Raw genomic sequence first — 72089 nt, 5'->3', positions numbered from 1 at the left:
TTACAATCTGTCATGTTGGCCTCACGAAGAAGATCAATAACATACTTGCGCTGATTTAGAAAACAACCCTTGTGAGAGTGTGCCATCTCGATCCCTAGAAAATATTTACGAATGTCGAGATCTTTGATAGCAAACTTGTGACTGATATTGTTTAAGAGCACTAATCTCTAACATATTATCACCTGTCACAATGAGATCATCAACGTAAATAAGCACCACAAGTTTACCCGATATGCTTGAACGCACAAATAAGAAAGAATCAGCATTGCTCCGACAGAAACCAACTCTTTCTAGAACATGACTAAGCTTGGCCTACCATGCATGTGGACTTTGCTTGAGACCATAAATGGATTTATGAAGTTTGCACTCCATTTCAGGATTGTTTGATTGAGGATGACCTGGAGGCAGTTTCATGAAAACTTCTTCTTCAAGCTCACCATGTAGAAAAGCATTTTTAACATCCATTTGAAAAAGAGGCCATGCATTGTTAATGGCAACAGATAATAGCACACTCACAATGTTCATCTTTGCCACGGGAGCAAATGTCTCCTTGTAATCCACTCCATAGGTTTGAGTAAATCCTCGAGCAACCAAACGAGCCTTGTTTCTTTCAATCATGCCATCTGAATGGAACTTGGTCTTGTATACCCAACGACCTCCCATAGCCTTTTTTCCTTTAGGAAGTTTCACTATAGTCCAGGTATTGTTTTCATAAAGAGCTTGAAGCTCTTCTGCCATAGCAGCTATCCACTCACTGTGTAGATTAGCTTCTTGAAAGCTTTGTGGTTCATAGGTTTCAGTAATTGTATTGAGGAATGCAACAAATGAGGATGAAACTTTGCTGTAATTAATAGCAGAAGTCAATGGATACCTGGCATTGTAAGTTACATAATCATGTAAAAGTTTCCTCTCACGGGGAGGATTTCGACGAACTGTGGGAGATTGAGTTGCTGGCAATTGAGAAGTTTCTTGGTTAGAAGGACTACTTGAGGGTTCTAATGAGATAGGTTCTTCAGGAACCACAGGTGGAAAATTCTACAGGTTGCGAGAATCAACCTCATTCAATACCTAGTCCCTTGAAATATCTATTGTACCCTCTTCACTTGGATATGGTATTGGGAACAAATTAAGCAAATTCTCCCCCTCTCTAGAATAGTTCAGAGGTTGAGTGAAGTAAAGCATGGTTTCTTCAAATTTCACATCTCTTGAAACAACTATTTTCCTAGTTGTTGGATTGTAACATTTGTAACCCTTTTGAGGGGATGAATAGCCTAGGAAAACACATTTGGCAGCCCTTGGATCTAGTTTATCATGATTTGGTGCTTGTATGTGAACGAAGCAAGTACATCCAAAAACTCTCAAATGGGATAGATTGATCTGTCTATCTTTCAAGACCTCATAAGGTGATTTAAAGTTCAATATCTTACTAGGCAATCTATTGATGAGATATGCAGCAGTAAGAACACCTTGTGACCAAAAATTTTTAGGCACATTCGAGTGAAACATAAGAGCTCTAGTTTTTTCAAGTAGATCTCTATTCTTCCTTTCTACTACCCCATTTTGTTGAGGTGTTCTAACACAACCAGTTTGATGTAATATACCATGTGTACTTAGATAGTTAGACATGTTATGGGACATATATTCGGAGCCATTATCTGATCATAAGACATGAATGTTTGAAGAAAATTGTGTGTTTACAAGTCTATAAAAATCTTGAAAAACTTCCAACACTTCACTTTTAAATTTCAAAAGATACAACTAAGTGATCCTTGTGAAATCATCCACAAAAGTTACAAAATATTTGTATCCGTCAAAGGACTCTAGGACTGGTCCCCAAACATCGGAATGCACAATTTCAAAAGGATTACTAGCCCTAGACAAGGAGGAAGTGAAAGATAATCTAGTGAACTTAGAGAAGTGACAAACATCACAGGAACTTGTAACTTTGCACAGGTTTGGAAAAAAAAAAGACAGAACTTTATCAAAAGGATGTGCAAGTTGTTGGTGCCAAAGTTGTTGTGCTTGAACCAGGCTTGAAGTGACTTGGAAAACCTTGGGAATTTGGACATGCTTGGAAAGGTAGTAGAGGCCATTTAAGAAAAAACCTTCACCAATCGTCTTCTTGGTGGTGATATCCTAAAAAACCATAGTTTTTTGGGAGAAAATAGCAAGGCAGTTTAATGAGTTTGTGATTTTTCCAACAGATAAAAGCTGAAAAGGGAATGAGGGAACATAAAGAGTCTCAGACTCGACATCACTAGAAATCAAATGTGTTTTCCCTCTCCCTACAACCATAACACCCTTGCCATTAGCAACTGACACTTGAGATGGACATGAGAGTTTTTCAAAATTATGCAGATTTGTAGACTTGTTAGTTATATGATCAGTAGCTCCTGAATCTATAATCCAATAATCATGCACATTACCTATTTTGAGAGCAGTTGAGAAGGATTGTAAGATACCTGGAATATCTTGTTGTGTCACATCTTCATTTTCATCCAAAAAACCAGTAAATTGCTCGAGTAGAGCAGCTTGTTTGTTGTCACCTTGACTAGTTGATCCTTCATTGTCTCCATGACCTTGTTTCTTGTGGAGGAAGGCAGCAAATTCATTGATTAGGATGGCTGGATTGGAGGTGAACTTATGTGCTCCCTCGGAATGAGTGGTGACGGTATGATTTGCCTTGTAGGATAAATTGTGTGAACCCTTAGGAAAACCCTTGTAGTTGTCCCTAGAAAACTTGGGCCTTAGTTCAGGTTTGAAGAATCCAGCAATGATCTCATGTATGTCCACCAGTGTCACGGTAGCTACATTTCACAATAGGTTTCTTTCCTTTGTAGCCCTTCTCTTCACTAGTTTTGTGGTTAGAGAGATATACCCTAGCTTCTGGTATATTTGCCTATAATTCCACAGTCATGATTTTTCTGCGAGTTTCTTCCCTTTGAATCGTGGCACACACACTTGAGAATGAGGGAAGATTAGGATTCTTGAGGACATGACTTCTGAGATCTTTGTATTCAGGACTTAAACTCGCAAGAAGTTGAAATATTTTGTCTTCATCAGCTCTCTTGGTCAGCACGGCAACGTCAATGGTGTGTGGCCGATAGACATTCAACTCGTTCCACATGGTGGTTAACTTCCCAAGGTGCTGCACAAATGAGTTTCCTTCTTGTTGTAGACCAGCAATATCCTTTTTTAACTGGAATACTCGAGCTGCATTATTCTGATTCCCATACATTTCTTTGAGATTTTTCCAAAGGATGCAGGAGGATTCAGCGTAGCTGAAAATTTCTACAATCTTTCATCCATAGAATTGAGTAGCCATGACATGACCAACTGGTCCTTGCACAACCAATCATTGTAATATGATGGGACACATTAGGCGCTGGAATAACACCATTAACATAACCAAGTTTTGATCGTCTTCCCAAGGCAAGAGTGACTGCTTTCTCCCAGGGAAGATAATTGAACTCATTTAGTAAGACAGAACTGAGACATTGATTTGGGTTGACATCAACATCTAAATGAAATGAAGATGGCACAACATGCGAACTAACTTCTTCACCATGCATTGAACTCTCTTCATCCATGATAGAGAATCAGGAAAAGCTCACAGATCTCTCAAGAAACAACTCAGAAGCAGGTCGATTAAGATCACTGCTCTGATACCATATTGAAATTTGAAGGTGTATATTTTATTATGAAGAAACAAAGTACAAAGATAGCTCATATATATGAGCGTGGGAAGAAGAGAAAAACAAGGAACAAAAAACAATCTTCCTTCCTTGATTTACGCCTAATCACCTAACAACTAAAGCAAGGGCAGCAACTTGACTAACAACTAAAGCAAGGTTAACAATTCCTTGAATTAGTGAGAATGACAGCCATACTCAAGTTGTTAGACAGCACCCCATGCATACACCCATGCTACCTACCAGCTAAGGTGAGTGACAAATAACTTCTTCCAATAAATTCTTTCACCTTGGAGATAAAATCAGAGGATCAAAAGTTGTAAAGAGATTGTAACCCTAAATACATCAACACAAATTTATTACTTTGTACACGTGTTCTTATTTCATTTGTTACATGATTTTCTCGCTTATAATAATCTCAAAAATTTTAAAAAGAAAAAGAAAAAGAAACATATAAGGATAACAAAATATATGATCACATGCTCTCAATAATAGTCACTGTTATCTTCCGACGAAAATTAATAAAGGGGGTTGATCTTCATGAACTCCAGGACAGTCTCCACCAAGAGACTAAATGCCAGCGGAGCAATACATGATATAAACGTATATCAAAATACTTTGTGGGTCACAGACTCACAATCGTCAAAGCCGATGAGATAAGCACTAAACTATAGGAACCGGAGAATGTGCATTGCTAGTCAAATTCCAAAAGTCCGAATGGAAAATAACAAGAGGGCATGTGTATATGGTTGGTCTGGGTCATTTTTTTTTGTTGGGTATAAAGATAAATCTTACAAAGCCCTAAGTGAGGTACTCAGGTACGTGCTTAAATATTACACAGGAATTGTATATTATTGGCGTATAGTTGTCTTAATGTCCCTGTGCATGTGCTCTTTTGCCTCGATTTTTGATTACTAATGATATTAGTTTTATATTTATGGGATGTTTACTTGTCTATAATTTGATTATTCTGTTTGCTAAATATATGAGAATGAAAATACAAGTGAAGCTCACACAACCAGGATTTCTACTCTTGTGCACAATCATAAATTTTTTGTGACAATTTCGTATTGGTGGCTTTTGTAGTTCCGTTGCAGTTTTCATTTGACCACTTAAATAGAAAGTCCATTGCAGTTTTCATTTTTACAGTTTAAATAAATCACATCCAACATTGGATTTTAGTATGATAATTGCGAAGTATTGGTTTTACTAATTTTAATTTTTTGGATACATTTTCTTTAGATTCTTTCACGTTTCATTTTAGTATTGTATTGGCCATTAGATGGATTATGTAGGTTTTGATTTCGTTCATTCGGAGTTTGTTTGAGTACATTGTTTATGATTTATCTTTTGAATTCTTGCTTTAGTTTTTTAGACTGGCAAATTGTATCTTGTTGCGGGGTTTGAAACATTATTGAAGATGTAGAAATTTTCGAAAATGTGCCAAACAGTAGTGTTTATATACATATATTATATCTTGATCTATTTTCCAATCGAAACATAGGATCTAAATAGATCACTCAAAGTTTACGCATTCTTCATATAATTACCTAAAAATGTAAACGGGGATTTTATTAATTTAACTGGGTTTAAGGAATTTATATAGTGATAATAATTTCTAAAATCCCAAATAATGGTTTAAAAGGTTATAATAAAAATTTTAACGTCGTCTATTAGTTTAGTTTCAACGACCTCTTCTTTAAAATAAAAATATAACTAAAAAAAATCTTGTTATTATTGAGTAAGACCATCTCCAATGGTTGGGCTAAAAGCCAAATATTTTAGCCCAAAAAATTTAGCTTTTAGTCCAAAAACAATTTTTCTGCTCCAACCGTTTTGGCCTAAAATTTTAGCCCGAGATTATTAAAGAATGAACTTAGGCTAATTTTTTTCGTAAATTAAATTTAAAAAATAAATAAATATGTAGACTATCGTAAATTAATTTTATGAACATTTTAATCTAAAAAAAATTAAATTCCGATAAATATTGAAAAATGACTAAATTTTCCACAAAGCAAGCCTTCAACTTTTACCAATCTTTCAACCCTGGGCTAACTTTCAATTCACCAACCGTTCAACACCAAATTTTCAATTCACCAACCGTTCAACACCAAACTTTCAATTTTCACCAACCGTTCAACTTTCATCAATCATCCTCGATATAAACATATGTCCAGTATTTGTTGATCACACAACCTTTCAACCTTCAATCATCCTCTATATTCACCAATCTTTCAACTTTCAAAGAGTTTTTGTTTCCTAAAAATCCTTAATATCTCATCAATGGGTGATAGAAGAAGGCGTAGCATGGCAATGCAGATGGCACAATACCAAGCAAGGATCGAGATTGAGGATGCATAATTGTTCAACGTCAAAGTTAAACTTATCAACTCGTTTATGCAATCTGAGCACCATGACGAATCTAGCCATCGTGGTTCTGTCACGGGGCGTTCATATGTGCATCGTGATAGAGAAGACTGTCATGACCGAATGATGAAAGATTATTTCATCAAGCGTCCGAGATTTCCTTCTCATGATTTTCGGAGGCGGTTTCGGATGAGGAGAGAGCTTTTTGAAAGCATCTTGAATGCATTTGTTAATCACGACCACTACTTTGCAAGAAGGCTAGATGCCACAGGCCGACATGGTCTATCACCTCATCAGAAGCTCACATCTGCTTTTCGCATGCTAGCTAATGGGTGCTCTGCAGACTCAACTGACGAGTATTGCCGACTTGCAGAAAGTATTGCTATTGAGAACCTGAAGCACTTTTGTAAGGCAATTGAAGGCATATATAGAGCCACATACCTCTGCAACCCAAATCGTTAAAACTTGAAGAGGCTTCTATGCAAGGCAGACAAAAGAGGCTTCCCTGGCATGATAGGAAGTCTCTATTGTATGCATTGGGAGTGGAAGAATTGTCCTACTGCTTGGGCTGGCCAATTCAAGGGCCATCATGACAAGTCTAATTACGACCTCTAATATGCTCTCTTACCATGTTGAACAATTTGGAATGGAAAGAAATGGTAGAAAGATAAATTCGAAGAATTGTAAGAGAAAATTGAGTTTTGTGTGGATGTTTAAACAAATACATAGGTATTTATAGAGTTTTTTGGTGAATTTTGAGTTACATAATTTTTTTTTAAATTATTTTAGCTGTTGGATTTAAATTGGGCTGTTAGATCTTTTTTTTTACCGTTAGATTTGATTATATTTGATCTCAGCCGTTGGATTCAATGTATTTTAAAATAACATATTTAAAAAAATCAAATTTGAATCTGGACCGTTGGATCAACCAACGGTCCTTGAAAACTGCCGTCTGATTCAAAATGTAGCCGTTGGAATTCAATGGGTGGCCGACAAACCGCTGATAGCGAGGCCCACCCCTGTCGGGAACGAAATGCAGGCGCTCCGCGTGGGGCACGTTGGAGCGTGAACGGGCCGAGACTGGCCCAAAGGCTAGCAAGTCCAATCTCGTGGGGGGGGGGGAACCTAGGGGGTATTTGGTCCAGAAATAACATTTGGCATTTAGCCCAAAATTTTAGCATGGATTGGAGATTGTTTGGGGGGTAATTTGGCTTTTAGTCCCCATTGGAGTTGGTCTAGGGGCGATGGGGAAAGTTATTATCCTCATCCAAAAAATGATAAAACATACTAAAACGAAAGGTGAAACCTTGGGCTTGCGTTGATCTTTTTTTTTTTCAACAAAAAAATATCATTCTTGTAGGGCTAAAAGACAGATATCACAATCACTTATACACAAACCTCATGTAGGGCTAATAGTTTTCATTTTCCATCTCATGGAAAACACTTTTCGCTCCGCTTAGCCCTACAAGAATGATATTTTAGTGATAGGTTCTATAGGAACCAGACGATCCTATTTGGTCAAATACCTAACGACAAACTCATATGTTCCTTTCATTAGAGTATTTCAAAACAAGTTCTTAGCTAACAAGCCCAAGAGTTTTCTTATTAATGATAGTGAAGATATTGATGATAGCGACGTTAGTGACGACCATGACTTTGATACGGAGCTGGAGCTTCTTACTATGATGAATGCGATAACTGTGGATATGATGCCATAAATAGACTAATTTTATCTCACCCTTCTAAGTCTCCCCAGTTTGTCCTATACATGTAACCCACTACCAGGAAAAGAATTACAATAGTTAAATTATGGTGTGCCATATCGGTTAGCCAAAGACCTCTAATTACTGGATTTAATCTTCCACAAAAAGTAATGAATTCTGCATATTTTGGCCAATTCAAGGTGAAAAAAGGGTTGCTCCCTCAGCAAAACTAGGTTAAAGTTGAGCCATTCAAGATAAATTCATGAGGGAGCATAATCTCTTTAGGATATGCTCCAATGTTTAAAAATTAGTTAAATGCTAAAGGAATGTGTACTTGGTGCCCCGTCCAAGAAAGAGAACCAAGGCCTAGTAGCCATGCTAAATGGTGATTTAACATAGACTCTACATCTCGAAATCAAGCTAACTTCATAGCAGCTTCGTGAAAATAGAACCAGCCAACAAAAATCATTAAGGTAACAAAGAACAATGCACCAATTGCAGTACAATAGAGTTGTAATTCACTAGTTATTCCAGATGCTTGCCAAATTTGAAAAAGCCATAGGTTATTTCTATTCCTCGGAAACCCCCGCCTACATCATCGTTTAATATTTCTTGATGCACTATTGACCAAACCACCAGGGCACTAGGTCCAATGTGAGTAGGATCACTTAGCCATGCCTCATAATTGGAAAAACAAGCACCATGGAAATACATATCACTCAGCCAAAGAAAGAAGATGGAAAGTTGTTCGAAATGGGCACTAAATCCTTTTCGAGAGATCTACTCCAAATCACTGGTATGGCTATCAAAATCATGAGCATCAGCGTGTAGATTCTAGATCCAAGTGGTAGTATCAGGTCCCTTAGCTATTGTTCTTAAGAACAGACCTGATCTAGCCCATTCCTTGAAAGAAGTTTTTACGAAATAATTATTTACCAAAATTTTAACTATTGGTTTCAGTGAATGAATAATCATTGAGTCCTCCTCTTTCCAAACAACACAAACAAAGAAACCCGCCAATAAATAGTTAAGTAATTAGTGAACTTATGAGAGATGTTTAGACTTAGTTTTTTCTCTTCCATCTCCCATCTATCTATTTTCTTTAGTTATTCACCAAATCAATTATGACCTAGAAGTTGATCCAGGGCAATTGTTCAGATCTATTATGACATAGTCGTGAGGCACTTAACGGACCCTTTAAATCTTATAAAATCCCTTTCTGGACTTTAATTCGCAAAAACCATTTTTTGTGCAACCTAATGCATTGATATCTCAATTGTAGGTTCCTAAACGGAACTACTTTATACTTTAGGGCTTACAAAGAACATATTACTCTATTTCGTACTCTATTCCAAATCAAAATTTCACAAGAAGTCATTACTAAGAGATATCTCAGTATTTAAATTTAGTCATTCCAATATTTCTTTTATTAGTTTTAATAGAAGAAAAAAATAGATTCTCCACTTTATCTGTATAAATCATTTATTCCTACAAAAATATCAGATGAAAAACAACAACCTTAGAAATGATACAATGAAATTCTTTGATTGGTTTTTCCTAGAGAAATGATCCTTGATAGGGACAATAAACAATTAAGTAGAAATTGTTATAAAAAATAAGAAAAATTAGTATCCGGTTCCTAGTTCTTACTGTTTATTAACTAAGACCTTATTAGTTATCAAATTTTGATTCAAGTCCCTAGCATTAATGTGATAATGAATTTACATGTTTATTATATATTTTTTTAATATAAAAATTAGTAATTAATTTAGGGTTTAATACTCACACCTCTATTAAACTTCTAATTAATTTTCAATTCAAACATTTCCAAAATAATAAAAAATTAAATTAAATTAAGTTTGTACCTATTAGTTTTTTTTATATATAAAAAGATTCTTAATTTTTAAACTTAAATGTACCCATTCATATCTGTGAACACGGAAAATTCCTGAAACGAAAGAGACAAGAACGAACGTGCACAAACAAATATTATGTATTTGATGATTTTGGGTTACAATCTCTCTCTATTTGATCCTCTAATTCAATCTCCGTAAGGTGTTGATTTGTGGATGTGCGATTGATCCAAAGGGCCGTTGGGCTTGATCTAAGGATGAACGTTCTTCAAGGGCCGTGGACTTGATCTTGAAGGTGGATTTGAGCGGATCTTCAAAGGGGCTTTTGGGCTTGATCTTTGAAGAACAGTGATGAACGGATCTCCAAGGGCTTTTGGGCTTGATCTTGAAGAATAGTGATGAACGGATCTTCAAGGGCTTTTGGGCTTGATCTTGAAGATGGATGATTGTTGATCCAAGGGTCGTCGGGGCTTGATCTTGGGATGAACAGTTGTGTGGATTTATTGATGTTGTTGATCCAAAGGGCCGTTGGGGCTTGATCTTGGATGAACGGATGATGAACGATGGTGCTTTCTTCAAAGGCCGTCGGGGCTTGATCTTGAAGGTGGATGATTGTTGATCCAAGGGCCGTCGGGGCTTGATCTTGGAAGAACGATGAACGAAGAACGAAGAAGGCTTTCTTCAAGGGCCGTCGGGGCTTGATCTTGAATTGGTGGATGATTGTTGATCCAAAGGGCCGTTGGGGCTTGATCTTGGAAGAACGATGAACGAAGAACACTTTCTTCAAGGGCCGTCGGGGCTTGATCTTGGAAGAACGATGAACGAAGAACGAAGAAGGCTTTCTTGATTCTTCGGGAACCTGGATGCTTGAGAGCTTCGGAGTTTCAGAGCTTCAGAGCTTCAGAGCTTCAAGGTGTAATATCAATTGGTCTCCAAAATGAATGAAATGGGCTTGTATTTATAGAATTTTCCAATGCCTAATTTTGAATATAATATCCCAGATGAAATAAGTCGTTTCTGCCAGGTGTTGACACGTGTCCTATTTGATGACTTTTCCAACTCATTTCAATTTTCGTTGAGTCACACGCTACTTGCAAAATTTATGTAATACATGAGCGTTGACACTTTGATTTATCGGTCAACATTTATTTACGAAATTTCGATGTCTACAAATGCCCCCACTTCAAGGCATGTCGTATACATGTGCTTGTCACGTGTAGGAGATGCGTCTTGAAGTCCCTTACTGTAGATATCGATCCAAGGGCCGTCGAGGCTTGATCTTGAATTGGGCTGGAGATTTCTTCAAGGGCCGTTGAGGCTTGATCTTGAATTGGGCTTGAGATTTCTTCAAGGGCCGTTGAGGCTTGATCTTGAATTGTTGTTTGAAATTTCTTCAAGGGCCGTCGAGGCTTGATCTTGAAGGTTGAAATTGGACCACAAGGAGCTTTATGTGGCAGATGATCTTTGGCTTTGGTAGTGGGTGAATCGACACGTATTTTGTTGCGCTTGTTGACTTTCCACAGCTTTGATCTTGAACTGGGTTGAAGGATTTTCTGGGTTCCTCCAATTGTTGATTTTCCACAGCTTATTCTTGAACTAGGTTTTGATTCAAGGGTGGTAGACACTTAATCTTGAATCGGACTTGTGATTTCTTCCAGGGCCGTCGAGGCTTGATCTTGAAGGTGGCTGGAAGCTTCTTCAAGGGCCGTTGAGGCTTGATTCTTGAAGGCTGACTCGAACACATGGCAAGCAGGCCCGAGGTGAAGGTGACGACTTGTTGCTTTGTTCAATCTTTCTAATTCACACCTGAGCAGTTTGGTCAACGGTATGATCTTCAAGATTGATGGGCTCTTCTTCCAGTTGGTGACTTGGTCTTTAAGGATTTGATTCAAGGGTGGTGAATCGGCACGTGCAGCCCACAACGCCTAGTAAGTCGACCCAAGAATTTGAGGGTCAAAACGAGTTCACCGTCCTCAGGCAGATGCGACATCTTCTCGAGTTCTTCATCTCAGACTCTTTCTGCTGAGTTGATTGTGCATGCTGCATTCTTCTCTGCTTGTTTCTTTAGGCAGATGTGGCAGCTTCTCGAGTTCCTCAGTTCGGACTCCTTCTGCTGAGTTGATCGTGCAGACCGCATTCTTCTCTGCTTGTTTCTTTAGGCAGATGTGGCAGCTTCTCGAGTTCCTCAGTTCGGACTCCTTCTGCTGAGTTGATCGTGCAGACCGCATTCTTCTCTGCTTGTTCCTTCTGCACCTTGTCTCCACATGCTGCAAGGTATCATTTTCACTTGCCTTATCTGTCCTCCAAGCAGATGTGGCAGCTTCTTTGAAAGTACAGCAGCAGTGGAAGGCGAGTACTCGAGAGCAGTGCTAAGTAGGCAATCAGGGAAGGGTTCCAAGCAGTCGGTTCCTTACCCGAGTTTGAGTGGAAGTTCCGGCATATTGTTTTTTATACGACCAATATTGCATACATTTTAATGCCCTTTAGTTTAGATTTTTGTTATGTTTTTTAGTGAATTTAGTTTGTTTCATTTATTTTATGTTTTTCTTAGATTTGAAGAGTGAAGATGAAGAAAGAAGAAAAATGAGCATTTTGGCGATTGAAGTGAGTTATGTGCCCTGGAAGCAGAAGCTGTTTGTGCAGATCAGTCAACTTGACGGAATAAACTGTACTTCCTCAGAATTAACCAGCTGTTGAGCCTTATACCATTGGAAAGATATGGATGTTAGCTTTCAGAGGAATTTTACGGACTGTGATTTCGAGTTTCCTAGACGATGTTATGAAAGTTTTTGTACAAGACGTCGGTCAGCCAAGTCTACGCGGAAATTGCAAAGTCTGTTGGGTTTTTCAAGTCATAATTCAGTCGAAGCCCAAAGCCCAAGATAGAAAACGTTGGAGATGATTTTAGTCCTATTTCAAATGGGTCTGGAGTAATTTACTTGGGAAACTTACCTGCCACATCATCAATTATCCAATACAAATGAGGAAAAGAGTAAAAAAAGACCTAAGGATGCTAGGATTTTGACGAAGATATAAGGGAGAGATTGTAGGAAGCAAAGGGAGGTTCTCTGGTGAGGGATTCTCTGCGTGTTTTTGGAGGAGCAGCAGCCGCTTTCCATCTTTCCTAAGTTTTTCATGTTCTTAATACTTTTAATTATGTTTTCTTATTTTATGAGTAACTAAACTCTTTTTCTAGGGTTAGGATGATGCCCTAGCATGAATGTCTATGGTTTTTAATGTTATTCATTGGATTTCTAGTTTCTTTTAGATGAATGCTTAATCACTGTTTGAATTGTTACTGTTTGTTTGAGTTCTTTGATTGATCACCTTAGGACTTTGCATCTAGTAAGATTGGAAGATGAATTTGAGGCTGAACTAGCAATATAATTCAATTAGCTTCTTGTGGTTAAGTGTGGTAAATTACATTATTGCTTGACAAAGAATAATGGTTTGCTTGGTTCCCTTGTTTTCTAGAGCGTAAAGAGTCCTACTTGTTAAATTTATGCCTTAACCAGGATAGACTGCATGTTAGGATATACGACCTCTGCCTGAACTAGGAGAGAATCGTTCACTTAAGGAAAACTAAGGTCTAATGTGCCTGACAAGGACTTAGATACGGGAATTATCATCTAAAAAATTGAAAGATCCATTGAATGCATTGAAACCTAAATTAGATTGCTTGTGGTTGATTCCGAATCCCTAGACTTTTCATCACTTGCCTTAAAACACAACATTTTCTTCTCTTTAATTTCAGTTTTTACTTAAGGTTCTGTTTTTGTTCGTTTATAAAATCATCACAACAAATTCTTCACATCCTTGATTGATTTTATTAATTAAGATCGAGTCTAGTCCGTTGTTTGAATTTATAGTTTTGTGTTTGTGTGTTATTAATATTATTAGATTTGGTTTAGTTTATCGAATTGGAGATTGAATTAGAATCCTCGTGGGAACGATACTTGGACTTGCAAAACGCTATATTACGACTACTTTGTGCACTTGCAAGTTTACATCAGTTTTCTTTATCCTTGTCTTTGTAGGTAGGAACAAGGACAAAGGAAAGGACAGGGAGAGTGCATGATATGAGATACTCTTGCTTTCTACCCTGGTGATATGAGATACTTTTGCTTTGGAGTCATTAACTTGCAGAGGTACTCCAAGGAATAAGGAACACTGAATGACTCGAGAGGTTTCGTTGGGAAAACATTTTTTTTGAGATGAAGAGAGGCTCTGTGTGTCTGCCTTGCTATGGAAGGTGAAGGTGGACAGTTATAGGAAATTCGTTAGTACCTGTAGAGGTACTATCCTTTTACTCGTGTCGGTAACCAATGCGTGATTGATCAGTATGGCTTCACGTGCTTTCTTCTTTATCAGAATTTTTCGACAAATTGTCCGTAATTTTCATCAAGCTGAGCGTGCGTGTGATAGGTGTTGACGAGGCTGAAAAGACTGGCGCCTCTTCGATATCTGGGATTGGCGCTTTAACAAATTGCCCGTGATTTCCGCAAAGCTGAGTTTGCGTGCGACGGGTGCTGACAAGGCTGAAAATACTGGCGCCTCTTCGATATCTGGGATTGGCGCTTTAACAAATTGCCCGTGATTTCCGCAAAGCTGAGTTTGCGTGTGACGGGGGCTAACACGTCTGGAAAAGCAAGATGCTTCTCCGATTTCTGAGCTTGCCTCTTCGATTTTTGAATCGGTATTTTCGAACTCTGAGCTTGCCTCTTCGATCTCTGAAATCCCGTTGAGTGCTGATTTTTATAGAGGCACGTAGTTCGTTTTAAGCACACTTGAATTTTCGCTTGCAGAAACTCCCTTCTTGCACTTCTAAGGTCTTGATCTGTCTGACCTCTTCTTTCTTCAACACCTTTGAAAATGTCTGGACCTTCCGACCGTTGTTTTGACTTGAATCTTGGTGAAGAGGCAGTCCCGCCTTCTCCAGACAACATATGGCGCCCATCATTCATATCCCCTACTGGTCCTCTTACCGTTGGGGATTCGGTGATGAAGAATGATATGACCGCTGCGGTGGTGGCCCGGAACCTTGTCACTCCCAAAGATAGCAGACTGCTTTCCAAGCGGTCTGATGAGTTGGCTGTTAAGGAGTCTCTGGCCCTTAGTGTGCAGTGTGCGGGTTCTGTGTCCAACATGGCCCAACGCCTATTTGCTCGAACCCGTCAAGTTGAATCGTTGGCGGCTGAAGTGATGAGTCTCAAACAGGAGATTAGAGGGCTCAAGCATGAGAATAAACAGTTGCACAAGCTCGCACACAACTATGCCACAAACATGAAGAGGAAAATTGACTAGATGCAGGAATCTGATGGTCAGATTTTACTTGATCATCGGAGGTTTGTGGGCTTGTTCCAACAACATTTGCCTTCGTCTTCTAGGGCTGTACCGTGTAGTGAAGCTCCGAATGATCAACCTCCGATACCTCCTCCTTCTGTGGCCCCGCCGACCGCTGAGGCTCCGCCTGAGCAACCTTTGTGAAGGCTCTCCTCCCTCTCGTCTGTTTATCTTGATTTATGTATATGTACATATTTGTAATTTATTGGAAACATTAATAAATGAGCTCTTTTTTTTTTTTTTTTTTTTTTTTTTTTTAATACATGAAAAATCCCTTTGAATAAACTTTTCAATGTATCAATATCCTTTGAGAAGTAAACAAAGATGATCGATCACTAACAAAACTCTACAGCTAAAACGTGTTACTTGTGGTGATTGTTCCATCTCAAACATACAGCTAAAGCTGTATGTCCCTTTTTTTTTTTTTTTTTTTTTTTAATATGCTGCTTGTAGTGTCAGGCCGATATGGGCGTTAAAGCTTCTCCCGGCTTTAACAAAACACGGTGAACATGGGCGTTAAGGCTTTTCCCAGCTTTAACCAAAGCTTTTTTTTTTTTGCTGCTGCATGTGTGTATAATCATTTACGGTAAACATGGGCGTTAAAGCTTGTCTCAGCTTTAACCAAAGCTTTTTTTTTTTTTTTTTTTTTTTGCTGCTGCATGTGTGCATAATCATTTACGGCAAACATGGGCGTTAAAGCTTTTCCCGGCTTTAGCACAACACGGCAGTCATGGCGTTAAGGCTTTTCCCAGCTTTAACCAAAGCTTTTCTTTTCTTTTGCTGCTGCATGTGTGTATAAGTAAGCCTTCCTGCAAGGCTTTTGGACATGTATCCGCTCCTCTCCATCTGCTTGAAAGTTTTAACCTATCAAGTGTAGTTTCATTTGCACCGAAGCTTGCTGCTCCATGCTTTGGTAGCTTCTTTGGACACCATAACTGCACAGCCACCATCCTTGCTGCACTGCCTTTGTCACCCTTGCTGGTTGCCGCACCGCCTTACGTCCTTGTTGCACCGTCTGCTGCACACCATCGCACTGCCTGCCATCCTTGCGTTGGTAGCCGCCGAGTACAGCGGGTCTTCAAGCAGCTGGAGGGCCGACGATGAAATGATGCCGACGTACGAGGTGTAGCCGGTGGAGCTTGGTAAAGACAACTTTTGCTGTGGAAAGTTTCAACCTGGCGAAGAGTGGTGCAGCTTCCTCACTTTATGTAGTTCTTTTTATCTCAGTGACAAACTTCTTTTCTTCTAACTGCAGTGCTCTGATTTCCTTTTCCATCCCTCTAGCAGCAGGGGTCATTTCTTGCTTGTTCTCCCAAAGAGCCTCTTTGGCAGTGGGTTTCTTACTGAAGCTGTTCCTGGCGCAAAGGCTGTAGGAATCAGAGCACTCGGACTCGAGCAATATTCATATCAAGCCATGTTAGTAACTCATGGATCTCTTCCGCATTTCTCTTGTTGCTGGTTTATGATGCGGCAAGAACATCATTCGTGCACCTAGTGACCTCTTGCCTCAAGAAGGATATCTCATCATCCCGTCCTTGCAACTGTGATTGAAGCTTTTCCACCTCAGCAAGGAGGCTTGCAGCTAGCTGATGTAGCTCATCAAACTTACTGACAGTGACGGAAAGCCTTTTCATAACCTTCCCGCGGGAAGTTTCAAGGTTCTCCAAATCTAGATTCTTTTGTTCCACAACCTTTTCCAGTTCCTTAATCCTGGAAGTGTGACCTTGCATCTGCATGCATGCATATATATATATATATATATTTTTTTTTTTTTTTTTTTTTTTTTTATTTGTTCGTCCCGTGACCTTGCGTCTGCATGCATATATATATGGCAGTTAACTGCTTGTCCCGTCGCCTGTATATATATATATATATATATATATATTTTTTTTTTTATTTGCTTTGTCTTGTCATCTGCATACATATATATATATATATATATATATATGTACTTTTATTCCTTTGTGGCGTCTTCTGCATGCATATATATATATATATATGTTTGTTTGCTTGTCCCATCACTTGTCATCCGCATGCATATATATATATATATACACACTTATTCTTTGTCCCACATTTATTCCTTGTCCCGCCGTCTGCATGCATATATATATATATATATATATATATATATATATATATATTCCTTGTCCCACATTTATTCCTTGTCCCGCCGTCTGCATGCATATGTATATATATAAATATATATATATATATATATATATACATATTTGTTTGTCCCAGTCTGCACATATATAAAATTTCTTATAATGTGCGCACCTTCACTGATGGATTTTTTTGTCGTAATGCTAGGGATCTTTAATTACGAAGCTTTCAGAGGCGTGGTATTTGGAGTGCGCAGGGCGTGAGCATATTTGTGCCTTCTGCTGCCTAGGGTTTGCGCAAGAGATTGCAACGGGGTTTCGTTGTGTAGTGCCTTTTGCTGCCGCTTGGAAGGACTGTCCCGTAGCTACCCGTTTTGCCGTGCTGCTGCTGATTTGTTTTTTTTTTTTTCGAGGTCATGGTATTTTTTAAGTGTTTTAAGGGCAACACCCTTACCATTCTTGCGCAGGCAGGTGACTCGCAAGATAGAGGAACGACGTTGAAGCTTTACGAGCCACTGACTGGTCCTAAAGCGCTTACTCTTCCTGCGAAAGATAACTCCATGCATATTAAGTCGTGGTCTTCCGAAGTATCTTGGGATGTGGTAGATTCTGTCCAAACAGATACGAAGAAGAAGGCGCGTATCTCGAAGATTCTTATCTTGAATCCGTCGCACCATGCTGGTGACAATCATTCGGCCTCATTTAAGCTACTTGGTGATCACATCCGCATTGGAGCTAAGGTTTGGAGGGGTACCCTGTCTACTGCTGGAGAGGCTGTTTTTGATGAGTTTTATTGGGAGTGGCTCGAAGATGTCTTAAGCCGATCTAAGGACGTGCTTACTAAGGTGGACCTTTACCAAGCCGTGTATGCGTCTTTGTTTAGTTACGATCGCCATCCTTCCGTTATTCGTGCGTTCTTAGAGTGTTGGTGTTCGGCCACCAACACACTTCACACGGCGCAAGGGGAGATGTCAATTTCACTTTGGGATCTTCACCGGATAGGAGGTTTGCCGATCCAAGGCAAGTTTTACGACGAGGTAGTTCCCAGCGCAGAGGACCTTTCTCTTTGCAATAACCGAGGATTGCCTGCAAGTTGCCGCTATTTGTTTTGGGCGTATCACAGGCTTTTCCAGGATGCTCGGGGTAAATCAGGCGTGAGGATTTCCTCATGGATCCGATTCTGGTACTGGGAGGCCATGAGATATAAGAAGCCTTTGAAGAAAGTTGGTTGTAACAAGACCACTAGGCCAAAGGGCGATTCAGACCCGTCCGGTGTTATTGGCGCAACCAGGCGTCGCTCTTCTGACGAGTTGAGAGCATTTGAGGATCTCAGCATAGCACCAGAGCATGTGGAGGAGTCTTACCTGGCTGCTTTCTTAGCTTGTTGGCTTTGTAAATTTGTTTTCCCCGCAGGCGACGTCAACTTAGTTCGCCCTGGAGTTTTCAAAGTTGCTAGCAAGATGGCTGCAGGTGAGTCTTTTAGCCTCGCTATTCCGGTCTTAGCCAGCATTTACAACGGCTTGAGCATGGTTTCTGACTCGGCAAACACTGAAGATCGTGCTGCGGTGCTTCCTTACCACTATGTGTATGGTTGGTTGGGTGAGTATTTTGGCACTCATTTTTCTCTGTCAACTCTGGATAAGTCAAGACCTTCCTCATCGACCGGAGCCAAGCTAAGGCCTTTAAAGACGAAGTATTCTGGTGTGCTCTCCGCGAAGAGCCTTGACGATTTGCAAGCGCGAGCGCTATTTAAGAGTTGTGAAGACTTGAGGATGGACCCCTTGGCGAGAGTTGGCTCGGTGCGGCGAGGCATCATAGACAACTCGCATCTCCGCTTCTCAGACTTGTCTTATCTTATAAGCCTTCGCTCGGGGTTTGTTTCTTTGCGGCAAGAAGACCGATGTATCATCCAGTCATATAGCCCCCACCGTTTCAGCAGGCAATTTGGTTTTGTCCAAAGCGAGCCAGGCAAGTTGAAGGAAAGGAACCCATCGGTATCCCTGCAAGCCGTGTACATGCATTGGGAGTCTTGTACCCGTTCATGCACAAATGTTGTTATTACGCTGCCGGCCAATGATGAGTTCAAGAGTAATCCAGTGACCCGTGTTTACGCACGTTGGTGGTCAAAGACACATTATGAGAACTCGGGGACGGTAAGTGGCGCCAATTCTTCTCACTTAAGTGATGATACGTCGAGAGAGGGTTGTCCTGTAGTTTCTATGCGAATGGTACCCCTTGATCGCGCGAGTGCGGCTCCCTTACAAGATAGACCTGTAGCTTTAACTCTTCAACGTATATGCTTGTCTCCTCGACATCCGGATGCTTCTGAAGAGGCGGGGGATGAAGGTGACTCGCACGAAGATGGATTTATTTTGCAGCAGCGTCCACAAGTTTCAAACAAGCGACCACTTGAGGATGCTCAGGCTGACAGTGATGTCAATTTTCGTCACAAGAAGAAAGAAGTGTTTAGAACTCCTCAATTCGATGACCGTGAGCCATTTGAGAGAGATGTATATCCTTTATTTTCTCTCGTGATTTCTTCTGCTTTTGTCGTTTTGGCTTTTATTTCTAACATCTTTCTTTGTCTTCTTTAGGTTGGGCCTTCCCGTCATTTTGATTTGGCAACTGCAGATGTTTATTCCTATACGGAGATGCTATTTGCAGGTAACCTACCTACAGACGGGGATATCGGGGATCTTCCTGGTGCAGAGCTTGTTCCGAATCCGTCGAACTTCCCGAGTTTGCTACGTGTGGGTGGGGGTATGCAAGAACCCGTCATGCGTCCAACGCCTTTGCCAGCTAGCTCTGAGATCTCTTTGAGAGGACCGAATCTTAGCGGTACTGAGCGACTCATCCATCGCATAAGTCTTGGTGCAGCAATGGAGATCAAGGGCCATATTGAGGCGAGGATTTCTAAGTGTCCACTGGAAGACCTCCCGTTGCTTAATGAGGATTTGTCGAAGTTTGTTTCAGTGATTGACAACCTTAACGTTGATTCCTCCTCCTTGAAGATCAAGATTGCCGAACTCATGGCCGCCTCGACTGAATATTCTTCCTTGCGTGCTATTTCCTTAGAGAAGTTGAGTCTAGATGTCAGAGCTCATCAGCTAACCATGATAGACTCATCACTGGCTCAAGTCCGGTTATTTCAGCAAGCTGTTTCAGGAGATTATCAAGTCACGGAGGCTTCGTTCACTTCTGTCCAAGGGCGTCTAGATGCATTGGCGCGAGAGCGAGAGCAGTTGATAGTCGAGGCATCACAACTTGAAAGTGTCCTCGCAGAGCAGGGAATTGCACTTTCTCAGTACCAAGAAGAGATTTCACGCCTAGAACGAGAGAAAAGCACAACTATTGAGTTACCCATCTTGTCTCCCACCGAGGTAGAGACTTTGAAGACCTTGGAAGGCTCGCTTGGAGATCGCCTTCGTGGTTTTAGAGACATAGTTTTCAAGTAATATTTCTTGTAATAAGGCCTTGGAGCCAACTCCTTCTTTCAAAGAAATAAAGCATTTATGTTCTTGATTTTGCTCTTCGATCATCAAAGTGTTTACTTATTATTATTATTATTTCTTTTAGATGGTGTGACTGTACTTGAAGTTTTGACACTTCGAGTTGCCTACGTACCCTTTGTTGAGGAGGGTCAAGTCATAACGTAGTTCAAAATACACTTTTTTTTTTTTTTTTCAACGTACGCAGTTTATGCTCTTGCGGGCCAGGAGCTTTGGTTCATGCAGTTTAGGCTCGTGCGAATAAAGAGCGGTAATTTGTTGCCTTTCAAGGGTAGTAGCGCTTTAAGAATCTGTCGTTGATAGGGCCGATCTTCAAGCCGTCTTCCGCCATGATTAAGTAGGCGCCATTGGTGTAGACTTCTTGTACTACGTATGGTCCATCCCATTTTGACGTGAACTTGCTCTTTGTCTTGTGAGTTGTGATGATAGGCCTACGCAATGAAAGGACGAGATCTCCCATTTGAAAAGACCGAGGGAGAACTTTCTTGTTGAAGGCTTTAGAAAGTCGCGCTTGATAACACTCCAGGTGCTGCTGGGCTTCGAGTCTTTTCTCATCCAGTGCCTCCAGTTCTTGAAGACGCAACTTTGCGTTCTCTTCGTCAGTCAAGCCTTCTTGTATAGCCATCCTTAGCGAGGGGATTTGACTTTCGAGTGGTAGAACAGCTTCTACGCCATATACAAGAGAATAAGGTGTGGCTTGGGTAGGCGTTCTATATGTTGTCCTGTATGCCCATAGGGCTTCGCCTATTCTTTCATGCCAGTCTTTCTTTGTTCTACCGATTACCTTCTTCAGGAGGTTGCACAATGTCTTGTTGAATGCTTCTGCAAGACCGTTGGCCGGAGCATGATACATGGAGGATTTGCGCTGCTTGAACTTGTACTTCTCGCAGAGCTCGTCCATGAGTCGGTTTGAGAACTGCTTTCCGTTGTCGGTGACAATGTAGCGAGGCACCCCATATCGATGGATGATATGTCCCTTGATGAAACGGACGACAGTTTCCTTCTTGACTTCCTTCAGGGGTATGGCCTCAGCCCACTTAGAGAAGTAATCCGTTGCAGCCAGGATGTAAGCCTCTCCTGTAGATGACTTTGGCGTAATTGGTCCTACGACATCCAATCCCCATGCATCGAACGGCCATGAAGTAGCTGTGGGGTGTAATGGTTCAGGCGGTTGGTGTATGAAGTTGGCATGAAATTGGCAGGCTTGGCACATTTTGGCGTATTCTAAGCAGTCCTTTACCATGCTTGGCCAGTAATAACCCATTCTTTTGAGCTGGAAATGAAGCTTTGGTCCAGACTGGTGCGCTCCACATATTCCTGAGTGTGCTTCTTCCATGGCTTGATTGGCTTCTTCCTCGCCTAGGCATCTCAGAAGTACCCCTTCAAAAGATCGCCGGTAGAGTGTCCCTTTGTAATAGAGGAAGCGATGTGCTCGTCGACGTACTTCAGAGCGGTGTTTCGGATCATCTGGAAGCATTCCATGCTCCAAGTAGTTGATCAGAGGCTGTCTCCATTCTTCAACGTTGACCGGAAGTATTGAAATAACGTTTGTATCACTTAGTACTATTTCGGTGACAAGTGGGATTACCCATCTTTGGCAGACTGGCACGTTTGTAGCTTCGTCTTCTCCTAATGTCATGCTCGAGGCTAGGTTGGCGAGAGCGTCTGCCATTTGATTCTCTTTTCTTGGCACGTGTTCTAGTGTTACGGCCTCAAACCTTTGTAGCAACTGCGTTGCCAGCCGGAAGTATGGGACAAGGTCGTCTTTCCTCACCTCATATTCCGTCAGGAGTTGATTGATTATGAGCTTTGAGTCGCTGTATATCTCAAGGGCTGCGATTTCCATGTTGATTGCCATTTGGAGTCCGAGGATCAGTGTTTGGTACTCAGCGACGTTGTTGGTGCATAGTTCGCTTAGCTGGAATGAATAAGGGAGTACTTGCCTTCGTGGCGACATGAATACTACTCCTGCCCCCGCTCCGTCTGCTCGTGCAGATCCGTCAAAGAACATCGTCCATGTCGGGAATATGTCGATGTAGAACATTTCTTCGTCGGGCAGGTCGTCTACGATTTTCCAATCGGCTGGGATTGGATGGTCGGCAAGGAAGTCTGCTAGCGCTTGTCCTTTGACGGCTTTAGCTGGGACGTAGATGATCTCGTATTGATTAAGAAGTAATGCCCATTTAGCTAGTCGCCCTATCAAAACTGGCTTAGACATGACGTATTTGACCGGGTCAGCTTTAGCAACCAAGTGGATGGGGTAGGCATGCATGTAATGTCTGAGCTTCTGGATGGCAAACATCAAGGACAGGCACATTTTTTCTATTGGGGAGTAGTTCAATTCAGAGCCGGTAAGCGTTCGGCTGAGGTAGTAGAGCGCTCATTCTTTCTGGGCCTCGTTTTCCTGTGCCAAGAGTGCTCCAACTGAACTTTCCTGAGCAGCAATGTACAATATGAGCGGTTTCCCTGGTACAGGTGCCCCCAGGACAGGTGGACTTGATAAATACTTCTTTATGCTTTCAAAAGCGTTGTTACATGCTTTGTCCCATACGAACGGAACATCTTTGTTCATGAGTCGACTGAACGGTTGACAACGCCCTGCAAGGTTGGAGATGAAGCGTCTGATGAAGGCTAGCCGACCTTGTAGACTTTTCAACTCGTTCAGGTTTCTTGGCTCGGGCATGCTTTGAATGGCCTTGATCTTTGATTGGTTTACTTCAATGCCCCGATGCTTGACAATGAAGCCAAGGAACTTTCCAGATGTGACGCTAAATGCACATTTTAACGGGTTCATCTTGAGGTTGTATTTTCGCAACCTTTCGAACACTACTCGCAAATCCTTCAAGTGATTTGATCTTTTCTTTGTCTTGACCACCACATCGTCCACATAACATTCTACGTTCTTGTGTAGCATGTCATTGAAGATCTTCTGCATCGCGCGTTGATATGTAGCTCCAGCATTCTTCAGACCAAAGGGCATCACCTTATAGCAGTAAATACCTTTCGGAGTGCGGAAGGCTATTAGTTCCTTATCTTCAAGAGCCATGCGAATTTGATTGTATCCAGAAGAGTCGTCCATGAATGACAGTGCCTCATGGCCAGTGGTTGCGTCCACCATGATTTCGATGATTGGCAAGGGGAAGTCATCCTTTGGGCAAGCATTATTGAGGTCTCGGAAGTCCACGCAGACACGTATTTGTCCAGATTTTTTAAGGACTATGACGATGTTGGAGATCCACTTGGGGTATTGCACCTCTCGAATGAAGCCTGCTTCGATCAACTTGTCAATCTCGGCCTCGATTTGTGGGATGAGCTTGGATCGATAGCGTCTTTGAGTTTGCTTTATTGGTCGCGTTCCAGGCTTAACTGCAAGATGATGCACCGCAATGATAAGGTCGAGGCCGGGCATTTCCTTGTAGGTCCAAGCAAAGACGTCATTGTACTCTAATAGCAGCTGGTAATACTTCTCTATCTCGTCCGCACCTAATAATGCACTCACGAAGATGGGCTTCGGTTCCTCACTTGTGCCTAAGTTGAGTTCTTCGAGATCGTCAACCGTGGCTTGCCCCCCATCTTCGAGTTGTGACGGTGCCGCCATGACATCTTCCTCGAGGATTTCTTCTTCACCTTCTTGGATTGTGATGTGGAAAACGTCTTAGGCTTCTTCTTTGGTGTTATCCTCTCGAGCTAGTTGGCATGAAGATTGTCCAGTGCGAATGATGGTGCGCCTTTTCACTTTCAGTGATCCGACTGTGTTAACCTCCAAAATTGCTTGGCGCTTCATTCTTGAAGGAATGGAACTTCGGACGTCATCCTTTTCCGCCAGGCGATCGATCTCTTCTGCTTCTGGTGTCGTCTTTCTCCTTTTAGAAGGCTCTTTGGCTTCTCCAAGTCTTTCCATAACTGACTGTCGTGGAGGGGAGCTAGTCTTATTGCTTTGCTTTTTAGGTTTCGATAACCTTTTAAAAACAGAGCCTCGAGATGCTGACGTTTTGAGCCTTTTGAAGACGGAAGTTTTGTTTTGACCGCTCATGAGTTTAGGTGCCGAAACTCTGGCATTTGAACAGTTCATTCTATCGAATACTGATGTTCGGGGGGCAGGTTGAGGCTCCTCTTTATCTTGTATAATGCTTACGCTGATGTCTTGAGCGCTAACATTTTTTGCCTTGCTGGAGATCTTCACCGGTGCATTTGGTGTGAAGCCAAGTCCAGCTTTGTTGTTGTTAACCCCGTAACCATGCTTCTCCAACTTCTTCTGAGTTTTAGTGAGATCACGTTCGTTGTCTTTGACGGTGTTCAAATCATTCTTTCCCAAATTTGCAGAGGAGGTGAAGTTATACCCAGCTTTCGACATAAGTTTGTAGGCGTTTGGATCAAAACCTTCTTCGGTCCTTTTGGTTGGGAGAAAGCTTGGTTCTACCCCCTTTGGCAGGCCTTTTATGAAGCCCTGTGATGGTTTTGCAACCTTGGTGTCGCCTAGCTGGGTCAGAGGCAAGACTGCATTCGTTTTGAGCAACTTTACATTATCTATGTGCCGCCGCGCATCGGCTTTGCTCGCTGCAGTTTCAAACGGGGATTGACCATTCTTTCTTCTCGACGTCGGGATGTACCGGAAGACGGGTACGCTTGGTCCATTTGAGGTCGTCCTACTTCCTCTGGTCGTTGCAGGTTTAGAAAGCTCATCGTCGTTTTTGCTTGAAGATGGCATAGCTTCTTCTTCTTGCTTCTTGGGCATAGCCTGCCACTCCTGTTTTTTAGGCGCTGCTTTGCTCATGGATTTAATCTCTTTTGGAAGAGTTTCGGGCACCGTGTCTTCATTCATGTAGAACTTGGCGTCTGCGAAATGTGATTCGGCTTCGGTGAATGGCTTGGTGTCGCCATAGATCACCTTCACTCGTTCTTGGTAAAATTTTAAACATTGGTGAAGGGTGGACGGTACCACTCCGTTCGCATGGATCCAAGGCCTTCCTAAGAGCAAACCGTAGGAAGTTCTTGCATCAATCACGTGGAACATCACGCTTGACTTGAGTTCACCAATGGTCATCTCCACTCGAATCATGCCCATCACTCTTTGTCCTCCTTGGTTAAAACCTTGGATTAGTAGACGGCTTAGGGATAGTTCATCCACCTTGATGCCGATTGCGGTCATTGTTGACTTTGGCATGATATTTATGGCTGACCCGCCGTCCACAAGCATGCGGCTGACTTTATGCTCCCTTACGTACCCAGAGACGAAGAGAGGTCGGTTGTGAGGCTTGGATCCTAGCAACAAGTCTTCGTCGGCGAAGTGGATTGTGTCCTCGGTGGCACAGCATGTGGCACACTCGTGTGGCCGAGGCCTCAAGCCTTCGTTCTTGCTTTCTTGCACTTCGTGGTCGTTTGGACTCGCTAAAACCGTTGCCAATGCCCTTCGTATCTTCTTTGGCAATTGTAGCGCTTCCTCGATGCTAAAGTGTATTGGCAAACCTTCTTCAGGTGTCGGAGTATTTCCTCCCTCAGCGGCGACAATTTTGCCCTTTGAGGGTTCTTCCATTTTTACTTCGACCACGTGACATGCGGTGATAGTGCAATGTTGGAAAAAGTCCTCCGGGAAGTACTCGTGCAATGAGACGGGAATGCGTGGCTTTTGCTCCGCAGGTTCCCCAGCATATATTGGCTTAGCAGCTCTTATGTTTCTCTTAGGCTTCCTATTGCCGCGACGGCGGTGCTTTCTCCCTTGTTCCCCATTTTGCTTTATAGCTTGCGGTTTTGGTTTCCTCGTCCTCTTATAGGTCACCAATGTCCATCCTTTGTCATCGTCAGTAGGTGCGTCCTGGTTGCTTGCCCCCAGTGACGGTGGTGCAGAATGTGCAGTGTGGTTTGAGTATTGCCGAGCATGGTCAGGCATTTCTTGAAGAAACACGGGATCAAAGGATCCGAACACGACCGTAGTGGTGTGCGTCGCAGCTGTGTCTTCTAGGTCGAGCTCAATCCGTCCTTGTTGTGCCAACTTCATGATGAGTTCTTTTAGGATGAAACACTTGCCCACATGATGACCCACGATACGATGGTACTTGCAGTACTTGGGATCATTGATGCGATTCATTTCTTCAGGGCGTTTGCATTCGGGTAACTCGATCACCTTCTTCTCCAGTAGGTCGTCCAGCATTGCGTCCATGTCGGAGTCCGGAAAAGGGTATACCTTCTGCTCCAATTCCCTCAAGGTGTTTTTGTACCTATCTTGGGTGTGGGAAGGCTCGCCTTTTTTTATCTCCCTTGCTTTATTGAAAGAGATTTTGACGGGCGCGGACGAGGTCTTGATAGGGGTGGTATTGGTGGTAAAAGCTTCATTGGCGGGCTTTTTCCCATGATTGTCTGCTCTTGAAGTGAATACCTTATCCCTTTTGAAATCGGTGATTGGCTCCTTCTTTCCATGGTGGGCGAGGCTCAACTCCATGTCGTGGGCACGGGTGGCTAATTCTTCAAAAGTTCGTGGTTTGATACCTTGAAGGATGTATTGTAAACCCCATTGCATGCCCTGGATGTACATCTCGATTGAAGAAATCTCGGAGAGTCTGTCCTTACAGTCGAGGCTTAGATTACGCCATCGGTTGATGTAGTCCATGACTGGCTCGTCCTTCCACTGCTTTGTGCTTGTTAGCTCTAGCATGCTCACAGTGCGGCGGGTGTTGTAGAAGCGATTGAGGAATTCCCGCTCCAGTTGCTCCCAACTGTTGATGGACTCAGGCTCCAGATCCGTGTACCACTCAAAGGCGTTTCCTTTCAGCGAGCGCACAAACTGCTTGGCGAGGTAGTCCCCTTCGGTTCCTGCGTTGTTGCAAGTTTCAACGAAGTGGGCGACGTGCTGTTTCGGGTTTCCTTTTCCATCAAATTGCATGAACTTTGGTGGTTGATAACCCCTCGGCATCCTTAAGGCGTCGATCTTCTTTGAATACGGCTTTGAATACAACCCGGATGTATATGAGCTCCCTTCGTACTGTGCCTTGATGGTGTTGGTGATCATCTCTTGCAGCTGCTGGATAGAAAGGGATCCCATGAGTGCCGCTGCTTGGTCTGGTTTCGGCTTCCCATCGATTTTCTTCACCGGGGGTTCTTCGTCTCCGCCAGCTCCTCCCTTTAGCAGATCATCCTCTGGGTCGGGTTTCTCACTGTCCTGCGTCTCCAGTCGGTTGACTAACGTCGCGATTTGCAAGTCTTTTTCTTCCACAGTTCGAGTTAGTCTTGCGATTGCTTCATTCATTTGAGCAAGCTGTTCCTCGACTGAAGTTGCTCCAGCGGTCATGACTTGTATGGCTGAACTGCCGCTTGAATCGTCATCGGAGAGCATGGATTCGGAGTATTCCCTTGGTCTTTCCCCCCTTGGTGCCCTTAGTGAGGCTAAAGTGATCACAGGCTCATGCCTAGGGTATTCTTGTTCCCCTGGCAGAGTTGATGCAGAGGTGAAAGAGGTGGCAGAAGTAGCTTTTGCTTTGCTTCGAGTCGTGACACCCAACGTGACACCACCTGAGACGAGGGCGCCTTTGTTCTTTGCGCCGGTTATGGGAACAGCTTGAGCCTTCCTTGACGTCATTGATTTTGGAAGTGTGCTTATATTCCTTGAACGGAGGAAGAGATGAGAGGTAGAGATGTCCCACTGGGCGTGCCAATTTGTGAACACGGAAAATTCCTGAAACGAAAGAGACAAGAACGAACGTGCACAAACAAATATTATGTATTTGATGATTTTGGGTTACAATCTCTCTCTATTTGATCCTCTGATTCAATCTCCGTAAGGTGTTGATTTGTGGATGTGCGATTGATCCAAAGGGCCGTTGGGCTTGATCTAAGGATGAACGTTCTTCAAGGGCCGTGGACTTGATCTTGAAGGTGGATTTGAGCAGATCTTCAAAGGGGCTTTTGGGCTTGATCTTTGAAGAACAGTGATGAACGGATCTCCAAGGGCTTTTGGGCTTGATCTTGAAGAACAGTGATGAACGGATCTTCAAAGGCTTTTGGGCTTGATCTTGAAGATGGATGATTGTTGATCCAAGGGCCGTCGGGGCTTGATCTTGGGATGAACAGTTGTGTGGATTTATTGATGTTGTTGATCCAAAGGGCCGTTGGGGCTTGATCTTGGATGAACGGATGATGAACGATGGTGCTTTCTTCAAAAGCCGTCGGGGCTTGATCTTGAAGGTGGATGATTGTTGATCCAAGGGCCGTCGGGGCTTGATCTTGGAAGAACGATGAACGAAGAACGAAGAAGGCTTTCTTCAAGGGCCGTCGGGGCTTGATCTTGAATTGGTGGATGATTGTTGATCCAAAGGGCCGTTGGGGCTTGATCTTGGAAGAACGATGAACGAAGAACACTTTCTTCAAGGGCCGTCGGGGCTTGATCTTGGAAGAACGATGAACGAAGAACGAAGAAGGCTTTCTTGATTCTTCGGGAACCTGGATGCTTGAGAGCTTCGGAGTTTCAGAGCTTCAGAGCTTCAGAGCTTCAAGGTGTAATATCAATTGGTCTCCAAAATGAATGAAATGGGCTTGTATTTATAGAATTTTCCAATGCCTAATTTTGAATATAATATCCCAGATGAAATAAGTCGTTTCTGCCAGGTGTTGACACATGTCCTATTTGATGACTTTTCCAACTCATTTCAATTTTCGTTGAGTCACACGCTACGTGCAAAATTTATGTAATACATGAGCGTTGACACTTTGATTTATCGGTCAACATTTATTTACGAAATTTCGATGTCTACAATATCATTTTTCAATTTTTTTAATCTTAAATGTACCCATTCTCAAATATATCAATTTGTTTTATGTAAAATGTACCCCTTGTTAATATAAAATCCATTCAAATTTTTTAATCCATGTTTAAACTTATATGGGTACATTCTTTTTCGTTGATTTGAGAATGTATCCATGTTTTGGTACAATAACTTTTTTTGTTAATTTTGGTTAATGTACCCATACATATATGTACACACACACACACACACACAATATAATAGAGAGTATAATTTATATTTTATTATTTTTAATCCCATAAATTATGGGTTTTATTTAAAATCTCATTAATATAAACAATTACAAATTTCAATTTTTAATTTTTAATTTAAAAAATATAGTAACTTACATTATTACATTAATGTCAGGGACCTCAATCAAAAACTAAAAACTAATAAGGTTTCAATCAAAGAATATTGATAGTTAGGGACCGCATCCAAAGTGTCCCTAAAAAATATAAAAAATCTATAAAATTAAATATCTAAATTAAAATAATAAATTGTTCTTATTTGAAACGGCTTGTATTCTTCAACCAATTATGTGTTTCAATATAATTACCAAGAGTAACCAATATTTTGTTTTCAATACTCGGCGGCTTGACTGAACCAAGCCTACGCAATTTTCGGAATCTCCTTGTTGAACGGCCTGTTATGCTATTATAGTTGTTGAATTTGATTTTTAATATTGCTAGATTTTCTATTTTTAGTTTTATTAATTTGCTTTTCGTCGGTGTAAGTTTATCTTACATTGCTTGTCTAAGTTTATCTTACATTGCCGGTCCCAAGCTCAGATAAAGGAGCAGGGGGAAGGCGACAACTGGCACTCCTATCTTACGTCGAATCCTTATGATAATGAATAACATAACCGAGTGCAATGGCATTTTAGGATTCGTATAGCTGACATGCTTTGTTGTTGTAGTTGTTTTATCAATTTATTTTTTGGAGTACTTAGTACTATAAACCATTAGTCTACTAGTCAAATTTTTGTATTATTCTTATAGGGTTACAAGTATTATATCCTCTACATTAACACATTCCGTTTATTCTTTACTCAATGAGTTTTTTGTGCAAGTACCATCTAAAACTCGTAAGCAGGTGCATTAATACCACCTAAACTTTTAATTTTTAATTTTTACCATCTAAACTCTCTTAACTGCTGGAACCTACCACTTAATTTATTTTCATCTATTTTGCTGGTAAATAGTTAAGTAATTAGTGAATTTATGAGAGATGTTTAGACATAGTTTTTTTTCTCTTCCATCTCCCATCCATCTATTTTCTTTAGTTAGTCACTAGAGCAATTAGGATATGGAAGTTTATAGGGGCAAGTGTTTGAATCTATTATGACATGGCCGTCTTATTAAACCTCTTTCAGGGCTTTAATTGACGCAAAAACCATTTTATTGTGCAACCTAGTGTATTCATATTTCAATTATAAGTTCCTATACGAAACTACTTTATACTTTATGTCTTACATAGAACAAATTACTCTATTCCATACTCTATTCCAAATCAAAATTTCACAAGAAGTCACTACTAAGAGACATCTCAATATTTAAATTTAGTTATTTGAAAGTCTCTTTTATTAGTTTTTATAGAAGAAAATAGATGGATGCTCCACTTTATTTGTATATATCGTTTATTCCTACGAAATACCAAGCAAAATAGAATGACCTTAGAAGGGATATGAAATTATTTGTATTGGTTCTTCCTAGAGAAATTATCCTCGATTGGGACAACAGACAATTAATATTTGAATAAATTAAGTTTCACCACACCCACTTGCTAACCTACAAAAAACAAATATCTTGAAAACTCATTGTAAATGAAAGACTAGATGTTTGCACAATTTTCACTTCAACTCTTCAACAACCCTTGCCAAAATCAATTTCTCTCTTTCTCTTCATTGTCTAACTCCAACGCCACTACAAGCAAAATACCTTTTGCCTTCGTACAAATTGATTCCAGATAGCCCTAAGAAGTAAATTGACAAGAATATCCCACTATATGAGGGGTATGTGACATATTTTAATGGCAAAAGGGATAAAAAGTAACGTAAGTGGCAAATTTCAATAGTTAGGAGAGTCCAAGTGATAAAATTTGAAAATTGAAAGTTCAGGTGGTATTGGCATATACTTACAAGTTCATGTGGTATTTGTGCAATATCCCTTACCCAATTTAACTATTTCTATTCTATTTTTTCCTTGATTGGGTTTTGAATTTAATATATCATACTTAATTGGGTTTTAAGTTGTGTGTCTAAATAAATGTGAAAAATTATAGTTCAATTTTTGAAATTGTTGTTAAAACGCAGAAGAAAAATGAGAGATGAGCAGCAGCTCTAATACTAGTAAATAGTAAGGATAATACAGCTTAAAACCAAAAGAAGAAGAAGAAGACGACAATGAAGAATCCGTCAAACACAGGTCAAAGGCATATCAGCTGACCTAAACCTTTCTTAGGTACACAATGTACGTACAAGGTGGGCTTAATCAAAATAATATTAGGAAAATTAAAATTTTAAATTAAAAAATGTGCCATCAAAAAAACCTAATCGCGTTCATCAACATAATTCAATTATCAACAACCATATATTTTAGTTTAAAATTTTGGTTTCCCTACCTTTGTTTTTTAGGAATATTTTTGCTCACCACCATTTAGTGTGGTATATGCTCACACCCTATTTACCCCTATTAGATGAATTTGAACTTCGAGATTTGTGTAGTGGATATGCACAAATCTCAAAATTCAAACTCATCTAACGATGATACCTAAAGTGGTGAGCATACAACAACAACAACAACAAAGCCTTTTCCCACTAATTGGGGTTGACTATATGAATCTTAAAACGCCATTACACTCGGTTCTGTGTTACGTCTTTTGTTAGATCCAAGTCCTCTAAGTCTTTTCTTAGAGTCTCTTCCAAAGTCTTCCTAGATCTTCCTCTACCTCTTCAGCCTTGAATCTCTATCCCGTAATCGCATCTTCTAACCAGAGCGTCAGTAGACCTTTGTTTCACATGTCCAAACCACCGTAACTAATTTTCTCTCATCTTTCCTTCAATTTCAGCTACTCCTACTTTACCTCGGATATCTTCATTCCTAATCTTATCCTTTCTCATGAGCCCACACATCCAATGAAGCATTCTCATCTCCACTACACCCATTTTGTGTACGTGTTGATGCTTCACCGCCCAACATTCTGTGCCATAAAGCATTGATGGGCTTATTGTTGTCCTATAAAATTTTCCCTTAAGCTTCAGTGGCATACGATGGTCACACAACACGCCGGATGCACTCTTCTACTTCATTCATCCATCTTGTATTCTATGATTGAGATCTCCATCCAACTCTCTGTTCTTTTCCAAGACAGATCCTAGGTAGCGAAAGTTGTCACTCTTTGATACTTCCTGATCTTCAATCCTTACCCCTAACTCATTTAAGCCTCTATTTGCACTGAACTTACACCCCATGTACTGTCTTTGTTCGACTTAGGCGAATACCTTTAAATTCCAACACTTATCTCCAAAGGTTAAGCTTCGCTTTTACTCCTTCCTGAGTTTCATTTATCAACACTATATCTTCTGTAAAAAGCATACACCAAGGAATACCATATTGAATATGTCCTGTTAACTCATCCACTACTAATGCAAAAACGTAAGGACTTAAAGATGAGCCTTGATGTAACCCTACAGTTATGGGAAAGCTTTCGGTTTGTCCTTCATGAGTTCTTACGGCAATCCTTGCTCCATCATACATATCATTTATAGCTTGGATATATGCTACTCGTACTCCTTTCTTCTCTAAAATCTTCCAAACAATGTCTCTTGGGACCCTATCATACTTTTTTTCCAAACTATAAAGACCATGTGCAAATCCTTTTTCATATCTCTATATATTTCCATTGATCTTTGCAAGAGATAGATTGCCTCCATGGTCCTCCATGGTTGAGCGCCTTAGCATGAATCCGAATTGGTTATCCAAGACTCGTGTCTCTTGCCTCAATCTATGCTCAATTAGTCTCTCTCAGAGCTTCATTGTGTGACTCATTAACTTAATACCTCTATAGTTCATTCAATTTTGTACGTCGCCCTTATTCTTGTAGATAAGCACCAAAGTGCTCTTTCGCCACTCATTTGACATCTTCTTTATTTTCAAAACCCTAATGAAAAGGTCTATGAGCCATGCTATACCCGTCTTGGAAGGAAAATTTTGTGAAAACATGTTCATTTGAGCAACATCTATTAGCATGCAATTAACAATTAAAGGCGGAATCATGCTTGCATGCACTCAAAAACAAAACATTACCCATGAAATTCAAAGCCTAGTAGATTGGTGAACCAATACTCAACTCAAAACAAAGTGAGTCGAAATTTATACCTTTGTAGATTCCTCTTTGCATAAGCAAAGGCTAATCACCCAAAGAGAGGGCCTTCATTCCTTGCTTCTTAAATCTATGGATTTGGATGGAAGAATAGGTTTCTCCAAGTTCCCAAAATAAAGAACCTCTAAGTATCTTCACCAAGGTTAGATTGGAGAAGAAATGAGTGACCTTGGAAGAGTAGTATTGCTAGCTAATCCCTCCAAGGGGGCCGGCCTCTTTAGAGAGAAAGGGAGAGACATGTTCTCTCCAATTTTCTCCAAAAGAAACCCTTAATGAATTTAGGCTATAAAGTCCTTTATATAGTCCCTTCAAATAAGTGACCTAAAGAACCAAAAAGCCATTCTCTCTAACATGGCCGGCCATAAGGGTTTTATTAGGCTTTTGGGCCTTTGTGAATTAAGTTGTCATACAACTTAAGTCAATGGGCTTAACGTTCGAAGTCCATTGGGCCTTGAGGCCCAAAACTAACCCTTGGTCTTTTAACGAACTTTATTCGTTTGATTAATTAACATATTAATTAATCCTTGCCATAAATTATTAAATAATTAAACCATTTAATTATTCTTACTCATCTCCATTGTTTCTTCAATCTCCACCTTACACGGTGTACGATCCATTAGGTTCCTTTTAGCGAGGCAGTGGGCGATTAAAACCATTTCAAATCTATTGTGAATTGAAACTTACTTTCAATTCTCCTTTTAGTGATTATACACGTTTAGGGCTTCCACAAACCATGAGTGACACCTAGCAGCATATCATGGTTACTCAAGCTAATCAGAAGAGGTGGAGAACCTATTCAGTTTAGGATTACAAATGCAATACGGTCTTTCTCTAATACAATACTCTTGACCACATTGTTTGGTTTGATAGTTTATTCATGTCTACTATCCAATGTGATTCGTGTGCTTATATGATTACCTTGAATGTGATTTGGAACGCCTTCATAAATCTCATTCATACTCTGATCAGAGATTTTCAATCATATCATAGAGTATTCTCCCTCAAACGATTTGAAGGTTAGAGATCCCTTGTTGCGCATTCACTTGCCTCCATGGCTAAGTGGCTTAACCCCAACGATGCCGTGGACACCCGCGGATGAGGTGACTTTGACATAATCAAAGATCAAGAACTTAACCACAAGACAACTGTGATGCCTCAGGTCAAAGGACTACTTTGTATTATCCCAACCATGAGTTCTCATGTGACATGAATATGAGAACTCTTCGTTGATCGTGTTCAGTGAACTCATTCTCTATTGAGCACCTACATACTTGTCTTGATGTCACACACACCAATGACTCGAGACTAGTCACTCTCCCTGAGAGAAGACACAGCACGTACTGATCTTAACGGACTGTCAATACCCAATTGGCAATCCTATGATCAGGAACGTTTAGGATGTGTCTACGAAAGAATGGTCTCATGAATCTAATTTCTTTAGATTGCATTCTCCCAATCACATATTCCTTGGACTTATCGTTTAAGCATATAACATTTATATGAGATGGCTCAAACAATAACCTTTGCCCTTTATATTTAAACTACGTTAGTTTAACTTGTGAAATGTCCGTAAAGTATCATCATATGATTGGTTTTTTGGCACATTTCCAACAATCTCCCACTTGCACTAGAGCCAATCAGCTTGGTCATCAGTGATGATACCTCTTCTGTAGTCATTTCATAAATGGTTGAGTAGTAGGCCTAGACAATGGATATCTATATGTTATCCATAGAAGCAACCTTGAGAATAACGACATCACCATTATACATGATTCTTAATCATGTGGTTCAGTCTCTCATTTGAGTTCGGATCGTAATGAGACCTTGATTCCCTAGCTTGAGCTATCGCCCCATTAGTGTCAAACACTTTCTGGTTGGAACCGAATAGAGAGTTCATAAATGAACTTTCCCATCCAAACAACATTGTTGTAAACTTCTATATGGCAATATATTTTGCATTCATAATGGAACACACTAAAGTCATTACTTTAATGTTTCCATCCAAATATCTCTTTAGTCATAATAAAGAGATATCCGTTTATCTCTTCATTCATAATGAAGAAACATCCAATGATGGATTAGATTCATAATCTAATACATTTACGCTTCCATTACGTTACTCTAATTCTTCCTCTATCTTTGAAGAATTTATCCTTTAGTATTTCTTAAATACTTAAGGACTCACTTGACAGTTGCCATGGTTCTGATCCTGGGCTTGTACTGATATCGTCTTGTACCTTTCTAGGTACAACTCATATCAATGTTTTTCATACAATATGAAATACATAAATCACCTTTCTGCTTACGCATAAAGGATTCTATTTACGCATTTATTTCTTTGGGAGTCAAAGAGTACGTTCTCTTTGAGAAGAGCAACTTTTTAGTCTCACTAGAGTTGTCCTTTTGATTGAAGTTCATCATCATATGAGAAACTTCTTATCATCTTTTGTCTATATTTAGGGCTTGATATAATCCAATTATATCCTAAAATCTATCAATATAGATTTCCATCCCATGTATATAGACTATGTCTCCCATATACATTCTATCGTTATAGAATGTTTAAAGTCATAATTTTAACGAAGAAGTATTCTTTTCATTTCCAAAATTAATATATCATATATATTTAAATTTTAGGAACATGATTAACTCCCATATACATTCTATCGTTATAGAATGTTTAAAGTCATAACTTTAACGAAGAAGTATTCTTTTCATTTCCAAAATTAATATATCATATATATTTAAATTTTAGGAACAAGATTAACTCCCACTAATCTTTTGTAAACCTAGTAAACAAAAGATTCATTTACATCTTTATGAGAAATCAAACGATTTGATCCTTTTCTCATAAGATGCTTATAGCTCCTACTAGCTTGTTAAGATTCATGATGGATGGATCTCTACAACTTACATGTCTTGTGATTTATTGTTTTAGACATATATTATCAAGACTATTTTAATAATGGTTTCGGAAACCCATATAATGTCCAAACATTGAATCACCATTTAGTTGTAGCTAGCAATCTTCGAATTAATTGAAACCAAGACTATCTCAAAGATGGTTTCTTCAAAGTCAACCATTCTCTTTGATTGCAGTCATTTCATTATTTCGGGTCAAATGGTACTTTACCATTTCCTTGAGTATATATCATATATACACTCAATGTAGTCATAAGGATTTTCATTCTTATTTCTTTCGAATTAAGAGGTGCAACTCTATGACATAGTCATAAAGTTCAAACCATTCAACTGAGACGGTTTATAAATCCTTCTCGACTACCTTGGAGCTTTTGGTATAGGAACTAGATTGTTTTATTTGTTGATTACTTTCTTGTCTCTTAAAGAACCCATTCTTTGAGTTCTATCTCTCGTTCATTTGCTCTTAGGCAAATCACATTGTAGGATTACAAAGAACTACCCAACAAAACAACATTTGTTAGTTGGTTTATAGAAGTGATATCCAAAAGTTAATTTAAGGATATCCCACAAGATTGTTATCAAACAAATATTGCTTATTAGCACACAACCCCAAATCTTAACATGCTTGAGATTTATCTTTCTTTCCAACTACATCTTATGGAGTTACGAAAATTTTGGAAGATCTTCTAATTGACAATCATATTGTCTTAGAAGTATATATCCTATATATGGGTAATTGATAATATCCAATGAACTAAATCTTATTCAAGTTCGTTCTTCTCCTTATGGAGAAATCCATTATCATATGATGCTTCTTTCCTTGATATCTTTCAAGAAAGCTATTCTAAAGTGTTACCATTCCTTGGATTAAATCTAAGGATGTAAATACTTTAGACGTTTTACTCATCAACTTATATTTCTTGAATTCTTTGAAACCTTTTGCAAAGTATTCGGACTTGTGTTTATTTAAAATAAACTATAATCCAACCGAGGGTGATCTTCGGTGAATGTCATCTTGCATGAGTAGTATTATGTTGTGGACAAGTTCCACTAACATCTAAGTGAATTAACCTCAACAACTTTGTGATTCTTTCTTCTTTCCAAAAGAATAAAGATTCGAACATTTCGCCTCTATACAATTTTAACAAGAAGGTATTGGATCCGGATCTAATGATCCAAAGCATCCATCTATGACCAACTCGTAATTTATGTTTTAGAGGTATCACAACTCAGTTGGGATTAGTCACTACCTTGCAACCTTTTGGGTTTTAAGCATCATTATGTTCTAAACAGTTAACACTACCATATCATCTCTACTATAGAGACAATCAATTAGATTATAATAATCCATCCATTGATTAATAAAGAACAATGTTTTGTCAAACAAAACATTCATCCATCTCTACTATAGTGACGGAATTACGTTCCTTAAAATTGGAATGTAAAGACAATCTTTGGTTTTTCCAATTTCTTTGGTAGTTCATATGAGGAAGTAAGTACTATCTGCTTTCGCAGAGATTTATATTTTATTCACGTTCCGAATGTGAAGCACCTTTTTCTTCTCTCATATATCTTCTACTTCTTATTAGTCACACTTTTACAACGATTGTAAAACATAGTTACTAATACGGAATCAAGCATTCAAGTAGAAGAACCAACTGTTTTGAATTATTCAAGAACAATTTACAACACCTTCGAAAGGTGTGTTCTTGACACTTGCAAGACATTTCTTGCAAATACCCCTTCCAATGTCCATCCTTTCATAAAGAAAGTTTGTTCCCTTGGAGTTAATTTTATCTTCTTCATTTGACTTCTCCTTTGACTACAATAGTCATGGTCCCTAAACTCCCACTATCTCTCTTGAAAATTATTTCAATTGTGTTATACACATCAAACGATTTGGAGAGTGTGTGGTTATTGTTCACTATATAGTTTACAATAAACTTAGTGAACCATTTGGATAGGGACTCAAAGGTGAAGTCCTAGTCTAGTTTCTGTCTCTTGAAGTGGTCTAACACTTTAACACTCAATGATTCAAAATCATCATAAGTCCATGTTGATGGACTATTTTTGTCAACCAACCATTTTGTTCTAAACATAATTACAAACTTTCAAGAGTTGTTCAAGGCAACTCTCATTTCTTCATACAACAATTTGTAAGTGAAGAATCATGGCACATAAAGTGTCCATGCCATTGTGCTTTCTTCTCAAGTTCTTTGTTCATTTAACAAAGAAACAAGCACTAGTGTTTGCATTGACTAAGGGTTGTTCAAAGCAACTCTTATTTCTTCATACAACAATTTGTAATTGCAGAATTATGGCATTAAAAGTGTTGTCCTCTTTATGATAGACTTTTTCTAACATATTCTTCTAATGATACATTATCAATAGGAAGATTGTGAGGATGAGACTACTTAGGTACATTTACAAGCCATTAATGACAATCTATGGTTTTGTAGTACCAAGTCCGGAAACTAAAGCTTTCAGCTTTTATTTGTCAAGTGTTGGATAGCGTTTGCAAATATATATGGGTAAACAAATACATAACGAATATAAATTGATTGATTTTTAAGCCATTTGATCCGGGTCTTTAAATCAAATAGCACCACCCACTATTTTTGGCAAATTCCATATCCCTCATTGGAATTCGAGAGTTTTGGAGGAAACTCTTAGTAGGGTATGGGAGACTCACTACTACCAAGCCCACCTCACAATGATATGATGTTGGCTAGCATTAATAATAATGAGAGAGTACGCTTACTCATTTGCATCTCTTGCAAGTACCCATCTATTTGGCCTTTAGAAAACAATGACTCACGATGATACGATGTTGGCATCATTTCTCTTAGTTAAGTTCTTTCCCACCATGCCGGTTTAGATAGGGGTTCAAGTATGACCTCACGATGATACGATGTTGGCCACACTCGTTGCCTACCTTAACCTCATCAAATGTTTTAAATAAACTCCTCCTAAGTATAAGCATGCACTTTGCACTCCCCCATGATAGGGTGAAGGCGGTGTACAAGTCATAAACGATTGGAGCCTACCACGGTGGAAGGCCACGAAAGAGTGTTCAAAGCACTCTCACGCTTGTCAACTTAATAATGGTTTGGTTGAGGGTTTTAGGTCTCATCACATATAAATATTCATTTTAATCTTATTAAAACAATTTTGGTCCTATTACAACTATTGGTCCATTTGATTGAATTTAGTTGTATATAATACTCCCACTATGCTTATGAAACGGTTTTTAAAGCAAGAGTATATGATACTACTAACATAAACTTTGCATTCATTTGATGGACTATATAGTTGCCTTAGGGCCTTAGGATGACTATGAACCTTTGTTTAGATTCAACATGAGCCTAGTGTTGAATCTCGGTCTAGGGATGGTGATTGATTTTAGTTACGCGTTTAATCACATTAAGGCATGTTGTCTTAGGGGCGTTGGACCCAACTACTTCATTTTCATGCATATCATATAAAGCAAGAAAGAAGTACTTCAAAGTAAAGGTGAGCTTATGCTCATTACAACATTTGCATAATACAAATTACTTTAAAGTAAAGAAGAGCTTATGCTCTTTTACAACATTTGATCAAATCAAATTACAACCAAAATCTAATCTACACATTCCCATGGTTCAAACAAATTTGAAACGGCCTATCACATAGCTCAATTATCGTAGGCTTAGGTTCATAATCACCCTTTAATTAATTAACACTTTAACTAATTAAATTGAATGCAACATTTTCATTTGGTTTTTGTATCCATAAAATTGATTTAAATGGAGCTAAATAAAATGAAAATCCAATTCTCATTTAAAGAGACAAAACAATTTTGTTCTCAACCTAATTTGGGCCATCATGCAATAACCACAACTTTTGGGCTATATTGCGAAAACACAAACTTTTGGGGTCACTTTGTAAAAACACAAAAGTCCACTACTTCATGTAATTACAACTAGAACCCAAAAATTTCAATAAATTCAAAGCTTCATCAAAGGAACAAAACAATTTGTCCTTTAGCGTTTTTAGGCCTTAACGTCAAAACGTAAACTTTCGGGTCAAAATACAAATACACAAAAGTATCAAAACTTTATGTAATTGCATAAAAGCCCCAAAAATACCCTATTTTAATAGGGTGGCCGGTTTTAGGGAGAAAATAAAGTGGAAATAAGTCCACAAAAATTTGGAAATTTTTCAACAAATTCATAAAGTCTTGCAAGTGGAACCATGCAAGTGGAACCATGCAAGTGGAAATAAGTTGGTGTGTGTGTAAGAGAAGTACTTCTTACACATCCATCAACATTTCTATCAACTTACATAATTTCAATCACCTTTCAAATAAATATCTAACACATTTAAATATTTGATAAATCATAAAACAAAAACTTTATGAAATAAATCAAAACTTTGAATCAAAACACCAAACTTTTTGTTCTTGGCAAAAATGTCAAGAACAATGAAGAACATTCATGAAAAACCCAAAAAATTTCCATGAACATTTTTCATCCAAAAACATCCCAAAAACATTTAAACTTTTGGGCAATAACATATAACCAAACTAGGGTACATAGGGGTTCCAAAAAACACTTTAAAACACTTTTAACAAGTCAAACAAGAACCCAAAAATCCACCCTTTGGATTTGGCCGAATTTTCCCAAAAGCATGGCACCAAATTTTAGCTCCAATATTCATGCTCATATGAACTACATCTACAACATTTGACATGGAAAATTTTCTAACAAAATTTACATTCAAAGAAACAAGAATAAAGCTTGTAACATATTACAACTTTTAAATCACAAACTATGAACTACAAAACCCAAAAGGATTCACCAACTACTAGACCTAGGCTCTGATACCACTTGAAGGAAAATTTTGTGAAAACATGTTCATTTGAGCAACATCTATTAGCATGCAATTAACAATTAAAGGCGGAATCATGCTTGCATGCACTCAAAAACAAAACATTACCCATAAAATTCAAAGCCTAATAGATTGGTGAACCAATACTCAACTCAAAACAAAGTGAGTTGAAATTTATACCTTTGTAGATTCCTCTTTGCATAAGCAAAGGCTAATCACCCAAAGAGAGGGCCTTCATTCCTTGCTTCTTAAATCTATGGATTTGGATGGAAGAATAGGTTTCTCCAAGTTCCCAAAATAAAGAACCTCTAAGTATCTTCACCAAGGTTAGATTGGAGAAGAAATGAGTGACCTTGGAAGAGTAGTATTGCTAGCTAATCCCTCCAAGGGGGCCGGCCTCTTTAGAGAGAAAGGGAGAGACATGTTCTCTCCAATTTTCTCCAAAAGAAACCCTTAATGAATTTAGGCTATAAAGTCCTTTATATAGTCCCTTCAAATAAGTGACCTAAAGAACCAAAAAGCCATTCTCTCTAACATGGCCGGCCATAAGGGTTTTATTGGGCTTTTGGGCCTTTGTGAATTAAGTTGTCATACAACTTAAGTCAATGGGCTTAACGTTCGAAGTCCATTGGGCCTTGAAGCCCAAAACTAACCCTTGGTCTTTTAACGAACTTTATTCGTTTGATTAATTAACATATTAATTAATCCTTGCCATAAATTATTAAATAATTAAACCATTTAATTATTCTTACTCATCTCCATTGTTTCTTCAATCTCCACCTTACACGGTGTACGATCCATTAGGTTCCTTTTAGCGAGGCAGTGGGCGATTAAAACCATTTCAAATCGATTGTGAATTGAAACTTACTTTCAATTCTCCCTTTAGTGATTATACACGTTTAGGGCTTCCACAAACCATGAGTGACACCTAGCAGCATATCATGGTTACTCAAGCTAATCAGAAGAGGTGGAGAACCTAATCAGTTTAGGATTACAAATGCAATACGGTCTTTCTCTAATACAATACTCTTGACCACATTGTTTGGTTTGATAGTTTATTCATGTCTACTATCCAATGTGATTCGTGTGCTTATATGATTACCTTGAATGTGATTTGGAAAGCCTTCCTAAATCTCATTCATACTCTGATCAGAGATTTTCAATCATATCATAGAGTATTCTCCCTCAAACGATTTGAAGGTTAGAGATCCCTTGTTGCGCATTCACTTGCCTCCATGGCTAAGTGGCTTAACCCCAACGATGCCGTGGACACCCGCGGATGAGGTGACTTTGACATAATCAAAGATCAAGAACTTAACCACAAGACAACTGTGATGCCTCAGGTCAAATGACTACTTTGCATTATCCCAACCATGAGTTCTCATGTGACATGAATATGAGAACTCTTCATTGATCGTGTTCAGTGAACTCATTCTCTATTGAGCACCTACGTACTTGTCTTGATGTCACACACACCAATGACTCGAGACTAGTCACTCTCCCTGAGAGAAGACACAGCACGTACTGATCTTAACGGATTGTCAATGCCCAATTGGCAATCCTATGATCAGGAACGTTTAGGATGTGTCTACGAAAGAATGGTCTCATGAATCTAATATCTTTAGATTGCATTCTCCCAATCACATATTCCTTGGACTTATCGTTTAAGCATATAACATTTATATGAGACGGCTCAAACAATAACCTTTGCCCTTTATATTTAAACTACGTTAGTTTAACTTGTGAAATGTCCGTAAAGTATCATCATATGATTGGTTTTATGGCACATTTCCAACAGTCTTTCCCAAGACTTTCCACACTTAAATCGATATATCATCTGGGACCACTATTTTTTTATGCTTCATCTTTTTCAATGCTACAACCATTTCTTCCTTCCTAATTCGGCGTAAAAGGAGTAATTTCTACTCTTTTGAGTTACTCAACTCCCCAAAGAAGTACTCCTTTCATGACCTTCATTGAAAAGATTATGAAAATAACCTCTCCATCTGTCTTTGACCGCATTCTCTGTAAAAAGAACCTTTCCATTCACATCCTTGATGCACCTCACTTGGTTTAGGTCCCTTGTCTTCTTTTCCCTTGCTCTAGCTAGTTTATAGATATCCAACTCTCCTTCTTTGGTATCTAGTCGTTTATACATATCGTCAAAAGCCACTAACTTAGCTTCTCTCATAGCTTTCTTTGCCTCCTTTTTTTTCTCTCTCTTTTGATATGGACATCCATCACCAACAAGCGATGTTGATTAGTCAAGCTCTCTCCCGGTATAACTTTACAATCCTTACAAGTTATACGATCCCCTTCCTCATTAGAAAAAAAAATCTATTTGTGTTTTAGACGACCCACTCTTGTAGGTGATCACATGTTCTTCTCTCTTCTTAAAGAATGTGTTGGCTACGAAGAGATCGTATGCCATTGCAAAATCCAAGATGGCTTCCCCATCCTCATTTCTCTCTCCAAAACCATGGCCACCATGAAAACCTCCATAATTGCATGTCTCCTTGCCCACATGTCCATTTAAATCTCCTCCTATAAATACCTTATCTGTCTGAGCGATTCCTTGCACCAAGTCTCCAAGGTCTTCCCAAAATTTCCCCGTCAAACTCATATCTAACCCTACTTGAAGTGCATACGCACTAATCACATTGATGAGTTCTTGTCCTATTACAATCTTGATTGCCATAATTCTATCTCCTACCTTCTTGACATCTAAAACATCTTGTGTCAAGGTCTTGTCCACGATGATGCCAACACCATTTCTCGTTCTATTTGTGCCCAAATACCAAAGTTTAAAACCTGAGTTTTCGAGATCCTTTGCCTTAAGACCAACCCAATTAGTTTCTTGTAGGCAAATAATATGTATCCTTCTCTTCACCACAACTTCTACTACTTCCTATTGTGGTGAGCCTACGCCACAATAAATAGTGGTGAGCAAAAATATAATCTTGCTTTTTTTTTTTTTTTTACCAATTCACCACTAAACAATTGGTCATTGGACAGAATAGTGCAACTTTTACAAGTTGCAATCACTTATTAAACAACAAAACAATTGGTCAGTGGACAGAATAGTGCATAATTAGATCTACCAATAGGATCATCGTTGCTTTTTGTGTTAGAAATTTTGAGTAGAAATTTCATTGTCGTGGACCAAAAGGTTCCCTCACTTTATAAGGCTTTGTCTCTTATAGAAAGTGATTGGAGTGATGGACCATGGAAAATCAAATTGGGCTAAACCTTGGGATTACGCTTTGGGAGATGGGCCTTGGGCTTTGGGGCTCTTGGGCTCGAGCTCTAATAATTAAATTATTTAATTAATTTTGAATTTAATTAATTTAATTAATTTAATTATTTAATTAATTTTGAATTTAATTAATTAAATATTTTTTATATCAACATACTCATCTTTTCAGATGAAGTTTGAAGTGATGAAAGAACGCCAAAGAGCAAAGCACCCCTCTGAGAAGTTGTCTCCCAACAGACACATCCCATTCTTATACATGTTGCAAACAGGCATAAACTTATTATAAATACATCCATCTGCATGGCATTTAGAACACAGAAAAACATAATTCTTCTTCTACAATCCAAAACATCCTTACTGAGAGAACCACAAAGAAATTCGCCAGAAGTCAAGTTTTCCGGTGCTGGAATTTTGACTTAAATCGTTGAATCTTGATGAAGCAAACGTCTGTAGAACTACAAGCACTGAGTATGGATGAAATATTTGTTTCAAAGACATTGCAGTACGCATCGATCTTTAATTTGTCTGTTTAATATTCTTTCGCTTTGTTCATACTCTGTTAATTTATTTATTTGCATTTACTAGTTAGTAGCATATATAAAATTATCATTGATTGTTGATATTTATCCATCATTTTGTACCAATAAACAACAAAACAATTGGTCAGTGGACATAATTGTGCAATTTTTGAACAACTTGTAAGCACTTATTAGAGATTGGTGGCACTGAGGCTAAAACGGCCAATGATCTACTGTCCCAAAATGGGTGTCTCATTTCATGTCTCATTGCAAATATTATTACACGTGTCTTTACACCTACCAGAGCATTCACACTGTTAAATACTATATGAAAGTACAATTAAAAATTAAAACGAAGATTAATTTCATAAAGTCATTTTGCCAATAAAAGTCTAAACCCATTAATTACACCAAGTTATCTTCCTCCGATCTCTTCAGTCCGCCGCTACTCATCATGATCTCAGCGAGCAATCTCCTCCCCTTGTCTTTCCAGTTTGCTGTCACCGCCACCATCACCACCATTATACTACCAAAAACAAACCTCCTTTCTATGGCTCATTATACAACCTGGAAAGCTAATCTCGATACGGGATGTTCTGCTCTGAATCTCTTGCGAGCATCGTTATCTTTGGTCACCATTTGCCCGAGACACCAAAACGAGATATTTCTAGAGTTTGGGTGTAAATGGATGCAGATAAAATTCATTCTTGACAAATTATTGGACTGGATCTAAACGTACAAGTTGAGAATTTGAGTTTATTAGAACATGAGAGTCCAGATTTGCAGACATGCTTCAAAAGCAAATTAAAACATTTTTGATACTCACTATCGTAACAATCATTTTCAAGCATCTTCCTCAAATTATACGTACTACTTTTTCATGTATTATTTACAACATATAGACATACATAGAGCAGAAAGCGTTAATTGAACGTGTTCAATAGTAGAAGTTGATTAGGTCAGTTGGTCAAGACAGTTTCAACCCCTTTATACCCAAGTTTAAGTTTAAGAGTAGTAGCCTTGTACAAAGAAAGAAGGAAAACAAAAAAGAGTCAAAGATTGTTGTAAAATTGAAGGTATGTGCAGTGGAATAAACAAGACACAAAATTTACGAGGTTCCTCTACAGTCAATGTGACTGGAGTACATCATCGGGGCAGCAGTGATGCTTTCATTATAATCTGAAATAATAAGAGTACAAAGATAACTCTCTTTACTCTCCCCCTCTTCTTCCTCTTTTTTCTCTTCCTCTTCTTTCCTCTCTCTCTCTCTCTACCATGAGTCTCTCACTACTTCATTTCTTCTTCACCTGCTTTCAGTTTATAGGAAAGGTTACTGTAGCAACACTATTCACTTTATAAAATTTCCACAAATGAATAGTGAAAATACTGTGCATAAATAGTAACAAACTATTTATGTGAGCCATCCACATATTATTCACAACACTCCCCTTTGGATGGCCACAAGTCTTTGATTGACTCGTTAAAATCTTGATCTGTTTTGGATGCTCCCTCTGATGAGTATATCCCCCTGATTTCAAATCATTTAGGCTGATCGTTGATCATTCTGCTTCAGTCTCTTAGCAAAAAGAGTTGTCGAAAAAGGTGTTTTACTTGTTGTTAACGTTCCACAGACTTGTTCTTTAACTGGGTTGGAGGGACTTCTGCTAGACTTCCTCCAAATGTATGAATTTACTCCTTTTATCTAGAGTTGAATTTGATTCAAGTGTGGTGGACACTTGATCTTGAATCAGACTTGTGATTTCTTAAAGGGCTTTCAAGGCTTGATCTTGAATGAAATTGGACCATGAGGAGCTTCACGTGGCAAGTGATCTTCGGCTTTGTCGAGGATGAATCAGCACATGTTTGTTGTGCTTGTCTCCACATGCTTCAATGTATCATTTTCACTTGCCTTATATGTTCCCCTTGCATAAGTGGTATTTTCCCTAGTTTTCCCCCATGCATGTGTGGCATCTTCTCTTGTAGTATTTGTCCCATGATGCAAGAGTGGAATGCAACCCTTGTATTTGGATGGTTCATCACTTCTTGGTGACTGGAGACCCAGCTCCAACAACAGTTAAAGATGGCTACTCAAGAGCAATGCTAGGTAAGCAATCAGGAAAGGTTCCAGGCAGTCGGTTCCTTATAGGAAGTTTGAGTGGAGGTTCCGACATATTGCTTTCTTTATCCTTGTCTTTGCAAGTAAGAACAAGGACAAAGGAAAAGACATGGAGAAAGCATGATATGAGATATTCTTGCTTTCGACCCTGATGATATGAGATACCCTTGCTCTGGTGTGACTTGTTTTGAAGAGGTATTCTCGGAAAGGAAGAAAACTGAGTATTTCGAGATGCTTTGTTGAAGATGCATTCTCGGAGATGAGGAAGAGTTAGATATTCTTGCAAGTCTGCCTTGTTATGAAGAACGGAGGTCGACATATATAGAGATTTCCCAATAGAAAGTAGTGGTGCTGTGCGTTTACTCTTGTCAGCCACTGTGGTGTAATTAGAATAGTAAGATTTACCCGTTTTCAACTTTGTCAGAGAGCTTTGACAAAGTTGCACGCGATATCCAAAAAAGCTGAGATTGCGTCTGAAAAATGTCAAAGAACTTTATTCAAGAAAATCTGCCTATTGAAATTCAGAGAGCTGTGCCTCTTTGATCTTTGAACAAGTGGCTCTGTTGCCTCTTCTTTGATTTCCTCTGTTTACTCCAAGATGGATAGTTGGATCCATTCAATTTTTCTGAAACTAGCATGTGACCAGGACTGTTTGAATGATGAACATAATATGGGTTTGATGAATCCATACCTAAATTGTTTGAATTTTTGTTTTGATTTCACTGTTTGGCAATGTGTCTGACATGATGTGAACGCATGCAATAGGATCTTAGGCTCTGATATCATATTAAATGAATGAATAGTATATTGCAGGGCTATGGAAAGTGATTGGCTGAATAGTTTTCATATATTTCATTGCCCAAGTAAGAGTACAATAGATATATACAACTAAGTCAACTAATCTACAATAAAACCTAGGAAATCACATCCCTCTTTTAATGGGATTTCACATCAACTACTTTAGGTAAACATATTATACAGAATATTACACGATCCTTTCTTAATAAATCCAGCAAGCCCTAAGAAGTAAATTGACAAGAATATCCCACTACATGAGGGGCATGTGACATATTTTAACGGCAAAAGGGATAAAAAGTAACGTAAGTGGCAAATTTCAATAGTTAGGAGAGTTCAGGTGATTAAATTTGAAAATTGAAAGTTCATGTGGTATTGACACATACTTGCAAGTTCATGTGGTATTTGTGCAATATCCCCTTACCCAATTTAACTATTTCTATTCTATTTTTTTCCTTGATTGGGATTTGAATTTAATTTACTATTGGGTTTCAAATTTAATATATCATACTTAATTGGGTTTTAAGTTGTGTCTCTGTCTAAATAAATGTGAAAAATTACTGTTTAAATTTTGAAATTGATTTGGGGTTTTGAATTTTAAACAAAAAAAAAAACATTTTGCAATCAATTGCTGTTAAAACGCAGAAGAAAAAGAAGAGATGAGCAGCAGCGCTACTACTAGTAAATAGTAAGGATAATAGTAATACAGCAGTAGAGTGGCTGCAGTCTGCAAAAGCACAAGACACAAAATTGGATATTGTTTCCGATTTGACAGAAACATTAAAAGAGTTGGGATCTCGAGGACTCAAAGTTCAAAAATCCGGTAAGAAATTAAGAATTTGCTTCCTCCGCCATTTTCTATTTGCAGATTGAGTGTTTGACTTCTGAGTATTGGGTTGAATACAAAGCACTGTAAGCTGAGATGTTGAAATGTTGGGAGGAACTCCACAATTAAAGGAGGGTCGGTGTTATTCAACAATATCTCAATCAAGGTATTAAATATCAATGATATCGGAAATATCGGTAGTCCGAAAACACAAAAATATCGATGGAAATATCGAGATATTATCAATATCGATAAAAATAATATGGAAACCACGGAAATTGTAAGAAAAACTTGGAAATTTTTATTGAAATTTTGCTAGATGTTTATTTAGTCAATTATCTATTAGTTTATCACAAAAAATTGGAAGGAAATGCATTGCATGATGGATTTAACATTATCAAGTTGATTATATAGCGAGCTGGCAAACATTGTGAGTGTAGAAAATATATAGTAATTAATGAAAGAAGTTTAAACACACCATAATCATTTATATATAATGAATTAGTACAGTATTTTACACTTTATACATTGTATGGTAAGATACATGAGTGACTTAGTACCACATAGAGTTCCTATGAGGTTCAAAATTTTGACTATCTTCATCATCTCTATGTGTCGAGTAAGTGTATTGTGAAGAGTAGTCATCAAATGATAAATTCCCAAAATAGTTTTGCATGTAATTGTTAACATGCCACCCATATGGATCCGAGATTAATTATCACCATTTTTTTTTACAGAAAATAGATCCACAAACTAAACACAATCCAAAAAAAATTTAATTTTGTTCAACAAAAGATTTAAGAGAACCAAAAATTTTAATTTTGTTCAACAAAAGAAACGAACATTAATGTTTTTGTTCTAGCATGTGTTGAAACATTGGATCCCCTTTCAATTGCCTTGAGCCATGAGCCACTCTCATTTTCAAACCAACCCGTGTAGAAAGAAAAGGAAGATGCTTTTCAGATTCCCAACCACTCTCTCTCTAGAATATGAGAGATGCTCTCATTTCTCCAACCTCAAGCCCAGCGCCCATTCTTACAGCCTTCTCTCTCACAGCAGCTCCACTCTCTCTCATAGCTCTTCATTATTGTCTGCAACCTAAAGCCCAGCAACATACACACCTCCGTGTCTCAATAATCATGAAAACTGAGATGCATGAAGGTAAATCCCTCCTCCATGTGTGTTAATTTTTTTTGTTCTTTCGTTTCAGATTTATGTGTTGGACTGAAATAGAGCGAGATCTAACACATGCATGTGCTTTCGTTTGAGATTTATTTCTATTTCTATTCTTAACCTCTGAATATTTCCACCAATTCTGGAGGGTTTTGATTTAGTTTGGTGAAGGAATAGAACTGATTCTAACCCTGGACAATTTCTACATCTTCTCTGCAGAACCCGGTAAGCTCCGACGATGTCAAAGATCTGGAGGATGAGCAACAGAGCAAGTCCGGGAGGCGATCCAAACGACGCAACCTTAGCTGCCTTTCCGACGACAGAGCCACGAGATTGTTTCGATAATATCGAATATATCGCGATATTATTGATAATATTGCGATATTTTGACAACAATTAGAGGATACGTGGGAAAATATCGATTTCTCTAATAAACGATAATATCGGCGATATTTCGCCGATATTATCGATATTTTAGTCATTGATCTCAATCCATCTTGCTTTGCTTGCCTTGCATTCAAACCCACGATTGGAGGTAGTACTAATTATACTATTAGTCAAATACCAACCTCAACGCGTTGTTTCTGTCCCTTTTTCTGTATCTCACTACATAATTAGTATTTAGGGGATGATAAATATTTCGTTTTCAATACACAGTTTTTTTTCATTTTTTATGAACGAAAATGATAAATAACTTTTTTTAACTTCTCACATAGTTCAGTTAACGTTGTCATCTGATTTCGTTTGATTTATTTCAGTTAAAGGTCAGAAATTAAAAGGGTATCTTAATCAGCTTTCTTTTTTAACAATAAAAATCAGTCATTTAGTACTACAGTTTAGTAGTATTCTTTTTCACTTCTAAGTGAGAGATTTTAGGTTTCATTCTTGTCAAAGGTGAATTTGAACCACATTATTGTTGCGAGTTATATATTAGTTAGAGTGTAAATGCTAGTTTATTGTCCCACATTGGTGAAGTACATATGTAATACCAATTGTAACTCCTATATATACTCCACTTTGGAGATTAATGAATATATAAGAAATTCCCAAATATTGTCATATATATTTTTGGTATTTACCATGTTTAGTTTAATATTGGTATTTACCATGTTTAGTTCAATATGGCATCAGAGCAGTTCAAGTGTGAAACATCAAATCGTGCTTCATTTCCTGTAAGTGATTCTAAAGCTACTTTGCCATTTGATTTGATACATTCTGATGTGTGGGGTCCAGCGAAAATTACTTCTAATGGATTCCGTTGGTTTGTTACTTTTATTGATGATTGTACTCGGTTAACTTGGGTGTTCTTGATGAAGAATAAGAGTGATGTTCCGTTACTTCTTCAAGAATTTTGTACAATGGTGTCTACTCAGTTTCAGACCAAAGTTAAGGTCTTCAGGTCTGATAACGGGGGAGAATATATGAATCACACTTTGGCATGTTTTTTTCATGATCATGGTATTATTCACCAGACGACTACTCTGTTTACACCCCAACAAAATGGTGTGTCCGAACGGAAGAATCATCAAATAATGGAAGTTGCCCGCTCCTTGATGTTGGATAAATGTGTTCCTAATCATTTGTAGGGTCATGCTGTTTTGGCTGCTGTGTATTTGATCAATCGTGTTCCAAGTAGGGTTCTTGATTTTCAGACACCGTTCAATGTGCTACAAAAACATGTTTCTCTTGTTTCTGTATCAAAGCTTCCTCCGAAAGTGTTTGGATGTATTGCGTATGTGCATGTCTACTCTCATCAGTGGAGTAAACTTGATGCATGTGCTCTCTGGTGTGTCTTTATTGGGTATGCTAACAATCAGAAAGGCTATAAGTTTTATCATCCTCCGACTCAAAAAACTTATATTACCATGGATGTCACCTTCCATGAGGAAGTTTCGTATTTTGTGAAGCCCTCTTCCGACTCTCCACTTCGGGGGGAAAGGGGGAGTGAAGTGCAGATTCGAAGAGATGGTATGGATGATGTGTTACAGGCAGAATTAGGAACAGAACCTATTATGTTGCGTGATACTGATCAGTCGACTACAGATAGTGATCGGTCAACTGTTATTCCCGGAACTATTTCTACTGACGATAGATCAGATGTGCCCAGCGAGTTGTCTGTTAATATGTCTGACGAATTACCTTCTAATGATCGGTTGCCTGCTGCTGATATGTCTAACGAGTTGCCTAATGATGGTTCGTCCAATGATGATTCTTCTAACAGTTTGGTACAAGATGGTGGCATACATGAGGTAAATTTTAACGATTCTTCTACTTATCAGTTGCCTCCACGAGCTAATTGTGGAAAACCTAAAGTACAATATGAGCCTGATATGCATGCCAAAGCCAAATATCCTATCAACAATTATGTGTCTACTCATCGTTTATCCAAATCATATGCATCTTACATATGTTAGCTATCTAGTATATCAATTCCAACAAAATTGCAAGATGCTTTGTCTGACCCTAAGTGGGTTAATGCCATGAAAGTTGAGATGGAAGCTTTGGAAAATAATTCTACCTGGGATTTGGTTCCTTTACCAAACGGAAAAAAAGTCGTTGGATGTAGATGGGTGTTTACTATTAAGCACAAAGCAGATGGTTCTATTGACCAGTATAAAGCTAGATTAGTTGCTAAGGGTTATACTCAAACCTATGGGGTGGACTATCAGGAGACATTTGCTCCTGTTGCCAAACTTAATACTGTGCGTGTTCTTCTGTCCTTAGCAGCAAACCAGGATTGGCCTCTGTTGCAGTTTGATGTTAAGAATGTTTTCCTTCATGGTGATCTTAAGGAGGAAGTGTATATGTATCTCCCACCTGGTATTGGAACATCTCCTGGAAAAGGTGTTGTATGCAGGTTACGAAAGGCCTTGTATGGTTTGAAACAATCTCCTAGAGCATGGTTTGGGAGGTTTACAAGTTCAATGAAGAAGTTTGGGTATATCCAGAGTTATTCAGATCATACTTTGTTTCTAAAGCGACAAAATGGTAAGCTAACTGCATTGATTATTTATGTTGATGACATGATAGTGACTGGTGATGATCAGAAGGAGATACAATGTCTTCAAAAGTACCTAGCTACTGAGTTTGAGATGAAAGAATTGGGTGAATTGAAGTATTTTCTTGGAATTGAGGTTGCACGATCCAAGCATGGTATTTTTCTGTCTCAACAGAAATATGTTCTTGATTTGTTAGCTGAAACAGATATGTTAGATTGCAAACCTGTTGATACTCCGATTGAGCAGAATCATCGTCTGGGCTTATTTCCAGATCAAGTTCCTACTCATAAGGAACGGTATCAGAGGCTTGTGGGGAAATTAATTTATTTGTCTCACACTCGCCCTGACATTGCTTATGCAGTTAGTGTGGTAAGTCAGTTTATGCACTCACCTAGTGAAGCTCATATGGATGCAGTAACCCGTATTTTGAGGTACTTAAAGATGGCTCCTGGCAGAGGCCTGTTTTTCTCCAAGAATGGTCATTTGAATGTCGAAGGGTATACAGATGCAGATTGGGCAGGTTCTATCACTGATCGGCGATCTACATTTGGATTCTTTACGTTTGTGGGTGGTAATTTAGTTACTTGGAGAAGCAAGAAACAAAAAGTGGTGGCTAGGTCAAGTGCAGAAGCTGAGTTCGTGGTATGTCGCATGGTATATGTGAGTTGTTGTGGTTGAAAAAACTGTTGAGAGATCTTGGGTTTAACCCCAAAGGTGCTATGAAACTTCATTGTGATAACAAGGCTGCTATTGAGATTGCTCATAATCCAGTGCAACATGATCGAACAAAACATGTGGAGATTGATCGACATTTCATTAAGGAAAAATTGGATGTTGAAATTATTATGTTTCCGTTTGTGAGATCTGAAGATCAACTTGCTGATGCTCTTACTAAGGTTGTGTCTAATAGTGTGTTTTCCAACTCGCTTGACAAGTTAGGCATACGTGACATCTTTGCACCAACTTGAGGGGGAGTGTTGCGAGTTATATATTAGTTGGAGTGTAAATGGTAGTTTATTGTCCCATATTGATGAAGTACATATGTAATACCAATTGTAACTCCTATATATACTCCACTTTGGAGATTAATGAATATATAAGAAATTCCCAAATATTGTCATATATATTTTTGGTATTTACCATGTTTAGTTTAATATTGGTATTTACCATGTTTAGTTCAATAATTATTGCTAGCCCATTGTGAATCTTAGCCTACTCCACCACTCATTAGTGTAAATAATATCATTTATTCAAAAACAATGAAAATCAAAAAGTGAAAACTACTTTCATGAGTTTTTAAAACTAAGTGAGAGATTTTATGTTCCATTTTCGTCAAAGGTGAATTTGAACCACATTATTGCTAGCCCATTGTGAATCTTAGCCTACTCCCCCACCCATTAGTGTAAATAATATCATTTATTCAAAAACAATGAAAATCAAAAAGTGAAAACTACTTTCATGAGTTTTTAAAACTTGTCTTTCAGTTTTCAATTTTATAGAACAGTTTCATGGAAACGAAATGGTTATCAAATGATCCCTATTCTAACTCTACCACTTCCGTGTTTTTTATCATTCTTTCTTTCTATTTTATTTTAGTAATTTAGTGTTGGGGGTATTCAACTGCCCAAAATATTATTACTATAAAGAATTAGTCAAAATAATTAATTTAGTGTTGCTTGTTTGTTTGCTTTCTTGGAGTTGGTAAGTTCGGTTCCTCGTACTTACCCATGCTTTATGCTTGTGTGTTAAATATTATTCAGTTGAATTGCTTTGCTATGGAATGTGGATGCCTCATCCTGTCTGCATAATTAACGATAAAAACTCGGTCAGTGAATTGGGGACTTTGCTGAGAATATAATTTACCAAAGGTTGCCTGCAACTGCGAGTGGAAGGAGGGTTTGGAGAAATTAGGATGTGAAACTTTAGCCCCAAGTAACAGACATGTTGAGCTCTGATGATGAAGAAAATGATGTGTTCTTCGACTCGGATGACTTGTCACCTGCACGATCACATGTAGTAAAAGAGGAGTACGAAATTTGGATGAATGAGCCACCAAGTGTTAAGGAAAGACGCAAGATTTTTCTGCGAAAAATGGATTTAGCAGAGTTTGCTTCTGTGGAGATGTGATTGGAAAGACTTTCAGAATGCAGTGGAGCTTCCCCAAGCTCTTGCATTTCGTCTTCCAGTCATCACCTCGAGGAAGATTTGGGTGTTTATACAAGGGAAGGGGACAATCAAGCAAATTTTATGTACAATACATTAGATAGTTACTGATAAAGTTTGTTGATTTTTTGTTTTTGATTGAGTGTTTGAACCAGTTTCTTTTTTATTAGGATGGCAGAGAAAAAATGGAGAAAACTAGGAGGTTGGATACTATCTTAGCAAAAATGCAGCAGCCCTGATTGATTAAGTAAGGTGAGATTTTACAAGGGTATGGTGCATTGCCATCACCCATACTTGTTAAAAAAAATGATTGACAAGAGACTTTAACAACCATTTAAGCATTACTACTCCAGATTACATCCTAACCCTTCATTTGGGGGTTAAGTGATTTAATCTGGAGTGTACACTTGTCACTCACACACCTACACCCACATTTAAACAAAACTAGCCATTGGAGACTAAAACCCTTCATCTTCTTTCTTCTTCTTCGATGCAGACAACACCCTTTGCTCGGGAGCCCCTTGCTGCCTTCGACTCCTCGACTCCAGGAGCTGGTTAGCTTCCAACAGTTACATACAAGGCAGCTCAAATTTGGTCTTGACTCACAATGCTGTTCATATTGTTTCACCTTCTGCTACGGATCCTTCTCGGAGAGATCGCTGAGGCTCCAGTAAAATAATGTGAGAATTCACAGGAGGGTGAAAAGAAGATGAAAGTCTGGTGGAAACAGTTTATAAACAAGAGGAAGAGAAAAGGAGGTAAAGTTGTGTCTGAGGTATCAAAACCAGATACTGAAATACTGAAACAATTTAGGATGAAGGTCAAGCAGTACAGTAAGAAGTGCATGGAGTTCACTTCATTATGCAGCGGGCAAGAAATTCATGCGCACTGGTATTGAGATTCAGTTCAACAAAACTGTTTGTGTATTTCATCATGTATTGGTACTACAAGTGAGAACTCTTATAGAGAGACCGAGCAAGGTTAAGAACCCATTGAACAATTACAAAACAGCTACAAGAAAGAGACCAAAAGATAAAAACACTAGCCCTAGTTGCAAGTTACAAGAAATCTAGAGCTGAGATACTAGAAGACATAAACCCTAGAATTAAGGGATAGTTGGTAACAAAAAATGACGGTTTAGTAGCAGCTGCAACTCTACCCGAGAATGAGGGCTAGAGTTGCAGTTGCAACTTGAACTTTGATGAGTTGTGATGTGCCTTGAGCAACCTTCCAACATAGATCCAAGTAGACTCTAGCATGCTCATACCCGGTCAGTTTCAATAGTTGGGGTGATTAAATTTGTCCTGATGACCAGTATCTTGCAACTGGTGGTGAAGATGGGGTTGTACGCATCTGGCATGTTACATTAGTAGATGCCTCTAGTAACTACTTAACACCTCAAGGGATATTTGATAGCAAACTTAAGAAAATAAAGTACGGATTTCAAGTGATCTTTCCTGAAAAGGGTTTTCGAATTCAAGAGTCACCTCTGCAAGAGTTTCATGGCCATTCCAGTGATGTGTTAGACCTGGCTTGGTCGAATTCAAATGTGAGTATTTCGTAACTTTACCTATTTGGTTGACAAATGTATAATCATATTTACAACTTTGTAGTTTGTGACTGATGTAAGTCAAAATTTGTGCTTATTACAGTGTCTTGTTTCTTCGTCCATGGATAAAACTGTTCGTCTGTGGGAAGTTGGTCGCAGTCACTGCCTATATATTTTCCATCACAATGACTATGGTAAGTGTGTATATAAATATATATGTATATATTATTTGTATGCGATGTTTTTATTTTACCCCTTTCATAATCTTAAATGCATTTCCCACAAATTTGTATGTGGTGTTATATTCTGAAACGTAACTCTACAAATTTTAAATGGTACCGGTGACATGCCTTCAGTTCAATCCTCGAGATGACAATTATTTCATAAGTGGATCGATAGATGGGAAAGTTCGAGTTTGGGGACCTTCTGAGAAGCGAGTTGTGACTGGGCTGATGTTTGAGATGTCATAACTGCTATATGTTATCAACCAGACGGAAAAGTATGATTCTTAGTACCTGATTAGGCATGATGTTATTACTCTGCTACTACGATTATAAACCCATGAGTTCTCTCCTCGATGAATGCTAACCATATGGATTTCTATTTTGCAAGCAGGGTTTCGTGGTTGGTTCCGTTACAGGCACTTGCCACTTCTATGAAGTATCAAGTACGTAAATGTTGGTTGTTATCTTCGTGATGAATATCAAATGTTGCATTTTTTCACTTGGGGAGTGTCTAAACTGATTTTGTGGTTGGGTTCGACAGGGGATTATCTTCAGCTGGTTGTGCGAATGCATATTCATGGTAGGAAGAAAACCTCCAGCAACCAAATCACCGGAGTCAAGGTTTTACACTCAATGCTCTTTCGACCTTTTCTTTTCCACCGAGCTTCTATAAGATCTAATTCATTCGTTAACACTTACGTTTAATTTTTTCAGTTTTGCAAGGAAAAGCCGCAGACGGAGTATAACTTGTAAGGAAATTCAAAGGTGTGGATGGTTTCCCCATTCTCTGTAGCATATGCTCACATTTGCATCCTACTCGCTCAGCACGTTGTATTCGTTCGCGGTTACTTTCTGAATGTAACAGGTCTTGCAAAGTCGGGAAGTCAGACGTCAGCTTTGTTGGAAGTTTTGAGACTCTTGTCCCACATTGGGGAAAACATGATTCTCAAGGGCCTTTATATAGATTTAGTGTTTTAGTCTAGTAATTAGAATATGGGCCATTTGGAACTGGATTGAAGGCTTGGGCCTTATGGTTGTGTGGATTATGCTTGTATAATATAGCCTAAATACAATTAATATTAATTAATCAAGACAAGGGTTGGGCCTTTTGGAATTTAAAATTAATCTGATTCATTAATTTTAATTTTCGGATTAAATTTTTAATTAATTTATTATTAATTAAAAACGTTTTGATTAAAAGACACAGCTCTTAGAAAAGAGTTGTGAACCTTCAAATACACTGAACTGGTATTTGAAAGGGTGTGAAACAGCCTATATATCTGCAATCCATGGTATCCAAATGAATCATCTTTTCTTCTTCCTTTTCTTCCGTACAAACTTTCCAGAGAGAGTAAACACACAAAGCAATTCGCTAGAATTCTATAATCCAGTGCGGGTTATAGGATTAGGTAGTTGTATCCTGGTCGAGCAGACGTTATAGAACCACAAGCATAAGAGTGGGACGGAATTACTGTTTGAAAGACATAACTTTTACGCTAGCCTCTACCTTCTGTAATCAAGTTAGTACCGTTGACATTCTTATATTAATTTCTGTATTTATTGTATACTTTTCATTCTGTATAGCAAGTACCTTTTGTGAAATAAAAATTGTGAATTTCAAGTTCTGTTTATTTCTGTTATTATGTTTATTTCTGAATTGTTCTCCAACAAGCTTATTTTACATCGAGCGGGAAACATATAATTTCAGGCGAAGAGGATTCACAAGTTTATTTTTGAGACTATAATGGTTCATGTGTCTCGTCATCCAAACAAACCAAATTTGTTCAATCATGTGAGCATTTCTTAAGTGAAGGTGTGTCTGTTGTGGTTCATTGGCCAGACATGAGAACAGAACAAAGGAGCTTGGAAGCTGTTTCGACAGGAAATCTGGTTGGTGCATGTTCCTGCTCGAGCATACAGCTCACCGAGGAGTTGGCACTTTGGTTGATTGTCGGGCTCCTGCTTGTCACAATACTGCAAGAAGAGAACAAAGTTAGTTCTGAAATGTGCCTTTATGGGGCCTTAGGTGAAGGCCTTGAGGCTCGCAATCAAAACCAACTAGGTGCTTAGCGTGCCACTGCCATCTCTGTATGGCAGATGTAGAACAAGTGTGTTTTAAGCCGATTACTTGCGCCCCAAGTTATTTCTGACTTCTTGTTTATCAAATGATTGTTGTAGGTGAGTTAAGTCTACATTAAGTTCATTTATATGCCTTGAGATGAAGGACCTTTAGTTATCTTGTATGCTCGAGGGGTGAAGGTCCAGATCTGATCAAGTCATCAGTTTAATTCATTCCAATCTTAATAAAATGACTAAGTGAACCAGATCTGAGAATTGATGGGGCTTTGGGTCATCAAAGGATTGGAAATAACTTGAATATAAACTGGGGAATGCATTATAACAACAGATCTATTAATTGAAAGACAAAAACAAAGAGAGTCGGGCAAGATTTCACCTTGTCGGGCAACGAGTTTATACACGAGGGATCGATACTACAGCATTTATGAAAAGGTAGCAGAGTTTTTACATAGACAAAAGATGTCTTTCTAAGGAAATCTAAGGCTAAAAATGATGTAAAGTCTAGACAAAGCACGGCTTTCTGGGTATTTGCTTGGCTAAGAGATAAGTTGTATGTATGTTTGTTTGTTTGATTGGTTGAGTGTCTCTGTCTCTAGGCCGTCTTCCTCCTTTTATAGACGAATTAGCCCGACTGCTTCTAACTTTGTTCTTGCCCGAAAGCAATTGAAGGGTAGTGACTCATCAATATTTTACTTGTACTGCCACTGAAAAGTACTTTTGGGCTGAGAGTATGTTGATTTTCATCAGTTATCACTTCTCTTGTAAGCACCTAACCTTTGCATTAATGGGGGTGTAACACCCCACCCTTCCTTTTTATTTAAAAAATAGTTTTGGTTTTTATTTGGTGAGCCCAAGGGGCCCACCCCCCTAATTTTGTCCCCCCGAGCCCTCATCTCTCTCAGCCTTCTTCTCTCTTTGTTCTTCTTCTTCTTCCCTTTCCCGTATACCTCTCTCATTCTCTCTCTCTCAACACCGAGAGCTTCACCTAGCCCTCACCTTAACTCCCTCATAAAATCGAACCCAAAAATTATATTTTTGGAATCCCAGTGACTAGAGGAACCCTGCATTGTACTTGCATGCATCATTAGAACACCTCTGTGTGTTCTGCCATTGAAGCCGAGAGCTTCAAAGCTCCAGAACTCGAACCCAGGTGAGATTTGTTTTCCTTCTTCAAATTTCTGGGTTATGCATGTTGTTTTGTGTCCTATATTGAGAATTATGTCGAAAATCTCTGGAGTTAATCTCTTGTTTGGAATTTGGGCATGCATGTCACTCCACCGACGAACTCCAGCGAAATGTCGTCGAGTTCTAAGTTGGTGTGTGTCTTAGTGCATCTAATCTCTTCCTATTTGTCTCTGTGATAACTGGGATGAGGTTTTGAACCCTTTATTCAAGTCCTAACCCCTGCATACATCTCAAACTCTATCTCAGTTCACAGCAAGTGTGAAAGGACGAACTCCGACGAGTTTGTTGCGGTGGGTGCACGGACCCCTTTAATTTCGAACCCAGGTAATTATTTTACCTTGCTATTTGTTGTTAGTGCCGTGTGTGGTGTGTGTGTGTGTTGTGTGTGTGTGTGTGTTGTTGTGTACCGTGTGTGTATGTGTGTATGTGTGTATGGTACAGTACATATTTGCATGTGTGGTGCAGTGCATATGTGTATATGTGTGCATGTGCTTGCTATGCATGTGCGTGAGTGTGTGTACACAGGTTGGGCTTAAAGCCCGGCCCTGTTTTTAAAGCTTTTAGCTGTGGGCTGTGTATGTGTGTAAGTGTGTGTGAGTGTGAGTGTGGGTTTGGGTTTAAGCCCAAACCACCTATTTATTTCTAACTAAAATCAAAACCCTTTACCTAAACCCATTAGACACTAACCCATTCAACCCAAATCCTTTAGAAATTTTATTTATTTATTTATTTATTACATTTTTGTGCTTAGGTGAAGTTGCTAGTGAGGGAATTCGTAATCCTTATCCGCACAACTCTACTACTAAGGAGTATCTGTGAGTGAACCCCTTCTAAAATTGTTGGAAATGTGCCCTAAAGCCAATCATGTGATGATACTTTACGGACATTTCACATGTTAAACTAATCTAGTTTTACATATAAAGGGCATACATTATTGTTTGAGCCGTCTCATATAAATGTTATATGCTTAAACGATAAAGTCCAAGGAATATGTGATTGGGAGAATGTAATCTAATGAAGTTAGATTCATGAGACCATTCTTTCGTAGACACATCCTAAATGTTCCTGATCATAGGATTGCCAATTGGGCGTTGACAGTCCGTTAAGATCAGTACGTACTATGTCTTCTCTCAGGGAGAGTGACTAGTCTCGAGTCATTGGTGTGTGTGACATCAAGACAAGTACGTAGGTGCTCAATAGAGAATGAGTACACTGAACGTGATCAACGAAGAGTTCTCATATTCCATGTCACATAAGAACTCATGGTTGGGATAATGCAAAGTAGTCATTTGACCTGAGGCATCACAGTTGTCTTGTGGTTAAGTCCTTGATCTTTGATTATGTCAAAGTCACCCCCTCGGGGTGTCCACGGCATCGTTGGGGTTAAGCCACTTAGCTATGGAGACAAGTGAATGCGCAACAAGGGATCTCTAACCTTCAAACAGTTGAGGGAGAATACTCTATGATATGATTTGGAATCTCTGGCCAGAGTATGAATGAGATTAGGGAATGCGTTCTAAATCACATTCAAGGAAATCATATAAGCACACGAATCACATTGGATAGTAGACATGAATAAATAAACTATCATACCAAACAATGTGGTCAAGAGTATTAGATTAGAGAAGGACCGTATTGCATTTGTAATCCCAAACTGAATAGGTTCTCTATCCTCTTCTGATTAGCTTGGGTAACCATGATATGCTGCTAGGTGTCACTCATGGTTTGTGGAAGCCCTAAACGTGTGTAATCACTAAAGGGAGAATTGAAAATAGTTTCAATTCACAATCGATGTAAAATGGTTTTAATCGCCCACTACCTCGCTAAAAGGAACCTAATGGATCGCACACCATAAAAGGTGGAGATTGAAGATTAAACGGAAATGAGTAAGAATGATTAAAAGGTTTAATCATTTATTTATGGCAAGGATTAATTAATATGTTAATTAATCAAACGAATAAGTTCGTTAAAGACTTCGGGATAGTTTTGGACCTTAAGGCCCAATGGGCTTCGAACGTCAAGCCCATTAACTTAAGTTGTATGACAATTTAATGAATAAAAATTCATTAAAGCCCAAAAGCCCAAAATCCCCTAAATGGCCGGCCATGATGAAATGAATTAGGGTTTTGGTTGTTTAGGTCACTTAAAGAAGTGACTATATAAATGATTTTATAGCCAAATGTTCATTAAGTGTTAAAAGGGTTTATTTTGGGGGAAAATTGGTGAGAATTGTCTCTCCATTTTCTCTCTAAAGAGGCCAACACCTTGGAGGGTACATCTAGCAATCCTACTACTCCAAGGTCACTCATTTCTTCTACAATCAAACCTTGGTGAAGAGACTTAGAGGTTCCCTATTTTGGGAACTTGGAGAAACCTATTTTTCCATCCAAATCCATGGATCTAAGAAGCAAGGAATGAAGGCCCTATCTCTTTGGGTGATTAGCCTTTGCTTATGCAAAGAGGAATCTACAAAGGTAATAATTTCAACTCACTTTGTTTTGAGTTGATTATTGGTTCACCAATCTACTAGGCTTTGAATTTCATGGTAATGTTTTGTTTTTGAGTGCATGCAAGCATGATTCCGCCTTTAATTGTTAATTGCATGCTATATGATGTTTCTCAAATGAACATGTTTTTCAAAATAAATCCTTCAAGTGGTATCAGAGCCTAGGTCTAGTAGTTGGTGAATCCTTTTGGGTTTTGTAGTTCATAAGTTTATGATTTAAAAGTTGTAATTGTTACAAGCTTTATTCTTGCTTCTTTGAATGTAAATTTTGTTTGAAAATTTGCCATCTCAAATGTTGTAGATGTAGTTCATATGAGGATGAATATTGGAGCTAAAATTTGGTGCCATGATTTTAGGGATTTTCGGCCAAATCCAAAGGGTGATTTTTTGGGTTCATGTTTGTCTTGTTAAAATGGTTTTAAGGTGACTTTTGGAACCCCTAAGTACCCTAGGATGTTAGCCTCATTTTGAATGATAAAAATTTGAGTTTTATTGCATGAAAACATTCATGGAGCTCTTATGGGTTTTCATGGATGTTCTTCATATGTTCTTGATGTTCTTGCCAAGAACACAAAGGTTTGTGTTTTGATTCAAAGTTTTGATTTATTTCATAAAGTTTATGATATATGTTTTTCAAATGATTTATCATGTATTTAAAGTGTTAAATATTTGTATAAATGATGATGGAAACATCAATCATCAAAACATATATTAATTTTATGAAAGTATTTAAAGTGTTAAATATTTGTATAAATGATGATGGAAACATCAATCATCAAAACATATATTATTTTTATGAAAGGTGAAAGCACTACTTGATTGTTTTTGACAAAACTAATAAATCAAAACACCCACCACTCCTTTTTATCCCTAAAAACCGGCCACCCTAATAAAATAGGGTAATTTTGGGGCTTTTATGCAATTACATAAAGTTTTGATACTTTTGTGTATTTGTACTTTGACCCGAAAGTTTACGTTTTGACGTTAAGGCCTAAAAACGCTAAAGGACAAATTGTTTTGCTCCTTTAATGAAGTTTTTTAATTTATTTAAATTTTGGGTTCTAGTTGTATTTACATGAAGTAGTGACTTTTGTGTTTTTACAAAGTGACCCCAAAAGTTTATGTTTTCGCAATATGGCCCAAAAAGTTGTGGTTATTGCATGATGGCCCAAATAGGATGAGAACAAAATTGTTTTGTCTCTTTAAATGAGAATTGGATTTTCATTTTGTTTAGCTCCACTTAAATCAATTTTATGGATACAAAAACCAATTGAAAATGTTGCATTCAATTAATTAGTTAAAGCGTTAATTAATTAAAGGATGATTATGAACCTAAGCCTAATATAATTGAGCTATGTGAAAGGCGTTTCAAATTTGTTTGAACCATGGGAATGTGTAGATTAGATTTTGGTTGTAATTTGATTTGATCAAATGTTGTAAAAGGGCATAAGTCCTTCTTTACTTTAAGGTAATTTGTTTTATGCAAATGTTGTAATGAGCATAAGCTCATCCTTTACTTTGAAGTATTTCTTTCTTGCTTTATATGATATGCATGAAAATGAAGTAATTGGGTCCAACGCCCCTAAGACAACACGCCTTAATGTGATTAAACGCGTAACTAAAATCAATCTCCATCCCTAGACCGAGATTCAATACAAGGCTCGTGTTGAATCTAAACAAAGGTTCATAGTCATCCTAAGGCCCTAAGGCAACTATATAGTCCATCAAATGAATGCAAACCTTATGTTAGTAGTAACATATACTCTTGCTTTAAAAACCGTTTTAAAAGCATAGTGGGAGTATTATGTACAACTAAAACAATCATATGGACCAATAGTTGTAATAGGACCAAAATAGTTTTAATAGAGATTAAAATGTATGTTTATATGTGATGAGACCTAAAACCCTCAACCAAACCATTATTAAGTTGATAAGCGTGAGAGTGCTTAGAACACTCTTTCGTGGCCTTCCACCGTGGTGGGCTTCAATCGTTTGTGACTCGTACAATGTATTCGTCCAGTTCTGGGGTTGCAAAGTATGTGCTTACATTCAGGAGAAGCCTATAAACATATGATGAAGTGAAAGGTAGGCAACGAGTGTGGCCAATATGGAGTTCTTCTGAGGCCATTCTTGAACCCCTACTTGAACTAGCATGGTGGGAATGACTTAACTAAGTGCAATGGTGCCAATATGGAGTTCTTCTGAGGCATCATTCTCTAGAGGCCAAACGAGATGGGTACTTGCATTAGTTGCAAATGAGTAAGCGTACTCTCTCATTATTATCGTTGCTAGCCAATATGGAATTCTTCTGAGGTGGGCTTGGTAATAGTGAGTCTCCCATAACCTACTAAGAGTTTCATCCAAAACTCTCGAATTCCAATGAGGGATATGGAATTTGCCAAAAATAGTGGGTGGTGCTATTTTGATTTAAAGACCCGAATCAAATGGCTTAAAATCAATCAATCTATATTCGTTATGTATTTGTTTACCAATATATTTGCAAACGCTATCCAACACTTGACAAAACCGAATGTTTTAGTTTCCGGACTTGGTACTACAAAACCATAGATTGTCTTTAATGGCTTGTAAAAGTACCTAAGTAGTCTCATCCTCACAATCTTCCTATTGATAATGTATCATTAGAAGAATATGTTAGAAAAGGTCTATCATAGAGAGGACAACACTTTTAATGTCATAATTCTTCAATTACAAATTGTTGTATGAAGAAATAAGAGTTGCTTTGAACAACCCTTAGTCAATACAAACACTTAGTGCTTATTTCTTTGTTAATTGAACAAAGAACTTGAGAAGTAAGCACAAGGGCATGGACACTTTATGTGCCATGATTCTTCACTTACAAATTGTTGTATGAAGAAATGAGAGTTGCCTTGTACAACTCTTGAAAGTTTGTAATTATGTTTAGAACATAATGGTTGGTTGACAAAAATAGTCCATTAACATGGACTTATGATGATTTTGAATCATTGAGTGTTGAAGTGTTAAACCACTTAACGAGACGGAAACTAGGCAAGGACTTCACCTTTGTTTCCCTATCCTAATGGTTCACTAAGTTTATGGTAAACTATGTAGTGAACAATAACCACATACTCTCCAAATTGTTTGATGTGTATAACACAATTGAAAAAAAGGTTTCAAGAGAGATAGTGGGAGTTTAGGGACCATGACTAATGTAGTCAAAGGTGAAAGTCAAATAAAGAAGATAGATAACTCCAAGGGAACAAACTTTCTTTATGAAATGATGGACATTGGAAGGGGTATTTGCAAGAAATGTCTTGCAAGTGTCAAGAACACACCTTTCGAAGGTGTTGTAAATTGTTCTTGAATAGTTCAAAACAGTTGGTTCTTCTACTTGAATGTATGATTCCGTATTAGTAACTATGTTTTACAAATCGTTGTAAAAGTGTGACTAATAAGAAGTAGAAGATATATGAGAGAAGAAAAGGTGCTTCACATACGGAACGTGAATAAGATATAGATCTCTGCGAAAGCAGATAGTACTTACTTCCTCATATGAACTACCAAAGAAATTGGATTATAGTAATCTAATTGATTGTCTCTATAGTAGAGATGATATGGTAGTGTTAACTGTTTAGAAAATAATGATGCTTAAAAACCCAAAAGGTTGCAAGGTAGTGACTAATCCCAACTAAATTGTGATACCTCTAAAACATAAGTTACGAGTTGGTGAAACAAGGATGCTTTGGATCGTTAGATCCGGATCCAATACCTTCTTGTTAAAATTGTATAGAGGCGAAATGTTCGAATCTTTATTCTTTTGGAAAGAATAAAGAATCACAAAGTTGTTGAGGTTAATTCACTTAGATGTTAGTGGCACTTGTCCACAAACATAATATTACTCATGTTGAATAACATTCACCGAAGATCACTCTCGGTTGGACTTTAGTTTATTTTGAATAAACACAAGTCCGAATACTTTGTAAAATGTTTCAAAGAATTCAAGTAATGAAAGTTGATGAGTAAGACATCTAAAGTATTTACCTCCTTAGATTTGATCCAAGGAAAGGTAACACTTTAGATAAGTTTCCTTGAAAGATATCAAGGAAAATAGCATCATAAGATAATGTATTTCTCCATTAGGAGAAGAACGAACTTGAATAAGATTTAGTTCGTTAAATGTTATCTATTACCCATATATAGGATATATACTTCTAAAACAATATGATTGTCAATGAGAAGATCTTCCAATATTTTCATGACTCCATAAGATATAGTTGGAAAAGAAAGACAAATCTTAAGCATGTTAAAGATTTGGGGTTGTGTGCTAATAAGCAATATTTGTTTGATAACAATCTTGTAGGATATCCTTAAAATAACTTTTGGATATCGCTTCTATAAACCAACTAACAAATGTTGTTTTGTTGGGTAGTTCATTGTAATTCTACAATGTGATTTGCCTAAAAGCAAATGAACGAGAGATAGAACTCAAAGAATGGGTTATTTGAGAGACAAGATAGTAATCAACAAATATAACAACCTAGTTCCTATACCACAAGCTCCAAGGTAGTCGATAAGAATGAAAATCCTTATGACTACATTGAGTGCATATACGATATATACTCAAGGAAATGGTAAAGTACCATTTGACTCGAAATAATGAAACCTTCATAGCTAATTGGTAGCTTAAGGTAACTACAATCAAAGAGAATGGTTGACTTTGAAGAAACCATCTTTGAGATAGGCTTGGTTTCAATTAATTCGAAGATTGCTAGCTACAACTAAAATGGTGATTCAATGTTTTGACATAATATGGGTTTCCGAAACCATTATTAAGATAGTCTTGATAATATATGTCCAAAACTATAAATCACAAGACATGTAAGTTGTAGAGATCCATCCATCATGGATCTTAGCAAGTTAGTGGGAGCTATTTGCATTTTATGAGAAAAGGATCAAATCGTTTGATTTCTCATAAAGATGTAAATGAATCTTTTGTTTACTAGTTTTACAAAAGATTAGTGGGAGTTAATCATGTTCCTAAAAATTTAAATATATATGATATATTAATTTTGGAAATGAAAAGAATACTTCTTCGTTAAAGTTATGACTTTAAGCATTCTATAAACGATAGAATGTATATGGGAGATATAGTCTAAATACATGGGATGGAAATCTATAATGATATATTTCATGATATAATTGGATTATATCAATCCCTAATAATAGACAATGGATGCTAGGAAGTTTCTCATATGATGATAAACTTCAATAAGAAGGACGATTCTAGTAAGACTAGCAAGTTGCCCTTCTCAAAGGGAATGTACCCTTTGACTCCCATTGAAATAATGCGTAAATAGAATCCTTTATGCATACGCAGAAAGGTGATTTATGTATTTCATATTGTATGAAATACATTGATATGAGTTGTACCTAGAACGGTACAAGATGATATCAGTGCAAGCCCAGGATCAGAACCATGGCAACTGTCAAGTGAGTCTTTAAGTATTTAAGAAATACTAAAGGATAAATTCCTCAAAGATCGAGGAAGAATCAAAGTAACGTAATGGAAGCGTAAATGTATTAGATTATGAATCTAATCCATCATTAGATGTTTCTTCATTGTGAATGAAGAGATAAACAGATATCTCTTTATTATGACTAAAGAGATATTTGGATGGAAACATTAAAGTAATGACTTTAGTGTGTTCCATTATGAATGCAAGATATATTGCCATATAGAAGTTTACAACAATGTTGTTTGGGTGGGAAAGTTCATTTATGAACTCTTTATTCGATTCCAACCAGAAAGTGTATGACACTAATGGGGCGATAGCTCAAGCCTGGGAATCAAGGTCTCATCAAGATCCGAACACAAATGAGAGACTGAACCACATGATTGAGAATCATGTATAATGGTGACGTCGTTATTCTCAAGGTTGCTTCTGTGGATAACACATATAGATATCCACTGCCTAGGCCTACTATTCAGCCATTTATGAAATGACTACAGAAGAGGTATCATCAAGATGACCAAGCTGATTGGCTCTAGTGCAAGTGGGAGATTGTTGGAAATGTGCCCTAAAGCCAATCATGTGATGATACTTTACGGACATTTCACATGTTAAACTAATCTAGTTTTACATATAAAGGGCATACATTATTGTTTGAGCCGTCTCATATAAATGTTATATGCTTAAACGATAAAGTCCAAGGAATATGTGATTGGGAGAATGTAATCTAATGAAGTTAGATTCATGAGACCATTCTTTCGTAGACACATCCTAAATGTTCCTGATCATAGGATTGCCAATTGGGCGTTGACAGTCCGTTAAGATCAGTACGTACTATGTCTTCTCTCAGGGGAGAGTGACTAGTCTCGAGTCATTGGTGTGTGTGACATCAAGACAAGTACGTAGGTGCTCAATAGAGAATGAGTACACTGAACGTGATCAACGAAGAGTTCTCATATTCCATGTCACATAAGAACTCATGGTTGGGATAATGCAAAGTAGTCATTTGACCTGAGGCATCACAGTTGTCTTGTGGTTAAGTCCTTGATCTTTGATTATGTCAAAGTCACCCCCTCGGGGTGTCCACGGCATCGTTGGGGTTAAGCCACTTAGCTATGGAGACAAGTGAATGCGCAACAAGGGATCTCTAACCTTCAAACAGTTGAGGGAGAATACTCTATGATATGATTTGGAATCTCTGGCCAGAGTATGAATGAGATTAGGGAATGCGTTCTAAATCACATTCAAGGAAATCATATAAGCACACGAATCACATTGGATAGTAGACATGAATAAATAAACTATCATACCAAACAATGTGGTCAAGAGTATTAGATTAGAGAAGGACCGTATTGCATTTGTAATCCCAAACTGAATAGGTTCTCTATCCTCTTCTGATTAGCTTGGGTAACCATGATATGCTGCTAGGTGTCACTCATGGTTTGTGGAAGCCCTAAACGTGTGTAATCACTAAAGGGAGAATTGAAAATAGTTTCAATTCACAATCGATGTAAAATGGTTTTAATCGCCCACTACCTCGCTAAAAGGAACCTAATGGATCGCACACCATAAAAGGTGGAGATTGAAGATTAAACGGAAATGAGTAAGAATGATTAAAAGGTTTAATCATTTATTTATGGCAAGGATTAATTAATATGTTAATTAATCAAACGAATAAGTTCGTTAAAGACTTCGGGATAGTTTTGGACCTTAAGGCCCAATGGGCTTCGAACGTCAAGCCCATTAACTTAAGTTGTATGACAATTTAATGAATAAAAATTCATTAAAGCCCAAAAGCCCAAAATCCCCTAAATGGCCGGCCATGATGAAATGAATTAGGGTTTTGGTTGTTTAGGTCACTTAAAGAAGTGACTATATAAATGATTTTATAGCCAAATGTTCATTAAGTGTTAAAAGGGTTTATTTTGGGGGAAAATTGGTGAGAATTGTCTCTCCATTTTCTCTCTAAAGAGGCCAACACCTTGGAGGGTACATCTAGCAATCCTACTACTCCAAGGTCACTCATTTCTTCTACAATCAAACCTTGGTGAAGAGACTTAGAGGTTCCCTATTTTGGGAACTTGGAGAAACCTATTTTTCCATCCAAATCCATGGATCTAAGAAGCAAGGAATGAAGGCCCTATCTCTTTGGGTGATTAGCCTTTGCTTATGCAAAGAGGAATCTACAAAGGTAATAATTTCAACTCACTTTGTTTTGAGTTGATTATTGGTTCACCAATCTACTAGGCTTTGAATTTCATGGTAATGTTTTGTTTTTGAGTGCATGCAAGCATGATTCCGCCTTTAATTGTTAATTGCATGCTATATGATGTTTCTCAAATGAACATGTTTTTCAAAATAAATCCTTCAAAAATTACATGATTTTATGGTTTAATTGCATAAATGAATAGCATGCCTTACGAGTTTATGAATTGATTTTATGCTAAGCAAGTTTATTGAAATATTGATTACGTCTCGTTTTTGTGAGGAATTAATTGTTAGCCTATATTGAGCTATATTTTGATATATCGTATTTTCTATAAAAAAATAAAAAATAAAAAAAATAAAAATAAAAAAACCATGAACTGGTAGACTATCTGATGGATGACGATAGGATGCTAGAACATGTTTTAGAAACTCCTCTTTATAGTATAGACGATGGATGACTTTATACTATGAAGTGGTTATTTATGAGAGGTGTAACGATTTATGCGTACCTAGTGGACACTATGCCGCCTGGGGCAAGAATCTGGTGTTGGCAGATAAGCCGGGAGAAATAATCCCTAGCTACGGGTTGAGGGACACGGAGCAGGCATTGGGCCGGGAGTTGATAATCTCAAGCTAGGGGCGCAGAAACCACGATGCTGGTATAAGGCCGGGAGATATCTATTTATTCAGTGATCTTACTAGTAGTACATTACGCTAGACACGATTTATGAGACATTTGATATTTTGTGTTTCACGATATGACTTTTGAGATATTTTTGGCATGCTAGGATTTTATTAAATCCATTACTAATTATGCTAGTAATTTTCTTTATATAAACTGTGGGGGTTAGTATATTGATAACTGTTTTATTATTATTGTATATATGAACTTGGTCCACTCACCTTTGTTTTGCGCCCCATTCAAGTCTTAGAAACGAGGACTACGACACAACGTACGAGGCATTCCCCTACCAGTAGCAATCTATCACTCACTTGTGTGATATTCTGTAATGATCTTTCCTTTGTGAATTTTGTTTTAGAAAGTATTATGTGCACTCTAGACACTTCCTTAAACTTTGTTTATTACTTCTATATTCTAATGTGTATTCATGAATATTTCCTCCTAATCATTACTCTTGTAATCAATAAATGGCTTTCGTCACCCTCAAGTGTCGGCCAGCACGTGCCTATCCGGGTATTCAGAGAATATCAGGGTCGGGACGTGTCAGGGGGAGCACCAATTGGTCTTGAGATGGACAGTCTAGGCTTGGTGCTGGGCTTCGAGCGAAACTCTTCTTATTGAACTCTTTTGGACTTTCTCTCCTCTGAACCCAAAGTTAAATATTAATCCAAACAAAAGCTGTTGCTAGTTTACCCCGATATCGCTCGCAATTACAACGCCATCTAGAGGCTGTTCCACGGAGCAGAGATTCGGAACGTTTTTCACTTGGCAATTAGTTTTTCTTAAATGGTCCGTGCAGAGGCG

At 38.3% G+C, this 72089-nt stretch overlaps 1 protein-coding gene and 2 pseudogenes across 1 annotated transcript; 2 read left to right on the top strand and 1 right to left on the bottom strand.

The window, feature by feature from the left end:
* Positions 1–6089: 6089 nt before the first annotated feature.
* On the top strand, positions 6090–6521 carry LOC126602943 (uncharacterized). Its single transcript, XM_050269746.1, has one exon. The coding sequence runs from the start codon at positions 6090–6092 to the stop codon at positions 6519–6521; it is 432 nt and encodes a 143-aa protein (XP_050125703.1).
* A 1272-nt stretch (positions 6522–7793) lies between these two features.
* Positions 7794–8902, bottom strand: LOC126602942 (photosystem I P700 chlorophyll a apoprotein A1-like; annotated as a pseudogene).
* Positions 8903–55141: 46239 nt separating this feature from the next.
* Positions 55142–58143, top strand: LOC126603302 (uncharacterized; annotated as a pseudogene).
* The last annotated feature ends 13946 nt before the right edge of the window (positions 58144–72089 follow it).

The sequence above is a fragment of the Malus sylvestris genome, chromosome 15, assembly GCF_916048215.2.
Source record: "Malus sylvestris chromosome 15, drMalSylv7.2, whole genome shotgun sequence".
Lineage (NCBI taxonomy): Eukaryota > Viridiplantae > Streptophyta > Magnoliopsida > Rosales > Rosaceae > Malus > Malus sylvestris.
The sequence above is the reverse complement of the archived record's forward strand: the minus strand, read 5'-3'. Positions and strand labels throughout refer to the sequence as shown.

Bases quoted from the DNA above. Each gene is read 5' to 3' on its own strand.
- LOC126602943 (XM_050269746.1), top strand. From the start codon at position 6,090: ATGCAATCTGAGCACCATGACGAATCTAGCCATCGTGGTTCTGTCACG.